This window comes from Mustelus asterias, chromosome 3 (genome assembly GCF_964213995.1).
Source record: "Mustelus asterias chromosome 3, sMusAst1.hap1.1, whole genome shotgun sequence".
NCBI lineage: Eukaryota > Metazoa > Chordata > Chondrichthyes > Carcharhiniformes > Triakidae > Mustelus > Mustelus asterias.
The window spans coordinates 70,136,169-70,197,116 of NC_135803.1; the positions used below are offsets into that span (position 1 = coordinate 70,136,169).

The 60,948-nt window shown below is 45.6% G+C and overlaps 1 protein-coding gene, 1 non-coding gene and 1 pseudogene across 6 annotated transcripts in view; 2 read left to right on the top strand and 1 right to left on the bottom strand.

Annotated features, from left to right (window-relative positions):
* Positions 1–3,934, top strand: part of LOC144491383 (coagulation factor IX-like) — a 26,265-nt gene extending 22,331 nt beyond the window's left edge. For all 4 annotated transcript variants that reach the window (XM_078209126.1, XM_078209124.1, XM_078209125.1 and 1 more), the window contains exons 8-9: positions 1,200–1,317; positions 3,204–3,934. In XM_078209126.1, the coding sequence (XP_078065252.1) occupies positions 1,200–1,317; positions 3,204–3,748 (663 nt within the window). In that variant the 3' untranslated portion in view covers positions 3,749–3,934. The remainder of the gene's footprint in view (positions 1–1,199; positions 1,318–3,203) is intronic.
* Positions 3,935–34,791: 30,857 nt separating this feature from the next.
* Positions 34,792–60,576, top strand: LOC144491827 (vitamin K-dependent protein C-like; annotated as a pseudogene). Its single transcript, XR_013497503.1, has 8 exons — positions 34,792–34,811; positions 46,004–46,103; positions 47,373–47,533; positions 48,858–48,911; positions 52,122–52,188; positions 53,268–53,402; positions 57,488–57,556; positions 59,527–60,576. The product of XR_013497503.1 is annotated as a vitamin K-dependent protein C-like (transcript).
* Positions 54,321–54,445, bottom strand: LOC144491979 (U6atac minor spliceosomal RNA). The gene has a single exon (XR_013497546.1). It is a non-coding gene; the product is annotated as a U6atac minor spliceosomal RNA (small nuclear RNA).
* Positions 60,577–60,948: the final 372 nt, after the last annotated feature.

Here is a 60,948-nt window from a genome sequence, read left to right on the forward strand (position 1 = left end):
GCCATTTCAGTAGTACTTGATGGCTGCTGCTTTGAAACTCAAGGACCTTTAACAGAAACAATGCAATGAGTCTTATGATCAGTGCACTTTCATAACAATTTGAAAGATGTATTCACACGATGCATTGTGATGAGAGGGAGTGCATTTGAGCAATTGGCAACAAATAGACATGGTATGAGCAGCTTCCTGATCAACACACCTCTCCCTTCTGGTGTATAACCCAAGGATGAAGGAAATGGAAACTATAATTTACATTTTGTTTTAGTTCAAGTTATGACCAACTTCCTGGCTTTGACTAACCTAGTGGGGTTGTTAAGTTTCGTCCATTGTTGGGCTGCAGGCCTCGGATGGTGCGCAATGTGGTGCTCTTGGCTACTGCACTTCACTATATTTACCTTCCATCCCAAAGATTTTATTTCTGCGTTGCCTAATTTCAGACAACAAAACCCTTCAACTCTGAAAGTTTGGGGATTCTATTCCTGGAGAAACAGTTTGTAGTTGGTTCACCAACAAAATGGCTAACTGGCCCTTTTACTGCAGCCACTCGTACAGATGTTGCACCTGATTTGCCTCCACCATCCAGCATCACTTCACCCTCTCCTTCCCTCCCTCAAATGTGCCTTCTCCATGGAAAGCTGGGAGCCTGGCAAAAATAGTGCACTTGCAGCAGTAATGAAGATTTGATTAGCAGCAAGAAATCACTTCACTTTTGGAAAGGACTCAGCTTTTGATTAAAATCCCAGGTGCACAAAGCCCCAACCCAGAAATGATACCATTAATTCTCAGCTGATGATTTTCTCTGTATAACCCACCTGGTCTAAACCCAAGCATGTGCTCACTTTAATTTTCCTCCTTTTTAAAAGAAATTATGGAATTCTTTTTTCAAATAATACCAATGTATTCTTTCAACAATGGTTTGTAGCAGAGAATTGCATATTTTAATTAACATCTGTGGATATAACTTTTTTCTCAATCTCTCCTTTAATTCTTCTTCAATCTTAAATTGGGGCTCTCCTGTTAACCATATTGTTGAGCAGCAGATACAACCAATCACTCCTTACTCTGAATGAATCCTTCAGAACCTTAAATCTACCACTTCATCCTTAACCTTCTTAGCTGTAAAAAGACCAAACATGAACTAGTTTTATTTTACACACAGTACTGAGAGACATTATTGACTCCATTTTTGCTGTTCTTAGGTGTTGATAAATAATAAGGATGATTACGGTTTCTGTGGTGGGACTTTGATTAACAGTCGTTGGGTCGTGACTGCAGCTCACTGCTTTGATTCAATATTGCCACACTCTGTTACAGCAGGTAAGAGGCACATATATGGTCCTTTTTAGTTGTACCAATCTCCAAAATCAGCCTTTAAATTCAGTTATGATTTTCCTTCCACACTTCTATCTCACTTCCACTGCATGTATCTGTTTTTCACTTGTCTTTTATTCTCTCCCCTGCCCCTTGAACTTGTCACTTGTCACTCCCCCGGCAATCACAATTTTCCTGTTTCAGCTCAACCTGTCCCCTTTCTCCTTCACTTCTGTCTCTTCTATTTATCTTTTACTTTCATTTGACTTTTCCTTCTCCATTCCTCTCCCTCTCTTGGCTCTTTTGCAGCTCCTGTTTCTCTTTATCTTCCTCCATTCCTGTCTTATCCTTTACGTCACTTACTCTGCATTACATTTCTCTCTGTCCACATCTTTTCTCAGTCACTCATTCTGCTCCACTATTTTTTCTTCCCTTTGATGCTTTCTCTTGTCTCTTTCTTAATCTCTCCTGCATTTATCTCTGTCATTCTTCCATTTAGCAAATGCAAGATAATGTAGGAAAATGTGAAGTTATGCACTCTGATGGGAAAAATAAAGGAGCTGAATACAATGTAAATGTTGAAAACCTGCTGAGAGCAGCAGCATCGAGGGATTTGGGGGTCCTTAAACGTAAATCACAAAATGCTAACATACAAGTTCAACAGGTCATAGTGCAAGAGAAAGGAGATGGAATATAAAAATAGGCAAGTTTTGCTAAAACCATGCAAGGCACAAGTTAGACCACACCTGGAATACTGTGAACAGTTTTGGCCCCCTTGTCTAAGGAAATATATGCTGGCACTGGAGACAGTCCAGGGAAGGTTCATTAAGGTGATCCTCGGCATGTTAAGAGGAGTGATTGGGCCTGTACTCATTGGAGTTTAGAAAATGAGAGGTGGCCTTATAGTGACATACAGGATTCTTAGAGGGCTTGACAGGGTAGATGCTGAGAGGTTGTTTCCTCTTGTGGGAGAGTGGCATAATCTCAGAGTAAGGTGTCAACCATTTAAGAAAGAAATGAGGAGGAATTTCTTCTCTGAGGGTAGTGAATCTCTGGATTTTTTTTACCACAGAGGGCTGTAGAGGCTAGGATGTTAAGTATGTTCAAGGCTGAGATAGACAAATTTTTAATCAGTCAGGGAATCAAGGGTTATGGAGATAAGGCAGGGAAGTGGAGTTGAGGATTATCAGATCAGTCATGCTCTCATTGAATGGCGGAGCAGACTCGATCGGCCGAATGGCCTAGTTCTTATGGTTGTTTCTTCAGTCTCTCAGCTGTCTCATCCTTACACACCTATTTCTCCTCCTTTAATTCTGTTGCTCCATCATGTCCCTCTCATTCACTCCTGTCTCTAGTCACTTGTCTTTCTTTTCTTCATTGTTGTACGCCTCTTTCATTCACTCCCATCTCTCCTCATTATCCCCCCCCCCCGCCTTCTCAATTCATTTACCACAGCTTGCTTCCTTTTACAGTTCTCTTTGTTTTCTCTGAGGTGATTATTTCCATGCCAACTACTTTTTATCTCATTCTTCACATCATACTTTCAGCTAACCCAACACAGAATAGGTATGGAAAATTCTCAGCTGTGGGGTTCAGTTGCTAACTCATTGTTTTGATTAGATGTCAGAGAAGTTAGGAAGTATAAAGGAACAGTGAAGTTGACTTTATTTTGACACCTAAAAATGCATATTTTAAAGACTATTTCAGATTATATCAAAGAATATTACAGCACAAAAGGACACCATTTTCATAGGCGTACAATTTTTTATTTTTCCTTTTTGAAAGTGACAATTGAATCTGTACTTACCACCCATTCAAGTAGCACTTTCCAGATCATAACTACATACATTATATGATAAAAGCAGCTTCTGAAACTGCTCTTACTCCACCAGGTGAATTTGACAAACTTCGAACGGAGATCTGGGAAGAGAAGGTTTTAGTGAAGAAGTTTCTGATCCATCCTCGATACGATCCAGTAATATATGACAACGACATTGCCCTTCTGTATTTGAATCAGTCTGTAAATTTTAGTATTTCCATTGCTCCAATTTGTCTGCCCAACTATAACTTGGGCCAACTCCTACTGCAGGGTGGGAAGGTGGGGATGGTGAGTGGCTGGGGCCTGACCTATGTAGGAGGCAGGTCGTCACGATTCTTGAGACGGGTCCAACTTCCATATATTGAACAGGAGACTTGCATCAAATCGACAAATTTGTCAGTTACAGGTAATATGTTCTGCGCTGGGTTCAAAGATGATGCAATGGATTCGTGTCGAGGGGATAGTGGAGGACCCTATGCTGCTTTGTATCGACAAACATGGTATTTGATTGGTGTAATTAGCTGGGGTGAGGGCTGTGCCAGAGGAGGAAAATATGGTATGTATACTAGGGTTCCTGGCTACTTATCATGGATACATGCGACTTTATCAGAGTACTGAGATGTTGAATTCTCTGAGCAGTCACCAATTATTGTGAATGAACAGAATGGTAGCACAAGAGAAAGACAGAAGCACTGGGTTACACATTGTGACACTGGGCAGCAGGTCTCAAAACTACCATTTAACTTTATTTAGAAGATTAGCCCCCAGTAAAATGGCTTGAGCTTGTTAATTTATCAACCGGTAGTTAATAATATTCTCGCCTAAAAATTACTGCTGGCGATAGCTGCAGATGAATGCTTAATACATTAATTTGATGTTTTCTGTTGAATAATTTTGATGCATTAACATTGACACAAATGCCAGTCATGTGGAAGAGGCAAGTGAAAGAATTTAAGCTTACAGCAGGAAGCAAGGTTATCCAATCATCATATATCCTTAAACTGCTCCCTCCTTAATTCCTATTGTGATCTGAATTGAATTGATAGAATTGAGCAGCTCTCCTTAGTACTGCAGTATCAAGTCTGGCACTATAGGGTAGGTTTTTAACCTAACATTTTCATGCAGTTTGGATACAGAACAAATAAATTGATTTGCAAATGCTGATAGCTGAATTTCCTTTCTTTCTATTCTATTGACTACTACAATTCACGAGCTATTATCCATCATCATCATCATGAAGGTCAGAATAATTGACAGAATCTTGGGTAGTTTCTTCTCCCAAGCCCAAGTCAATAGGCCAAGTGACACATAATTTGGCCAATAGGATGTTAAGAGCCACCCTTTTCTGTCACTTTCCTTAATCACTGAAAAAATATGAATCTAAAAATTGATGTTTCAACAGGAACACTCCCTGTAAGTGGTGTAGCCTGCTTCATCAAGTGATCATTCCCAGTCTACAGCGCACAGGGCTCGGAAGATTCTATAGGCCTTAGGAATCTTAATTTAGTTAGCAGATAAGTCCTGAGCTCCCAGCCGTGATTTCAAACTTCAAGCAAAGCCTTACAGGGCCATAGGCCCCATCTTGAGCAAGATGTGACTGTGGGTGGCAGCACTCACAATTTTGTGATAAAGATTGAAAGCCATGACCCAAAGCATACACTCACTTACAGGGATCAAAAATAAACCATATTACAGTAATTAGCCCTCTGAAATTAACCTAATACTCTCCATGTTTTCAATCAGTGAGCACAAATGACCTATCTGGCTGTGCAACTCCAACTATAAATCGCCAAACCCCAGGTTTCATAGAATCATAGAAACCCTACAGCACAGAAAGAGGCCATTCGGCCCATCGTGTCTGCACCGACCACAATCCCACCCACGCCCTACCCCCATATTCCTACATATTTACCCACTAATCCCTCTAACCTACGCACCTCAGGAAACTAAGGGCAATTTTAGCATGGCCAATCAACCTAACCCGCACATCTTTGGACTGTGTGAGGAAACCAGAGCACCCGGAGGAAACCCACGCAGACACAAGGAGAACGTGCAAACTCCACACAGACAGTGACCCAAGCCTGGAATCGAACCCAGGTCCCTGGAGCTGTGAAGCAGCAGTGCTAACCACTGTGCTACCGTGCAGCCGTTTATTGAAATTGCACTGGGGAATTAGAGTTTTTAAACTTGTTCTGCCTCCAGTATAGAAATAATGACATGTCACTATCAGTGACAACAAACCGGGAAGAGATCCAGCAGCAGAACTTGTATGTGAGCGCTCATCTAATTAATATGTAGTCTTTATTAGCTGCCTCCACACAAGCAGCATCACAGCAGTATTAAAAGACTTAAATGAACTCATTGCTTTTATCCTGAGTACCAGAAGTCACTGGCTAAGGAACCATCTCTCAAGAGAACTTCTAAGGAGCAGTACCTTGTCTTTACCATGTTCACGACAAAGCCAAGTCTTATAAACACCTCTCCGATGTGACAAACAAACAATTTGCCCATTGTCTGCAAACAGACAAAAACTATTGAGCATTTCAATGTTAAATTTGCATATAACACTGGTTAATCATCTGTCCAGTCGATGATAAACTGTTTTTGAAGTAGCACTCTGCATAGTATAGTATGAATCCTTCCAACTGAGAGAAAACAAGTCTGCACAGATTCTCTTCTTCCTCTTTCAGTGATCAAAATTTAAAATGATCAGCCACATCTCCAAGACAAGGTTTATAAATCGGTATTAAGATTTCTCAAAGGTCTTTCGTGTTTTTCAGGGTATTTTTTATAAAAGCAACGAAATCAGAAAATCAGGATGAATTCAGTGAAAAACTGGTTAAAAACATTTTTATTTTGAATGTTAAATCAAGAAAACAAAAGTAAACAAGGCACAATTAAGTTAGCTACAAACATTCAGAAAGCAAAGGAATATATTTATTCAGACTTTGGTGAACAGAAAGTTGGGTTTCATACAGCTGACAATCAAGTTCCAATCACATCAACTTGACATTGGGGCTGATTTTACCAAATCGGTTCTAAGTGCCACGTGTGGTCGTAAATCAGACCTGCGTCTGGCAGCTGCGCTCCAGCGCCCCCATACGCCTTTTTTCGCCGCGGGTCCAGTGGGCAGGGCCTAGCGCATTTGCATCTGTCGGAGCATCGAACTGCGCATGGGCCGTTCGGAGCCGCCAGCACTCAGCGCGCCCGAGCGCGAAAGTCAAAGGCAGTGCTGAAAGCACTGCTGTCTGCGCTGCCTTTGACTTTCCCTGGTTAGGGGGGGGGGGGGATGTGGCGTCTCTTCCCCGGGGGGGATGGGGGGGGATCTGACGTCTCTTCCCTGAGGGGGGGTGGGGGGGGGGGGTGGATGTGACATCTCTTCCCTGAAGGGGGGGGGGGATAGGGGGGGGAATCTGACATCTCTTTCCTGAGGGGGGGGTGTAGGGGGGGGGGATGTGACGTTTCTTCCCTGTGGGGAGGGTAGGGGGGCATGTGATGTCTCTTCCCTGGGGTGGGGGGGGGGGGGGTGGAGTGATGTCTCCGCCCCCCCAAGGGGTCACATCCACCCCTACCACCCCCTCAGGGAAGAGACGTCACATCCCCCCCCTACCCCCCCCCCCCCCCACCCCACTCAGGGAAGAGATGTCACATCCCCCTCAACCCCCCCCCCCTCAGGGAAGAGATGTCACATCCCCCCCACGCCCCCCCCTCAGGGAAGAGACGTCACATCCCCCCCTACGCCCCCCCTCAGGGAAGAGACGTAACATCCCCCCGCAACACCCCCCCCCCCCCCACAGGGAAGAGATGTCACATCCCCCCCCCCCCAGGGTGGTCCGATCGGGGGGGGTGGTTCACGGGGGCGGTCCGCGAAGGGTGGTCGGGAGCGATTCGGCAGTTCAGTTGCTGAGTTGAAGCCCTATCAGACTTGAATTCAGCAACACGGTAAATGCGCGGGCGCCGATCGGATCAGAGCCTCGTAAAGTGGGAATCCTTGGATAAGTTGGGCGCGGGCTTCATTATGCTGATTTAAATGCATGTAAATGCATTTAAATCGGCCAGGCGCGCGCCGGATTGGCGCCCGAATCGGCCATTGGTAAAGGCGCGATTGGCCTTGGGTCGGGTCTGGACCGTGTTTTAGGCCCGACGCCCAACTTTACCACGATTCCACGCCCATTTACGGGCGCGACATTTTGGTAAAATCGGGCCCATTGTGTCTATTTCGAACTTACAATGTTTTTCCCATGTTCCTAGAATGTACTGAACGATTTTATTCACATCCACCAAAAGATTCATCGCAGTTGCGCAGTCTCAAATCCACAGTCGGTAGTTGATGCACGTCAATCGAGCACAAGACACAAGGCTTCGGTAACTGAAGGCTTTTATTGTCTAACAATGGAACTATTAGAACACAAGTACACCATTCCAGACTGGAGGGGTCCCGCCCGAGCAGAGGGTCTTATACCTCTCCCAGGAGGCGGGGCCCGACTGGGATGTGCCACAACAGCAACAACCACAGGTGTATTAATCCCACAGTGTAAACACCCTAGCCCAACAACAACATTAGAACAATCCCACAGTGTGAACACCTTAGCCCAACAACAACATTAGAACAACCCCACAGTGGTAACCAACGATGGTTCACCACATTCACCCCTTCTTTGAGAACAAAGGCCGGCGGGGTGCGAAAACAGACTATATTAAAAAAATCAACAATCTACAAGTCCAGACGGTCTGGAGGACCGCACCGTCGTTGTGACCTCCTCAATACCGGCGGTGACACCGGAGCAGGTGCTTGCGGTGGCATTCTCTCCAAAACAGCGTCCGGCTGTCCTCTCGCAGACTCACGGGCCGGTTGACCCTAATGAAGCGGTAGTGCAGGGGATCCCGGTACATTCTGCGATGGCGCCGATCTCCGAGTCTCAGGCAAGCTGTACAGTGGAGTATAACTGTTATGCACTGGTCCCGGTGCTGACCGCGCCACGTCCGGGGGAGAAATAAGAGATAGGGGATTCGTGACTGGGGGTATGGGAGCGACAGGAGTTGCTACGTCCCCTGCGGGCGCCAGGTCTCGGATCGAGACTGTGTCCTCTCGCCCGTCAGGATATGCCACATAGGCATACTGAGGGTTGGCGTGGAGGAGGTGGACCGGTTCGACCAAGGGGTCGGACTTGCGGGCCCTTACATGTCGCCGCAGAAGGACGGGTCCTGGGTACGTCAACCAGGCTGGTAAAGATATCCCCGAGGATGACTTCCGAGGGAATGAGAACATCCTCTCGTGGGGAGTAGCATTGGTTGCCGTACACAGGAGGGAGCGAATGGAGTGAAGCGCATTTGGGAGGACCTCCTGCCAATGGGAGACTGGAAGGCCTCTGGACTTCAGCGCCAATAGGACAGCCTTCCAGACTGTAGCATTCTCTCTTTCCACCTGTCCATTGCCCCTAGGGTTGTAACTCGTGGTCCTACTAGAGGCAATCCCGTATGAGAGCAGGAATTGCCTCAAGTCATTACTCATGAACGACGAGCCCCTGTCGCTATGTATATAGCTGGGGTACCCGAACAGGGTAAAAAGATCACGGAATGCCTTGATCACCGTGGCAGTCGACGTGTCCGCACAGGGGACAACAAACGGGAACCGGGAGTACTCGTCTATGATGTTAAGAAAGTACACGTTCCGGTCTGTTGAGGGAAGGGGGCCCTTAAAATCCACACTCAGCCTCTCGAAGGGGCGAGTGGCCTTGACCAAATGTGCCCGGTCAGGTCGGTAAAAGTGCGGTTTGCATTCCGCGCAAATCCGACAGCTCCTTGTCACTGACCTGACGTCCTCCACCGAGTAGGGCAGGTTGCGGGCTTTGATGAAGTGGTAGAGCCGAGTGACCCCAGGATGGCACAGGTCATTATGGAGGGCGTTCAAGCGGTCCTCCTGCATAGTAGCGCATGTTCCGTGCGAGAGGGCATCCGAGGGCTCATTGAGTTTCCCTGGACGATACATAATATCGTAATTATAGGTGGAGAGCTCAATTCTCCACCGCAAGATCTCGTCATTCTTGATCTTGCCCCTCTGCGTGTTATTGAACATAAACGCCACGGACCGCTGGTCCGTGATCAGGGTGAACCGCTTCCCCGCCAGATAATGGCGCCAGTGTCTGACGGCCTCCACAATGGCCTGGGCCTCCTTTTCCACCGCTGAATGCCGAATTTCGGGGCCTTGAAGGGTGCGGGAAAAAAACGCGACGGGCCTGCCTGCCTGGTTTAGTGTGGCGGCCAGGGCGAAATCAGATGCATCATTTTCCACCTGAAAAGGGATGGATTCGTCCACCGCGTGCATCGTGGCTTTCGCAATGTCGCGTTTCACAGCCTTGAAGGCCAATTGGGCCTCTGGCGTGAGTGGAAAAGTCGTGGACTTAATAAACGGACGGGCTTTGTCCGCGTAGTTGGGGACCCACTGCGCATAATAGGAGAAGAAGCCGAGGCATCTCCTCAGTGCTTTTGCGCTAGCGGGCAAGGGAAGTTCAGCAAGGGGGCGCATACGGTCGGGATCAGGGCCAATGACCCCGTTTTCCACCACGTATCCCAGGATGGCTAACCGGCGCGTACGGAATACACACTTCTCCCTGTTGTAGGTCAGATTCAGGCGAGATGCAGTGCGCAAAAAGTTCTGGAGATTTGTGTCATGGTCCTGCTGATCACGGCCGCAGATGGTGACATTATCCAGGTACGGGAAGGTAGCCCGCAGCCCGTTCTGGTCCACCATTCGGTCCATAGCACGCTGGAAGACCGAGACCCCATTGGTGACACCAAATGGAACCCTAAGAAATTGATACAGACGACCATCCGCCTCAAAAGCCGTGTAATGTCGGTCCTCTGGGTGGATGGGGAGTTGGTGGTAGGCGGACTTAAGGTCTATGGTGGAGAACACCCGGTACTGCGCAATCTGATTGACCATATCAGATATGCGCGGGAGAGGATACGCATCCAGCTGCGTATATCGATTAATGGTCTGACTGTAATCAATGACCATCCGGGGTTTGTTCCCGCTCTTAACCACCACGACCTGTGCTCTCCACGGACTAACGCTGGGCTGTATGATCCCTTCTTTGAGGAGCCGCTGAACCTCAGATCTGATGAAGATCCGATCTTCAGCGCTGTAACGCCTACTTTTAGTAGCGATGGGCTTGCAGCCTGGTACCAGATTCTTAAATAAAGAGGGTGTGGTGATCTTTAATGTGGAAAGATTGCATGCGGGGCGCTTTGGACAATTTGGAGGCTGCAGCTGGTCCCCTACTGTCAGCGAAGGGAGTGGCCCACCGTACTGCAGGATCACACTCTTCATGTGGGCCATAAAGTTTAGTCCGAGGAGAATTGGTGCGCAAAGATGTGGCAACACAAGGAGCCTGTATCGCTCGTAAATTGTGCCCTGCACTTTCAGAGTTACCACACAACGTCCTTGGATCGGTACAGATCGGGACCGTGATGCCATAGAAATTGTCTGTTTGGCAGGTAGAACCTGGAGTCCACACCTCTTTACAGTGTCAGGGTGAATAAAGCTCTCAGTGCTCCCACTGTCAAACAGACAATAAACTGTACGACCATTTACCTTAATGTTCATCATTGAACAGTCAAGCCTGTGATGCTTAGCCTGGATCAGGGTGATCGACGCCACCGTTGGCCCTTGGACGTCACTGCAGGCAGCTGAGGTCGATGCTGAGGACCCCTGCTGGTCACTCCAGGTCGTCGTCGACCAAGATGGCCGCCCCCATGAATCGCACATGGTTGAGGGCGCAAAGTGTAGCGACGCCTGGTGGTCATCTCCCTCCGACTCCGCCGACCACAATGGCGTCGTCCTGGACTCGCACGTGGACGGACCTCGTGGGTACTTCGACGTCGATGGTGATGATCCCCGTTTTGGAGGGTCACAGGCTGCACTGCCGTTCTTGGGCTTCGATCTGCAGACTTTCGCGTAGTGCCCCTTTTTACCGCATTGATTACAGACCACCGCTTTAGCAGGACACTTTTGCCGTGGATGCTTGGCTCCTCCGCAGAAGTAGCACCGCGGGCCGCCTGGGGCTGCCGCCGTCGTCGGGTCTATATGGGAGCACGCCATAATACTGCACTTCGAGCCCGTGGGGCGAGGAGGGATTTGTGACTGCTCCTGCCACGTTGTCTCCACGTGGTCCTCCAGATACAGGACCAAGCTCTTCGAAGCCGCCTCAAGCATTTCAGCCATCTCCATAGCTTGGGTCAGGTTGAGATTCCCCTTCTTCCGGGTGCTCCGGTTTCCTCCCACAGTCCAAAGATGTGCGGGTTAGGTTGATTGGCCAGGTTAAAAATTGCCCCTTAGAGTCCTGGGATGTGTAGGTTAGAGGGATTAGCGGGTAAATATGTGGGGATAGGGCCTGGGTGGGATTGTGGTCGGTGCAGACTCGATGGGCCGAATGGCCTCCTTCTGCACTGTAGGGTTTCTATTCTATTCTATTCTATTCAACAGCTTGAGACGGATGTACGAAGACCCTACCCCTGCCACAAACGCATCTCGGGCGAGGTCGTATATGTACTGCTCAGCCGACACAGCTTTGCAGTCGCAGCCCCTGGCAAGCTGCAAGAGCTCATTGGCGTAATCCTCCATGGTTTCGCCCGACTGCCGACGTCGTGTAGCGAGGAGGTAACGAGCGTGGATCTCGTTGGGAGGTCTCGTGTAGCGCTTTTTTAAAAGCTCGAGGGCCCTCGGGTAAGTGGTGGCCGCACGGATCGCGAGGTAGACAGTGTCGCTTACCCTCACGTGGAGGACCTGGAGTCTGTCGTCATCTGTGATGACCGCTGCAGAGGCTGCCAGGTAGTCCTCGAAACACTTCAGCCAGTGGTCGAAGGTGTTAGAGGCGCCGACCGCACGTGGATCCAGCGTCAGACGCTCTGGCTTTAGCATTTGTTCCATACTCTCCTTTCCGTCGAGAGCTTAGTGTTAGACAATAAAATTGATGCACGTCAATCGAGCACAAGACACAAGGCTTCGGTAACTGAAGGCTTTTATTGTCTAACAATGGAACTATTAGAACACAAGTACACCACTCCAGACTGAAGGGGTCCCGCCCGAGCAGGGGGTCTTCTACCTCTCCCAGGAGGAGGGGCCCGACTGGGATGTGCCACAACAGCAACAACCACAGGTGTATTAATCCCACAGTGTAAACACCCTAGCCCAACAACAACATTAGAACAATCCCACAGTGTGAACACCCTAGCCCAACAACAACATTAGAACAACCCCACAGTGGTAACCAACGATGGTTCACCACAGTAGTCATCATAGAACTCTTACAATACAGCAGGAGGCCATTCGGCCCATCGATTCCACCTAAGCCCTATTCCCGTTACCCCACACATTTACCCTGCTAATCTGCCTGACACGAGGGTCAATTTTGCATGGCCAATCAACGTAACCCACGTCTTTAGTCTGTGGGAGGAAACCAGAGCATCTGGAGGAAACCCACGCAGACACAAGGAGAAAGTGTAAACTACATACAGACAGTGACCCAAGACTGGAATTGAACCTGGGTCCCAGATGCTGTGAGGCAGCAGTGCTGACCTTTTTCAAGGAAGGAGGTGGTTATCAAAATAAAGTACTCATTTACATTACCTATTTAGTAAATTATTTCCCATTTCTGAGATTTCTGGTGGATTTAAGATTTCTCAGGAGGGAAAAAAATTAACATTTACATTCTTCCTTTTAAAGCATTCTCAGGATATGCGATTCATCATCTTAGATGCCACTGGAAAATGGTGATGTTTCACCGTCTATAAGCAATATCACCAAATAACTTGTCTGGAGTTGTTTCCTTTCCAAGATCTAGCACTGCGAGTGATCCTGAGATGTGCATGAATTAGTCTGGTGGTGTTGTTGCACTGGCGTGTCACATGTTTATCCTAGGACAAAGAGAAGCTTGTTTTTGACAGTGAGAAATGGGCAGTGATTTTTTTCCATTGACCTAGCAGTCTAGAAAAACCTGAGAATTTATTAATGGAATTGAGTTAAAACAATTTCAAGGTCCTAAATGAATATTTCTCATCAGTATTTACTGTTGAGAAAGGCATGGATGTTAGGGAACTATTAGGGGGATGTTAGGGAGAAGAGGAAGTCAATGAAAATATGCTTGATTTTCTGGTCAGGAGAGGGGGTCACAAAAGACTCAGTAGCATAGAATCATGGAGTCCCTACAGCACAGAAGGAGGCCATTTGGCCCATCGAGTCTGTACCGACCACAATCCCACCCAGGCCCTATTCTCGTAACTCTGCTACTACTACTGCTAACCCTGCCACCTAGTGGAATATTCTCTATAAACATATTTCTTCTCGAATATTACCCTGCTAATCCCCCTGACACTAGGGTCAATTTAGCCTGGCCAATCAACCTAACCCGTGCATCTTTGGACTGTGGGAAGAAACTGGAGCACCTGGAGGAAACCCACACAGACACGGGGAGAACGTGCAAACTCCACACAGACAGTGAGGTTGGAATCGAACCTGGGTCTCTGGTGCTGTGAGGCAGCAGCGCTAACCACTGTGCCACCGTGCCACCCTGTCCCTTTTGCTCCCTGCTTAACTCACACCTTTGTTCCACCCTATCCCCTCTATTATCTCCTTTACCAGTCACCATTGCATTGTTATGCCTGTCCAGTCCTTTTTGAATGACCTCAATTTTCTATCATCATACTCAGAACCCTCCATCCACTGCACCATTGCTTCAACTTGTTCCTTCTAGTGGAGATAAATTAAAATGCACGACCTCAAATGTAGTAATCTCAGGATTACCCCCAGTGCCATGCGCTAGCGAGAGCAGGAATAAGAAGATAGATCAGATGAATGCGTGGCTGGAGAAATGCTGTGCTAGGGAAGGGTTTAGATTCTTGAGGCATTGGGACTGGTTCGAGGGAAGGTCGGACCTTTACAGGCCGGATGGGTTGTACCTGGGCAGAGTTGGGATCAATATCCTCGCAGGGGCTTTTGCTAGTTCCGATGTGGAGGTTTTAAACTAGTTTGGTCGGTGATGGGAACAAAAGAGTCAGATTCAGATCAAGAAACAGGAGGTAGAACATTAATTAGAGATGTAGACAGCGACTTGGAAAGACAAAAGAAACGACAGCTAAAAAGCATCCAAAGGAAATTGACGGGATTGAACTGTTTATACTTCAATACAAGGAGTATTATAAACAAGGCAGATGAACTAAGGGCACAGATAGACACATGGCAGCATGATGTCATTGCTATTGCAGAAACTTGGCTAAAGGAGGCGCAAAATTGGCATTTCAATATCCCTGGAGTTTCCAGGCAGGCCAGAGTGAGTGACAAAAAAAAGGGGGTAACATTATTGGTTAAATAATCAATTACAGTTGTGAGAAGGGTGATGGACTAAACAGGTTAACAAATGAAAATTTATGCGTTGAATTTAGGAATAAAAAGGGGAAGTCACACTACCAGGAGTATACTAAGGCTCCCAGTTAGTGAGGGTGAGGTAGAACAATATATATGTAAGCAAATCTCTGCCTGTGAATGAGGGCAATAATAGCAGGAGACTTTAACTATCTCAATATCAACTGGGTCAATCAGACGATATAAGGGGCACTGAGGGTGAAAACCTCATGTATTATGTCCTGGATTTTTTTAAAAATGTGACTTCTCAGCGAGAGGCAATACAATTCTGGATTTAGTCTTGGGAAATTGTTGTACCTGCTAATTCTCAGATACTTTCGAGCAGTTTGCTTACTCTAAGGTTTTACCCCAGTGCCCTTATTTGCAAGATGGACAAAGGACAAACACAAGTAAAGATTCAACAAGTTTATTACTAATAACACTATTAATCCTTAAATTACCCACATAAAACAAGAGGATACCCCAGATTCAAGTATACTACCCGCAAGATGGTTTGGTTAAACTGCAGGCTTGATTCTCTGAGTCCCTCTGGTCCGTCGTCACGAAGGTGAGACTCGATGGCAGCTTCTTCCTTCCTTCCTTCTCTGGTCAGTCTTCCGGATGGTCAAGGTCACCTCCCTCGTCGAGTCTTTGCTCCTGTGTGTCTCAAAATGTGTCCCTTTATCCCCCAGCCTGCTTGCCTTTCCAGAAACTTCTCTGGCTTCCGGCCAATGAGGTTCCAGGAGGGGGTTCCAATACCCAGTGGGTTTCTTGATGTCTGCCTGACAGGACACCAGGGTCCGCCCCCAGGTGTCCATCTCCATGCTGTTGCTTAAGTATAACTTGTAATCAGATAAGGTATCTACAGGAACTCTTAGTGACAGAAAGTCTGGCCTGATCTGGGCTTCTAACAATAGGCCGGTGCATTTCAATGAGGTGCAATGATCTCCTGCTAAGTATCAGTAGATTGTAACGACCTTTGATGGGTGGTTGATGGGTCAGGCGCAGACACGTTTGTGTATTTGTACAATTGGCCTGCCTGAGGTTTGACTGTGTTTGATTTTAATATGCCCAATTCTTTAATTTAGGATATCCAATTTTATCAGCCTTAAAACTAGGCCCTGTTTATATCACCACAAAATGAAGATGGGCAAGTGGGGGAAGTGACAGTGGGTGACTATATTAGGAATAGTAACCATAATTCAGTTAGATTTAGTACTATTGTGCAAAAGGACAAAGATAAATCAGGAGTAAAAGTTTTAAACTGGGGGACAGCAAAACCGAGAAGTGATTTGGCTGACGTGGACTGGACAAGAGTGCTAAAGAATAAATCAGTGGTAAACCAGTAGGAAGCATTAAAAGTGAGATCCTAAGGGTACAAAGCAGACATGTCCCATCCAAAGATAAGAATAGTGTTCCCAAATCTAGATTCCCATTGTTATCTAGAAAAGTACAGGGGAAGATTAAACAGAAAAAGAAAGAACAAAGAAAATTACAGCACAGGAACAGGCCCTTCAGCCCTCCAAGCCTGCACCGACCATGCTGCCCGACTGAACTAAAACCGCCTACCCTTCCAGGGACTATATCCCTCTATTCCCATCTCATTCATGTACTTGTCAAGACGCCCCCTACCGTATCCGTTTCCACTATCTCCCCCGGCAACGAGTCCCAGGCACCCACCACTCTCTATGTAAAATATCTGCCTCATACATCTCTTTTAAACCTTGCCCCTCGCACCTTAAACCTATGCCCCCTAGTAATTGACTCTTCCACCCTGGGAAAAAGCTTCTGACTCTGTCCATGCCTCTCATAATCTTGTAGACTTCTATCAGGTCTCCCCTCGACCTCCGTCACTCCAGTGAGAACAAACCAAGTTTCTCCAATCTCTCTCTTCATAGCTAATGCCCTCCATACCAGGCAACATCCTGGTAAATCTTTTCTGCACTCGCTCCAAAGCCTCCACATCCTTCTGGTAGTGTGGTGACCAGAATTGATAGCTTATGATAGTCACAAAAAACTGAACCTGGCAGATAACCTAGAGGAGTATAGGAAGTACAGGATCAAGTGAAGAAAGAAATAAGGAAATCAAAGAGAAGGCGTGAAAAAATATGAGCAAGCAAAATTAAGGAAAACCCAAAGATGTTTTACCAGTATATAAAGAGCAAAGGGATAGTTAAGGAAAAAGTGGGACCTATCAGAGATGAAGGAGTTGTGTGAAGATACAGAGGATATGGGACGAGTTTTAAATGAATTTTTTGTCTCCATATTCACAAAGTAAAGGGATGAAGCAGATATAGTAATCCAGAAGGAGCAGCGTAAAATATTGGAGAAAATAATCATAATGAGAGAGGAGGTGTTAGAGGAATTAGAATTCTTGAAAGTGAATAAGTTGCAAGGGTCATTGAATTGTTCCCTAAGATGTTGAAGGAGATCAGAAAGGAAATAACAGATGCTCTGAGGATTATTTTCCGATCTTCACCTGGACACAGGTGAGGTGCCGGATGACTGCAGGATTGCAAATGTGGTTCAGATGTTTAAAAAGGGAATGAAGCAAATGGCAAACAATTATAGGCAACCTCTTACTGGAAGATTATGCCCTCTGGTCCTCGACTCTACGACATCTACGACATCTCCGCCGGAGCCTTCAACATGTCATCGATGAAGACGAACATCTCTCCAAGGCCATCCCCACACCCCCACTTCATGCCTTCAAACAGCCGCACAAACTCAAACAGACCATTGTCCGCAGCAAACTACCCAGCCTTCAGGAGAACAGTGACCACGACACCACACAACGCTGCCACAGCAACCTCTGCAAGACGTGCCGGATCATCGACATGGATGCCATCATCTCACGTGAGAACACCATCCACCAGGTACACGGTACATACACTTGCAACTCGGCCAACGTTGTCTACCTGATACGCTGCAGGAAAGGATGTCCAGAGGCATGGTACATTGGGGAAACCATGCAGACGCTACGACAACGGATGAATGAACACTACTCGACAATCACCAGGCAAGACTGTTCTCTTCCTGTTGGGGAGCACTTCAGCGGTCACGGGCATTCAGCCTCTGATCTTCGGGTAAGCGTTCTCCAAGGCGGCCTTCACAACACACGACACCGCAGGGTCACTGAACAGAAACAGAAACTGATAGCCAAGTTCCACACTCATGAGGCCTCAACCGGGTTCTTGGGTTCATGTCACACGATCTGTAATCTTCACAACTTGCCTGGACTTGCAAAATCTCACTAACTGTCCTGTCTGGAGACAATACACATCTCTTTAACCTATGCTTAATGCTCTCTCCACTCACATTGTCTGTACCTTTAAGACTTGATTAGCTGTATTAGCATTGATTAGCTTGATTAGCATTCCAATCATTATTCTGTAAATTGAGTTTGTGTCTCTGTATGCCCTGTTTGTGAGCACATCTCCCACTCCACCTGGCGAAGGAGCAGCATGCTCCGAAAGCTGGTGGCATTTGCTATCAAATAAACTTGTTGGACTTTAACCTGGTGTTGTTAGGCTTCTTACCTAGACTCTCTCACAGAGGGAAACAACCTCTCAGCACCTACCCTGTCAAGCCCGCTTAAGAATCCTGTATGTCTCAATAAGGTCACCTAGAGTCATAGAGGCCCAACTTGTCCATACCGCCCTTTTTTTTAAAACCCCTAAGCTAATCCCAATTGCCCGCATTTGGCCCATATCCCTCTATACCCATCGTACCCATGTAATTATCTAAATGCTTTTTAAAAGACAAAATTGTACCCGCCTCTACTATAACCTCTGGCAGCTTGTTCCAGACACTCACCTCCCTCTGTGTGAAAAAATTGCCCCTCTGGACACTTTTGTATCTCTCCCCTCTCACCTTAAACCTATGCCCTATAGCTTTAGACTCCCCTACCTTTGGGAAAAGATATTGACTATCTAGCTGATCTGTGCCCCTCATTATTTTATAGATCTCTATAAGATCACCCCTCAGCCTCCCAAGCTCCAGAGAAAAAAGTCCCAGTCTATCCAGCCTCTCCTTATAACTCAATCCATCAAGTCCTGGGAGCATCCTAGTAAATCTTTTTTGCATTCTTTCTAGTTTAATAATATCCTTTCTATAATAGGGTGACCAGAATGGCACACAATATTCAAGTGTGGCCTTACCAATGTCTTGTACAACTTCAACAAGACGCGCCAACTCCTATATTCAATGTTCTGACCAATGAAACCAAGCATGCCGAATGCCTTCTTCACCACTCTGTCCACCTGTGACTCCACTTTCAAGGAGCTATGAACATGTACCCCTAGATCTCTTTGTTCTGTAACTCTCCGCAATGCCCTACCATTAACTGAGTAAGTCCTGCCCCCCCGTTCAATCTACTTGTGGTGAACCATCGTTGGTTCCCACTGGATAGTACTGAGCCAGGGTCTGGCCAGTACTACAAGGATGTACATATGTTACTGTTGGGTTGTGCTACTTGTTGCTGTTGGGGTTAGGGTGGGGTTGTTACACCTTTGTATTGTAGTGTTGTGGTACATCCCAGTCGGGCTCCGCCTCCTGGGAGAGGTATAAAGGTCCCTGCTCTGGCTGGGACCCCTCAGTCTGGGATCGTGTATATAATTATTGGCTGCTTCATTACAGTAAATAAAAGCCTTTATTTCCCGAGCATCTAGCCTCGTGTATGATAACGCGCATCAATTTTATTTACTGTTGTTAAACTCTCGTCGAAGAAAAAAAAAGAGAGTACGGAGCAGATACTGAAGCCGGAACGCCTTACACTAGATCCACGTGCAGTGGGCGCCTCTAACACCTTCGACCACTGGCTGAAGTGCTTCGAAGACTACCTGGCAGCCTCCGCAGCGGTCACCACAGATGATGACAGACTCCGGGTCCTCCATGCGAGGATAAGCGACACTGTCTACCTCGCGATCCGTGCGGCCACCGATTACACAAAGGCCCTCGAGCTTCTGAAGAAGCGTTATATCAAACCGCCCAATGAAATACATGCTCGTTACCTCTTAGCCACTCGACGACGACAGTCTGGCGAAACGATGGAGGAATATGCGAACGAGCTCCTACAGCTAGCCAGGAGCTGTAACTGCAAAGCTGTGTCGGCTGAGCAGAGCATGAATGACCTCGCCCGAGATGCGTTTGTGGCGGGAGTCGGATCGTCGTACATTCGACTTAAACTATTGGAGAAAGGTAACCTTGACCTTACCCAGGCAATCGAGCTAGCGGAGATGCTGGAGACGGCCTCCAAAAGCTTAGTATTGTATCCGGAAGACCACGTGGAGACAACGTGGCAGGAGCAGTCGCCAATCCCTCCTCGTCCCTCGGGTTCGAAATGCTGCGTAATGGCGTGCTCACACTCGGGCCAGACGACGGCAGCAGCTCCGGGCGGCCCGCGGTGTTACTTCTGTGGGGGAGCGAAGCATACTCGGCAACGGTGTCCCGCTAAGGCTGTGTTGTGCTACGCCTGCGGTAAGAAGGGGCACTATTCGAAAGTGTGCCGATCTAAATCTAGGAACGGCAGTGCGGCCTGCGATTCTTCAGAGCTCGGCTCTTCATCGTCGAAATCATCGAGGGGTTCGTCCACGTGCGAGGCCAGGACGACGCCATTACGGTCGACGGAGTCGGAGGTGTGTGACCACCAGGGGTCGCTGAGTTTGGCGCCATCACCCACGTGCGACCTATGGGAGCGGCCATGTTGGTCGGCACCGACCGCGAACGACCAGCAGGGGTCCTCCTTGTCGATTTCAGCTGCCTGCAGTGGCGCTCATGAACCAACGGTGGCGTCGATCATCCTGGACCAGGCCAAGCCTCATAGACTTGACAAATCTATGATGAACATCCAGGTAAATGACCACGTGATTTATTGTCTGTTTGACAGCGGGAGCACTGAGAGCTTTATCCACCCAGACACTGTGAAGCGGTGTGGACTCCGGATTCAACCTGCCAAACAGACAATCTCTATGGCATCAAGGTCCCGGTCTGTCACCGTGCTAGGGAGTTGCGTGGTAACTTTGACGGTGCAAGGCACAGTTTACGAGCGTTTCAAGCTCCTAGTGTTGCCGTACCTTTGCGCGCCAATACTTCTCGGACTAGACTTCATGGTCCACTTGAGGAGTGTAACCCTACAGTGCGGTGGGCCACTCCCTTCACTTGCAGTGGGAGAACAGCAGCCTCCAAATTGCCCAACGCGCCCCGCCTGTAGCCTCTCGATGCTGAAGATCACCACACCCTCCCTGTTCCAGAATCTTGTGCCAGGCTGCAAGCCCATCGCGACTAAAAGTAGGCGTTACAGCGCTGAGGATCGGATCTTCATTAGATCTGAGGTTCAGCGGCTCCTCAAAGAAAGGATCATACAACCCAGCGCTAGTCTGTGGAGGGCGCAGGTCGTGGTGGTCAAGAGCGGGAACAAACCCCGGATGGTCATTGACTATAGTCAGACCATTAATCGATACACGCAGCTGGATGCGTATCCTCTCCCGCGCATATCTGATATGGTCAATCAGATTGCGCAGTACCGGGTGTTCTCCACCATAGACCTCAAGTCTGCCTACCACCAACTCCCCATCCACCCAGAGGACCGACAATACACGGCTTTTGAGGCGGATGGTCGCTTGTATCACTTTCTCAGGGTTCCTTTTGGTGTCACCAATGGGGTCTCGGTCTTCCAGCGTGCTATGGGCCGAATGGTGGACCAGAACGGGCTGCGGGCTACCTTCCCGTACCTGGATACTGTCACCATCTGCGGCCATGACCAGCAGGACCACGACACGAATCTCCTGAATTTCCTACGCACTGCTTCTCGCCTGAACCTGACCTACAACAGGGAGAGGTGTGTGTTTTGTACGCGCCGTTTAGCCATCCTAGGATACGTGGTGGAAAACGGGGTCATTGGCCCTGATCCAGACCATATGGGCCCCCTTTCTGAACTTCCCTTGCCCGCTAGTGCAAAAGCACTGAGAAGATGCTTAGGCGTCTTCTCTTATTAAGCGCAGTGGGTTCCCAATTACGCGGACAAATCCCGTCTGCTCATTAAGTCCATGACTTTTCCCCTAACGCCAGAGGCCCGATTGGCCTTCGATAAATTAAAAGCCGACATCGCGAAAGCTACGATGCATGCTGTTGACGAGTCCATCCCCTTTCAGGTGGAGAGCGATGCATCTGATTTCGCCCTGGCCGCCACACTTCACCAGGCGGGCAGGCCCGTCGCATTTTTTTCCCGCACCCTCCAAGGCCTCGAAATCCGGCATTCAGCGGTGGAAAAGGAGGCCCAGGCCATTGTGGAGGCCATCAGGCACTGGCGCCATTACTTGGCGGGAAAACGGTTCACCCTGATCACGGACCAGCGGTCCGTGGCGTTCATGTTTAATAACACGCAGAGGGGCAAGATCAAGAATGACAAGGTCTTGAGGTGGAGAATTGAACTCTCCACCTATAACTACGACATCATGTACCGTCCAGGGAAACTCAATGAGCCCTCGGATGCCCTCTCGCGTGGAACATACGCCAGTATACAGGAGGACCGTTTGCAGGCTCTCCATAATGACCTATGCCATCCTGGGGTCACTCGGCTCTACCACTTTATAAAAGCCCGCAACCTGCCCTACTCGGTGGAGGACGTCAGGTCCGTAACAAGAAGCTGTCAGGTTTGCGCGGAATGCAAACCGCACTTTTACCGACCTGACCGGGCACATTTAGTCAAGGCCACTCGTCCCTTCGAGAGACTGAGTGTTGATTTTAAGGGCCCCCTTCCCTCAACAGATCGGAATGTGTACTTCCTCAATATCATTGACGAATACTCTAGGTTCCCTTTTGTTGTTCCCTGCACTGATACATCCGCTGCCACGGTTATCAAGGCATTCCGTGATCTCTTTAACCTGTTCGGGTACCCCAGCTACATTCACAGCGACAGGGGCTCGTCGTTCATGAGCGATGACTTGAGGCAATTCCTGCTCTCATACGGGATTGCCTCTAGTAGGACCACGAGCTACAACCCTAGGGGTAACGGACAGGTGGAACGTGAGAATGCTACAGTCTGGAAGGCTGTCTTACTGGCGTTGAAGTCAAAAAGTCTTCCAGTCTCCCGTTGGCAAGAGGTGTTCCCTGATGCGCTCCATTCTATTCGCTCTCTCCTGTGTACGGCAACCAATGCTACTCCCCATGAGAGGATGTTTTCATTCCCTCGGAAGTCTTCCTCGGGGACCTCATTACCGTCTTGGTTGACGTACTCAGGACCCGTCCTCCTGCGGCGACATGTAAGGGCCCGCAAGTCCGACCCGTTGGTCGAACAGGTCCATCTCCTCCACGCCAACCCTCAGTATGCCTATGTGGCATACCCTGACGGGCGAGAGGACACGGTCTCGATCCGAGACCTGGCGCCAGCAGGGGACGTAGCAACCCCTGTCGCTCCCATACCCCCTGTTACAAACCCTTTATCTCTTGTTTCTCCCCCGGACACGGCGCGGGCAGCATCGGGACCATTGCTTAACCCTTTTACTCCCGTGTACAGCTTGCCTGAGTCCAGAGGATGGTCGTCACTGCAGGGCGTGTCAGGACTCCATGGACTACCGTCACCTCAGGGTCAACCGGCCTGTGAGTCCATGGAAGAACAGCTGGACGCCGCCTTGGGGAGAACGCCACCGCAAGTGCCTACTCCGGTGTCACCGCCGGTATTGAGGAGGTCACAACGACGGTGCGGTCCCCCTGACCGTCTGAACTTATAGACTGATGACTCTTTATTCTGTTTTTTTGTACCCCGCCGGCCTTTGTTCTCAAAGGAGGGGTGAATGTGGTGAACCATCGTTGGTTCCCACTGGATAGTACTGAGCCAGGGTCTGGCCAGTACTACAAGGATGTACATATGTTACTGTTGGGTTGTGCTACTTGTTGCTGTTGGGGTTAGGGTGGGGTTGTTACACCTTTGTATTGTAGTGTTGTGGTACATCCCAGTCGGGCTCCGCCTCCTGGGAGAGGTATAAAGGTCCCTGCTCTGGCTGGGACCCCTCAGTCTGGGATCGTGTATATAATTATTGGCTGCTTCATTGCAGTAAATAAAAGCCTTTATTTCCCGAGCATCTAGCCTCGTGTATGATAACGCGCATCACTACTAAAATGCATCACTTCACATTTATCGAAATTAAACTCCATCTGCCATTCGTCTGTCCACTGCCCCAATTGATCAAGATCCCGTTGCAATTGGAGATAACTTTCTTCACTGTCCACTATGCCACCAATATTAGTGTCATCTGCAAACTTACTAACCATGCCTCCTATATTCTCATCCAAATTATTAATATAAATGACAAATAACAGTGGACTCAGCACTGATCCCTGAGGCACACCGCTGGCTACAGGCCTCCAGTTTGAAAAACAACTCTCTGCAACCACCCTCTGGCTCCTGTCAAGAAGTGGAGATGCCGGCGTTGGACTGGGGTAAACACAGTAAGAAGTTTAACAACACCAGGTTAAAGTCCAACAGGTTTATTTGGTAGCAAAACTGTGTGGCTTTTGCTACCAAATAAACCTGTTGGACTTTAACCTGGTGTTGTTAAACTTTATCCTGTCAAGAAGCCAATTTTGTATCTATTTAGATACCTCACTCTGGATCCCGTGAGACTCAACTTTATGCAACAACCTACCATGTGGTACCTTGTCAAAGGCCTTGCTAAAGTCCATGTAGACAACATCAACTGCACTGCCCTCATCTATCTTCTTGGTTACCCCTTCAAAAAACTCAATCAAATTTGTGAGACATGATTTTCCACTCACAAAGCCATGCTGACTGTCCCTAATCAGTCCTTGCATCTCTAAATGCCTGTAGATCCTGTCTTTCAAAACACCTTCCAACAATTTACCCACCACAGATGTGAGGCTCACTGGCCTATAGTTCCCAGCTTTTCCCTGCAGTCCTTTTTAAACAAAGGCACAATATTTGCCACTCTCCAATCTTCAGGCACCTCACCCATGACTATCAATGATTCAAATATCTCGGCTAGGGGACACGCAATTTCCTCCCTAGCCTCCCACTCCCGGAGACTTATTTACCTCGATGCGCTTTAAGACTTCCAGTACCTCCTTCTCTGTAATATGTACACTTCTCAAGACATCACTATTTATTTCCCCAAGTTCCCTAACATCCATGCTTTTCTCAACAGTAAATACTGATGAGAAATATTCATTTAGGATATCACCCATCTCTTGTGGATCCGCACATAGATGACCTTGTTGATCCTTAAGAGGCCCTACTCTCTCCCTTGTTACTCTTTTGCCCTTTATGTATTTGTAGAAGCTCTTTGGATTCTCCTTTGCCTTATCTACCTCTCATTCTTCAAAACTCCGATGAATGCAGGCCCAACCTACTCAACCTTTCCTTGTAAGAGAAGCTTTCCATAGCCAGGATCAACTTGGTGAACATTCTTTGGACTGCCTCCAGTGGCAGTATATATTTCCTTCGACAAGGAGATCAAAAATGTTTACAGCATTCTAGGTGTGATCTAACTAGTGCCCTGTATAGTTTTAACAAGACTTCCCTGTTTTTATACTCCATTCCCTTTTAAATAAAACCCAACATTCCATTTGCCTCCCCTATTATCTGCTGAACTTGCATGCTAGCTTTTTGTGATTTATGCATCAGGACCTCCAAATCCCTCTGCGCTGCAGCTTTCTGCAGTTTTCTCCATTTAAATAATAGTCAGCTCCTTTATTCTTTTTACCAAAGTGCATAACTTCATCTTACATGTATTATATTCCATCTGCTAAGTTTTGTCCACCCACTCAACCTGTCTATATCCCTCTGTATAATCTTTGTGTCATCCTCACCACTTGCCTTCCCAACTATTTTTTTCTCATCCACAAATTGGCATTCACATTCACTTCCTTCATCCAAGTTATTAATATCTACATTGTAACTAATTATGGCCCCAGCATTGATCCCTGTGTCACTCTACTAGTTACAGGTTGCCATCTTAACCCAACTATCTGTTTTCTATTAGTTAGCCAATCCCCTATCCATACTAATATAGTACCCCCAACACCATATTAAATAACCTTTTCTGTGATACCTTATTGAACACTTTTTGGAAATCCAAGTACACTTCATCTACTGGTTCCCCTTTATCTGGACTGCTCATTACCACCTCAAGGAATTCTAATACATTTGTCAGCCATGATATTCCCACCATGAAACCATGCTGTTCTGCTATTACATAGATCAAAATGGACTCCAACATTTTCCCAATGACAGACGTTAAACCAACTGGCCGATAGTTACATGTATCTTGTCTCCTTCCCTTTTGACTAAAGGTGTTACATTGGCAGTTTTCCAACCCTCTGGGACTTTTCCAGAATTTAAGGATTCTTGGAAAATTACTATCAGTGCATCCGTTATCTCTGACCTACTTCTTTTAATATCCTAGGATGCAAATCATCATGTCTGGGGGACTCATCAGTCTTTAGCCTCATAAATTTTCCTCGTACTTTTTCTCTTGGGACAGTTATTACATTTGTTCCCCCCCCCCCCCCCTTCACTCTTTGTCCCTTGATTATTTTGTATTTTTGGAATGTTATTAGGGTCTTCCACCATGAAGACTGATGGAAAGTATTTAGTTAACTCCTCTACCATTTCCTGGTTCCCCATTATTATTTCCCTAGTCTCATTCTCTCAGAGACCTATGTTAACTTTATTACCTTTTGGTAATCTTTTGTTGGTTTTTAAAACTTTTCCAATCCTCTGGCTTACCATTAATCTTTGCCATATTGTATGTTTTTCTTTCAGTTTAAAACTGTCATTAACTTCCTTGGTTAACCAAGGTTGATGTTATCCCCTTCCTAGAATCCTTCTTCCTCATTGGGATCTATCTTTGTTGCAAATCTTGAACTATTTTCATAAATGTCTGACAATAATGGTCAACCATCTTTTCTGCTGAACTCCTTTCCTTGTCCATTCCAGCCAACTCTGCTCTCGTTCCTTTCTAATTATTCCTATTTAAGTTTAGCACAGTTGTTTATGACCCAGGTTTCTCACTCTCAAATTGAATACTAAATTCAACCATCTTACGGTCACTGTTTCCAAGGAGATCTTTTACTCTGAGATTGTTTACTAAACCTGCCTCATTTCACATTACCAGATCCAAAATAGCCTGATCCCTGATTGGATCCACAACCTATTTTTCAAGGAAACTCTCCAAATATATTCTATGATTTTTTTTCTTCATGGCTAACTCTACCAGTTTGATTTGCCCAATGCACATGAAGATTAAAGTCACCCATGATTAATGTACTGCTCTTTTTACATGCCCTCATTATCTGCTGGTTTATCCTCCATCCTATAATATAGCTACTGTTAGGAGGCCTATAGACTACTCCCACCAGCGTCGTCTTCCCCTTGTTATTTCTTACCTCCATCATATAGATTCTACATCTTCCGATCCAGGATCATTTCTTGTTATCACACTTATTCCATCTTGCACCAACAATGCTTACCCCGCCACTCTTTCCTTCCTGTCCATCCTTACAAAAAGTCACATAGCCCTGAATATTTAGTTCTCAGTTTTGATCTTTTTGTAACCATGTCACTGTAATGATTATAATATCATACCCATTAACCGGAATTTGTGCCATTAATTCATTTATTTTGAGCTGAATACTATGTGCATTTAAGTAAACAGCCATTAATTTTGCCTTTTCACCATTATTTCTCCCTTTGACCCTATTAGCTGATTTTTTGTTTGCACACTCTGTCCCTTCCTGTCACACTCTGGGTATCATTACCTAAATAGCTGCCTTGCAATGCTGACACATCCTTTTGCTTTGTAAGCCTATGTATCCTCTCTCCGGAACCATCCCCTCACCCTCGCCTCCCCTTCTCTGTTTAGTTTAAAGTCTTTTCTACTTCCCTGGTTATGTGGTTTGCAGGAACACCAATCCTGGCAAGGTTCAGATGCAGGCCATGCCAATGGCACAGCACCCACTTTCCCCAGTACTGATGCCAGTGCCCCAGGAACCAAAGCCCACTTCTTCCACACCAATCTTTGAACCACATATTCATCTCTCTAATTTTATGTACCTTATGGCAATTTACACAAGGTCCAGATAATAATCCAGAGATTCTAACCTTGGAGGTTCTGTTGTTTAATTTAGTGCTTAGCTCCTCAAACTGTCTATGCAGAATCTCTTTCCTCATTCTACCTATGTTGTTGGTACCCACATGTACAGCGACAACAGGATGCTCCCTCACCACTGTGGTGATTCAAGAGGGCAGTTCACCATCAACATCTCAAGGGCAATTAGGGATGGGCAATAAATGCTGGCCTAGCCGGCAACATTCACATTCCATGAATGAATAAAGAAAAAGAATAGTGATTATGTAAAGCCATGTCGCTTGGTGTCATATTTTGTTTTATAATGCTCCTGTGAAGCATCTTGGGATTTTTTAATTTAAATGGCTACATAATGACAAGTTACTGTTGTTGCAGTAAATGGCTTTGTGCCTTTAACTGTCCATTGTTGAATTGCTAATGTTGGCTCTACTTGTGTGATAGATGCTCTTACTGAAGACCAGGCAAGCCCCAAAAAGGAGAGAAAACAGCAAAGTCTCCTTTACCATATTCACCAAGAGGTGCAGTGCAAGAGAGGGTTTGACAAGAGTGCAGGAACAGTGCTTATTTCAGGAGGGGAAATTTTGTTTCTGAAGATTAAACAGGGTCAGACGTGCAAAAGTAAAACATGACGCAGCGTGTAAAGGTAGGGTTGCCTTCCGTGATTGTAAATGTATTCCTGGAGGTTTCATCACATGACTTGTCCCCGCTTTTTGTTGACCAATGCACCCATCCTTGTGACACACTGCCTTCCTACACCAATTGGAAAACAAAAAGACTTATTACCCAAATGGATGATGTTTGACTGTCAGCCAAACTGCCTTTTTTTCGTCCATTTTCAATATTGTTATACTTGTTAAAGAGAAAAGTACAAGGAAAGTTACAAACAAACCATCTTTGTTAATGTCCCGATGGTTTTCCTCCAGGGTTACACAGCAGTACCCTGGAGATTGATCTGGAAACTCCAGGCCAATCCTGGAGGATTGTCAGCCATGAAATTTTCTGGCCGTTCCCACTGACAGGCGTTTGCAGTCCTGCTGATGGCAACCCCCCATCATGGGTTCTCCACTGGTGAAGAGTGCGAACAGAAAATCCATTCACAGCTGAGGGATCGGAAGATCCCACTGCCAGCCAATGATGGGCCCCCTCTGTCATCGTAAAATATGCCACGTGGTGGGGGGTGAGGGGTGTGGAACATCCTGCCCATAGTGGTTAGACAGGGTCAGATATGAAAAGATTAACCAGGACCTGATGCCTAACGACCAAGTGGGCTGGACTGGGTTGCTCTTCAGAGGAATTTCTAAAAATATCATGCAATGTTAGCTCTGACGCTGATTCTTTGGAATTGACAGAAAAATAAATCTTTATTCTACACCCTGACCTTGGTGTATGCATCTATCTTTTGCTTATCACAAATTGCAAAGATGTTGAGAGTGTGAGCTAGAAAAGGTGAATGGATCTCCTGGGATGAACGAGTCACATTATGGATGGACACCTGTCCAGGGGCTACAAGAAGTGTCATTGGTCAAAGAACAAAGAAAATTACAGCACAAGAACAGGCCCTTCGGCCCTCCAAGCCTGCACCGACCATGCTGCCCGACTTAACTAAAACCCCCTACCCTTCCGGGGACCATATCCCTCCATTCCCATCTCATTCATGTACTTGTCAAGATGCCCCTTAAAAGTCACTACCATATCCGCTTCCACTACCTCCCCTGGCAATGAGTTCCAGGCACCCACTACTCTCTGTGTAAAAAATCTGCCTCGTACATCTCCTTTAAACCTTGCCCCTCGCACCTTAAACCTATGCCCCTATGTCACCGAAGATGAACAAGCCTATGTCACTGAAGATGAACGAAGTAAAAGGCGCATAGTTGTCACTGAGGAGATAAACACTTCCATTTTCCCACATAACCATTAAAATTGCAGAGAGTGACAGCACAGATAACATGTTTAATGGAGATGATTGGGTGATTCTTCCATCAATCATGCCTTGAGACCACGCTGATGTAAATAACAGGGATTGATTTGATGCACCTAATTTAATTTATTTAGCTACTCTCCACTCATTGCATTGTGCTGGAGGGGTTATCCTGTTTTATCGAGAGAGTCTCCAGCAGCTTTGGCCACAGGTACAGGTTTCTGTAGCTCTGTTTAAATCTTTGTCAGTCTCTGTAAGTCCTGCTCACCTCAAACTCTTTGCCTGACCTCATGGTGTCAGAATTTAGCGTGCTTCATTAATTGCATCATTTTGCTGGGAGGGACATAGTTAAACCCGAATCAGTTTGCTGGAGTTTTGCAGCAATTTGCTTTGCTGAAATTAAAGATAGTTTCCTCTTCCTTTAACCTTGGCATTATGTAGAAGGCCTATCGAGCTTAATAGAAACTAGGAAACATAGGAATTAGGAGCAGGAGTAGGCGATTCGGTCCTTTAGCCTGCTCCACCATTCAATATGATCAGGGCTGATTCTCTATCTCACTGCCGTATTCCCGCTTAGACCCCATATTTCATGATGCCACTGAAATCTAAAATATTATGGTGCATTGTGTCTTTAAGGGTCATTCCAGGTGCAGGAAACACTCCACCTGTGGATGTGGTTGCAGTTATTGTGCAAATGGAATTATGGAAGCATTCAGAATTATGAAGGGTTTTAATACAATCAGTGAGGGATGTTGTTTCCACTGGTCAGGGAGCCAGTAATCGGAGGATATACCAATCAGCAGGGAAGTCAGGGGATTTTTTAAATATATAATCTTGCCAGAAACTGTGGTTGGAGCAGAATCCATAATGATTTTTAAAAGGAAAGTGCATGAATGTTTGGCATTAAATAAGACGTGTGAAAATGACACGGGCATGGGGCTGAAAGTTATCTCTTCCAGAATGTGGGCACAGGCATGATGGGACAAACAGTTACTTTATTTTGCTACTAACCCTGATGCAGATTCTTTGTCACAAAACCCAGGAAGGGACACATGCTCAAACTCCCAACAAACAACATTTACGGGAAACATTATCGGAATATTTTGATCTCGGCGCTGACCATTCTCAGTGGGCTGCAGAGTGACTGACATCACTGCGTGGCTCTTGTTTCCAAGTTCTCAATGCTGTCTAAAAGAATACATTCCTCTAAATAAGATTTGATATTAAAATCTTTCAATTCTAATTGCAAAGCGTCATCTTCAAGAGTGAAGACCAATGCAAGTTATTCATCTAACAATACTCAGAGTCCTTTGCAAACTGTACTCAAATGCCCTTCAATGACCCAAATGAAAGCAAAATACTGTGTTAGCTGGAAATCTAAAATAAAAACAGAAAATGCTGGATAAACTCAGCAGGTCTGGAAGTATCTGTGGAGAGCCCCTCCCTGACACGGGTCATCGGCATTGGGACTCTCCCGATATGTCCCCCTGCCCGACCCCTGACATGCCTTTGATCAGGATCGCCTTCACGATCCAACCCTACATGACTCCACCCGCCGCCCCCCCCACACATTATGGCCCCCACTCAGGCCCCACCACCTCGCCACTGCCTCTGGCACACTGGTGGTGTTCAACTGGCACTGCTGGGCTTGTCTGTTGCCTACTGTCGGGCACTGCCAGGGTGCAGTGCAATCGGGCACTGCTAGGTGGGCAATGCCATGTGGACACTGCATGATGGTCACTGCCCGGCCATTCCCCCCAACCACCTGGGGGCTTCAGTGGCCCCCAAGCCCCTTCCTCAGTGTGACTATCCTGCCAGATCTCCGGTCGTGGAGCCGAGTCATGATTCTCACCATTATCACACTGCTGAAGGCCGGTGAATCCTGTGTGTTGGGATTTGTATGGGATATGCATATTTAAAAGCTACTTTAAATATGCTAATCAGCCTCGTGCCTTTTTTGGGCAAAAACCAGTTTGCGCCACTAGGAAGGGGCCAGGAGACTTGCAAACTGGCTCTGGGTGTGAAACGGATTTTTGGGCCTGCGTGCTATGCTCCGGGACCAGCACAATCTTATAACGGCGCAGTGAGTTCGGAGAATCATCCCCAATGTCTTGAGTCTGTCTGATTGTTCTTCAGGGCTAACAGTTCTTCACAGTCTCTGACTGATATAAAACTAAGGAATTATTTTTTCTTTCCAACCTTTTCTATTCATGTTCCTTTATACGTTAAGGTATTTAATTGTTCTACTTCTCTCTTCCTTTTGAAGTCTTACCAATGGCATCGAGACTTTCTAGAGATCCCCGGTATATCCTAATTATAAGTTGCTGAGACACAACCTAGGGTGGGTACCAGACATATGTTTCCCCTCGTGGGAGAGCCCAGAACTTGAGGGCAGAGTTTCAAAGTAAGAGTTCTCCCATTTAAGATGGAGATAAGGATTTCTTTTATTTCTCTCAGAGGGTCATTAGAAAATGGATTTCTCTTCCCGTTCAAGTGGAAGCAGAGCCTTGAATTTATTCAAGGCTGGGTTAGCTGGATTTTTGATAGGCGAGGGAGTCAGGGGTTATGGCACTTAGGAAGGTGGAATTGAGACCACAATCCAATAATCCATGGTCTTATCGTTTGGCTGAGCAGGCTCAAAGGGCCGAAGGACCAACACCTGCTCCTAAATCCTATGTTCCATGGTGAGAGCCTCATGTGATTATTACAACATTCGCCATGGACAGATGGTGTAGTGTGTTTAACACAATCAGCATCAGGGTGGCACCCTGCAATTTCTCACCTTCATTTTTTTTGATCCGATCTCACCTGACCTTTCAACTCAGTCCGGGTGACATCTCGATAACACTGTTTGTCTCCGGGGTCTAACATTGAAGTGTAACTGAGTCTAAGGGAAGGAAACCATGTCCCCTTCTTTTACCATACTAGCTGCTGTAATGCAAGTAAGTTAAAGGTCCTTGAGAGGCCAGGGAGAAGGTATGTGTCTATAGTAAGTGGATAGGATAGTGGGAGAGATTGGAGGTCAGGGGGTTGGTCAGAGGCTGGGGGTTTCAGACTGGGGGGACCCAGGGAGGGGGGTCTGGTCTGGTTGGTGGTCAGGGGAGTCGGAGCTGTGTGGTTCAGGTTTTGGGGGGTGGGGGGGGGGGGGGGGGGGGGGGGGGGGGGGGGGGGGGGGGGGGGGGGTTGGAGGCTGAGGGTGGTCGGCCTTGGCAGGGATGGGGTGACAGGCCAGGCCGGATTGGGTCTGGGGGTGGTCGGAAATCAAAGGTAGGGAGTGTTTGTTAGTTGGAAGTAGTCAGCGATCAGAGTGCGGAGGTGCTTGTTAGAGTTCAGGTCTGTCTGCAGAGGGAAAGCTGGTATGGGTGGAAGAGTGACCATGGGGGTGGGTGAACCCTGTGGATTGAGGAGTTCCTATCTGGGGTTGTAGTCCCTTGGACATGGAGAGAGTCCCATGGTGGGGAGGATAGTCAGGGCAGTGGTGCAGGAGAGCCCTGGGAATGACGAGGTGGGGGAGTCCCATGCAGGTTTAGCCAGGGCTCAGGTGGAATCCCCTGGATCAGTACAATAGACACCCAGAAGTTAGAAGCGGTTTTAATTCTTTGTAATTTTTCTGGTTAACTATTGATGTAACCCAATCTTCCCCATCTGACGTTTGTAATTTAAATCGTATTTCCGGATGGTTCCCAGTGAAGGGCAATTCCCCAGGATGTATTTTCGGATGGTTTCCAGTGCAGGGCAATTCCCCAGGGCAAGTTTGGCTTCCAGGCAATTGACATGCTAAATTTACCTGGGACCTTCCAAATGGAATTCCCCCGTGTATTTTTGGGGTATCCCCAATACGATGCTGGGAGCTGGGAAGTTATAGCTCTCTGTATAACTGTTAACATGCCATCTCTCCATGGTGAGTTTCTCATTAATTAATGTACCATGCGCATGTGGTTAACTTCAGGTTGATTTTACATTCGAATTATTTTCACAGAAATTTGGGCCCCAGTTTTTCTTTTATCTAGTGACTAGAAAATCCATGTACACAGGTTGTTCAGTTGGTAAATTTTTATCTAATCAAACAGAACATAAGATGATAATTAACTTATTCCAAATATTGACTGACTCCGTCCAGCATGTACAATGTAATAACTTATTTTGAACACAAGAATACCACTTCCTGTGCTGACCCCTCATGTTATTGTTCACAATTTCCTCTTTGCTGGTACTGCCTCCATCCCTTGTGAGCCCATCTGATTTGGGTCCCTCCATGCCGCGCCAATCATGGGATGAGGCCTTTAGGTGGGTCTCAATTGGCCCAAAGGCAGGCAATAACCTTGGGAGTTACTGCAGTGATAGAGGGAGTGATGCTGAGAATCCATCCTGACTTGGAACTATACTGTCGTCTCGTCACTATTATTGAGTTAAAATCCTGTAACTCCATCCCTAACAGCACAGTGGATGTAGCTACACCACAGGGACTGCAGCAATTCAAGAAGGCAGCTCACTACCACATTCTCAGGGGCAATTAAGGATGAGCAATAAATGTTGGCCCACAACCTGCAAACTAATAAATAATTGGTGACTAGCAAAGCACAAAAAGAGATCTGTGCGATTGTGGTGGATAGTCAGATAGAAAAGGAAAGCTTTTCTCAGGTTTGAAATGCAGCCAGAGGCCAACCAGAGGCTCATGGGTAACGTCCATTTGTCCTTCAACTTGGTGCAAAGCAGGAATTATGCAATGTTGCCCCATGTTGTAACCATTGACAATCTATTTGTCCACTATCCCCCTCCCTAGGTTATCACTCAGCTGGTTATTCTCCATTAATTTTACCACTTGTCTTGCACTCATTTCAATCTATGTAGACATGAAGTTGACAGGCAGGGAAAGACCAGCTGGAGCATCAAGACTGGACTTTTCCAACCATTAGTGTCAGCAATATATTGGATGGATGGGGGGAGCATGGGGAGAGAGAGGAAGGACATCACAGCTGAACATTAAACTAATACAGGAGCGTGATTACGTATGTCTGCAGAGCATTAATCAATGAATCCTATCAGCTACCTCAATCAGAGACCAGGGATTAAACCTGAGATACACGGAGCTACCAATTATCTTGTTATAATTTTATTGAGGCTCATGTCTGCTGAACATCCACTGGGAAAAAAAACAAGCATTCGAAAGGATTGACTCACTGAGTCAATATTTGGGGTAAGTTAGTCATCAGCTTGTGTTTTGTTTGATTAAATTGGAATTTAGCAGACGGACAGGAGACGGTAAGTACAAAACTTTCTTTATTGAATAAAAGATGAAACCTGATCAATCTCACTCTCAAACTGTCCTAATATGGAATCAGATTGCGGTGTCTCATTAAGGATCTGATCATTTCAATTTATAAATATTTAAACAAACAAAATAGTTTCTTTTAACAGAAGGGAGGTGCACTCATCTTTCCTATTTTGGAGTTTACTTGATTAATGTCTCTAGAAGTGGGAAGCTAAGGAAGTCCCCATTTTAAAGAGTTCCCATTTCAACACCAGATGCAAAATATTCTAACTTATTCTGTGTCTGTTTTGAGAGTTTGATTTATTTTTATTGTGACAGTGTGGTGAGGGTGTAATTGAGATGCTAGTTTTAGAACGTTTCAGGTCTGTTCCATTGATATTGTCATTCTGACAGTGTCTGCTTGCATTTCTGGATTGACAATTGGGCAGCACTGTGGCACACTGATTAGCACTGCTGCCCCACAGCGCCAGGGACCCAGGCTTGATTCCCAGCTTGGGTCACTGTCTGTGTGAAGTTTGCATGTTGTGCCCGTGTGTGCGTGGGTTTCCTTCGGGTGCTCTGGTTTCCTCCCACAGTCCAAAGATATGTGGGTTAGGTGGATTGGCCATGCTAAATTGCCCCTTAATGTCAAGGGGACTAGCAGGGTAAATACATGGGGTTATGGGGATAGGGCCTGGGTGGGATTGTGGTCGGCGCAGACTCGATGGGCTGAATGGCCTCCTTTTGCACTGTAGGACTCTATGAAAATCCATCGAATCACTTTCCCCATCATTTAAACATGTTTGGGGAAATCACAGGTTTCCATCGAGGACTGTGCTCTGTGTTCTCAATCTGAACCCTTTTAGTTTGATTTTCATTTGGGTTTTAAGGACAAGCCCTTGCACTTTAAACACCTCCAGAATTGGATGTTAGGGACCAGTCCGACTTGATGAGCAATACTTCTCCTTTGGATTAGAAACCTTAATTAGTGTGTGTAGAGGTGACAAGAGAAACATTTAAAGTTGCAGCACAGCAAGCATTTGCATTTAGATAGTAATTTTCACATCTTTAGGATATCCCAAGGTGTTTTTGTCAGCCATAGCTCAATTAATAGTGCTTGGCTCAAGCCAGAGACCTGGGTTCGAGCCAGTAACCTATATTGCCATGACCTTAAGCCAAGGCTGTGTCTGCCCTCTAGAACATAGAACATAGAACAGTACAGCACAGAACAGGCCCTTCGGCCCACGATGTTGTGCCGAGCTTTATCTGAAACCAAGATCAAGCTATCCCACTCCCTATCATCCTGGTGTGCTCCATGTGCCTATCCAATAACCGCTTAAATGTTCCTAAAGTGTCTGACTCCACTATCACTGCAGGCAGTCCATTCCACACCCCAACCACTCTCTGCGTAAAGAACCTACCTCTGATATCCGTCCTGTATCTCCCACCACGAACCCTATAGTTATGCCCCCTTGTAACAGCTCCATCCACCCGAGGAAATAGTCTTTGAACGTTCACTCTATCTATCCCCTTCATCATTTTATACACCTCTATTAAGTCTCCCCTCAGCCTCCTCCGCTCCAGAGAGAACAGCCTTAGCTCCCTCAACCTTTCCTCATATGACCTACCCTCCAAACCAGGCAGCATCCTGGTAAATCTCCTCTGCACTCTTTCCAGCGCTTCCACATCCTTCTTATAGTGAGGTGACCAGAACTGCACACAATATTCCAAATGTGGTCTCACCAAGGTCCTGTACAGTTGCAGCATAACCCCACGGCTCTTAAACTCCAACCCCCTGTTAATAAAAGCTAACACACTATAGGCCTTCTTCACAGCTCTATCCACTTGAGTGGCAACCTTTAGAGATCTGTGGATATGGACCCCAAGATCTCTCTGTTCCTCCACAGTCTTCAGAACCCTACCTTTGACCCTGTAATCCACATTTAAATTTGTCCTACCAAAATGAATCACCTCACATTTAACAGGGTTAAACTCAATTTGCCATTTTTCAGCCCAGCTTTGCATCCTATCTATGTCTCTTTGCAGCCTACAACAGCCCTCCACCTCATCCACTACTCCACCAATCTTGGTGTCATCAGCAAATTTACTGATCCACCCTTCAGCCCCCTCCTTTAAGTCATTAATAAAAATCACAAAGAGCAGAGGACCAAGCACTGATCCCTGCGGCACACCGCTAGCAACCTGCCTCCAATCCGAAAATTTTCCATCGACCACCACCCTCTGTCTTCGGTCAGACAGCCAGTTACCTATCCAATCGGCCAACTTTCCCTCTATCCCACACCTCCTCACTTTCATCATAAGCCGACCATGGGGGACCTTATCAAACGCCTTACTAAAATCCATGTATATGACATCAACTGCCCTACCTTCATCAACACACTTAGTTACCTCCTCAAAAAATTCTATCAAATTTGTGAGGCACGACTTGCCCTTCACGAATCCGTGCTGACTATCTCGGATTAATCCGCATCTTTCTAAATGGTCGTAAATCCCATCCCTAAGGACCCTTTCCATCAATTTACCAACCACCGAAGTAAGACTAACCGGTCTATAATTACAGGGTCATTTCTATTCCCTTTCTTAAACAGAGGAACAACATTCGCCATTCTCCAGTCCTCTGGCACCATCCCCGTGGACAGCGAGGACCCAAAGATCAACGCCAAAGGCTCTGCAATCTCATCCCTTGCCTCCCACAGAATCCTAGGATACATTTCATCAGGCCCAGGGGACTTATCGACCTTCAGTTTATTCAAAACTGCCAAGACATCCTCCCTCCGAACATCTATTTCCTCCAGCCTATTAGCCTGTAACACCTTCTCTTCCTCAAAAATATGGCCCCTCTCCTTGGTGAACACTGAAGAAAAGTATTCATTCATCACCTCGCCTATCTCTACTGCCTCCATACACAAGTTCCCACTACTGTCCTTGACCGGCCCTAACCTCACCCTGGTCATTCTTTTATTCTCTCCGGTGGATGAAACAAGATTCCATGGCAATATTTCAAAGAAGACGGCACGGTAGCACAGTGGTTAGCACTGCTGCTTCACAGCTCCAGGGTCCCGGGTTCGATTCCCGGCTCGGGTCACTGTCTGTGTGGAGTTTGCACATTCTCCTCGTGTCTGCGTGGGTTTCCTCCGGGTGCTCCGGTTTCCTCCCACAGTCCAAAGATGTGCGGGTTAGGTTGATTGGCCAGGTTAAAAATTGCCCCTTAGAGTCCTGGGATGCGTAGGTTAGAGGGATTAGCAGGTAAATATGTGGGGGTAGGGCCTGGGTGGGATTGTGGTCGGTGCAGACTCGATGGGCCGAATGGCCTCCTTCTGCACTGTAGGGTTTCTATGATTCTTTCTATGAAGAACTGGGTAGCTCTTGCCGAAGATCAGACGGATATTGGGATGCATATCCAATGATCCCTGAAGGCAGCAGGACAGGTAGATAAGGTGGTTAAGAAGGCAGATGGGATACTTGCCTTTAATGGCTGAGGCATAGGATATAAGAGTAGGGAGATTATGATGGAGCTGTATAAAACGCTCGTTAGGCCACAGTTCTGGTCACCAAACTGTAGGAAGGATGTGATTTCACGAGAAAGGCTGCAGAGAAGATTCACCAGGGTGTTTCCTGGGCTGGAGGGTTTCAGTTCTGAAGGGAGGCTTGTTAGGCCAGGATTGTTTTCCTAAGAACAGAGAAGGTTGAGAGAGGGGACCTGATCGAGGTGTACAAAATTATGAGGGACATAGATAGGGTAGGTGGACGAACCTTTTTCAATTAATAGAAGGGTCAATAACCAGGGGGCATAGACTTAAGATAAAGGGCAGGAAATTTAGAGGGGATTTGAGGAAGATCATTTTCACCCAGAGGGTGGAGACAGAGACCCTTGCAACATTTAGATGAGCACTTGAAACACCATAGCACACAAAGCTACAGACAAAGTGCTGGAAAATGGGACTGGAATAGATAGGTGCTTGATGGCCAGTGCAGACATAAAGAACAAAGAAAATTACAGCACAGGAACAGGCCTGTCGGCTCTTCAAGCCTACACCGACCATGCTCCCTGTCTGAACGAAAACCTTCTACCATTCCGGGGACCATATCCCTCCATTGTCATCCTATTCATGTATTTGTCAAGACACCCTTTAAAAGTCACTACCGCATCTGCTTGCACTACCTCCTCCTGCAGCACGTTCCAGGCACCCACCACCCTCTGTGTAAAAAAACTTGTCTCGTACATCTTCTTTAAACCTTGCCCCTCACACCTTAAACCTATGCCCCCTAGTAATTGACTCTTCCACCCTGGGAAAAAGCTTCTGACGATCCACTCTGTCCATGCCCCTCATAATTTTGTAGACGTCTATCAGGTCGCCCCTCAACCTCCGTCATTCCAGTGAGAACAAACCAAGTTTCTCTAACCTCTCCTCATAGCTAATGCCCTCCATACCAGGCAACATCCTGGTAAATCTTTTTTGTACCCTCTCCAAAGCCTCCACATCCTTCTGGTAGTGTGGCGACCAGAATTGAACACTATATTCCAACTGCAATCTAACTAAGGTTCTATGAAGCTTGATGGACCAAAGGGCCCCTTTTTGTGTTATAAAGCTCTATGACTCTCACTCCTGGCCAATTTCTTAACCAAGTGCACAAATAAGTATGATTGTATTTAGGATTTTGTACCCACAGCTGTCAGACTCTTAAGTGTGAGTACGCCACTTAAGCAAGCTGATACATTAGTGAGACATTGTGCAAATTGTGCTTGTGCCAACGTGAGCTCCTCAATTAAACATGACTAAAAGGAAGGATGTTATGCTTCAGTTATGATGTGGAGATGCCTGGATTGAGTGCCTGTCCAATGGAGCAGTCCTCTCGTAGCAGACATTTCCACCCTGGGAAAAAGCCTCTGAGAGTCCACCCGATCTATGTCTCTCAACATCTTATACACCTCTATTAGGTCTCCTCTCATCCTTCGTCTCTCCAAGGAGAAAAGACCGAGCTCCCTCAGCCTATCCTCATAAGGCATGCCACTCAATCCAGGCAACAATCAATCCAGTGCAACGATATCCACTCCATCTGACGAAGGAGCAGTGCTCCGAAAGCTTATGGTATTTGGTACCAAATAAACCTGTTGGACTTTAACCTGGTGTTGTGAGACTTCTTACTATGCTTCAGTTATACAGAGCATTGGTGAGACCACATCTTGAATTGTGTGAAGTTGGTCTCTTGATTTAAGGAAGGATGTAAATGTGTTCAAGGTAGTTTAGAGAAGGTTACTAGATTGATATCTGGAATGACCAAGTTATCTTATGAGGATAGGTTGGACAGGCTGGGCTTGTTTCCACTGGAGTTTAGAAGAATGCGGGGTGAGTTGATTGAAGTATAGAAACATAAAACATAGAAAAACTACAGCACAAACAGGCCCTTCGGCCCACAAGTTGTGCCGAACACATCCCTACCTTCTAGACCTACCTATAACCCTCCATCCCATTAAGCTCCATGTACTCATCCAGGAGTCTCTTAAAAGACCCTATTGAGTTCGCCTCCGCCACCACTGACGGCAGCCGATTCCACTCGCCCACCACCTTCTGTGTGAAAAACTTACCCCTAACATTTCCCCTGTATCTACCCCCAGCACCCTAAACCTGTGTCCTCTCGTAGCAGACATTTCCACCCTGGGAAAAAGCCTCTGAGAGTCCACCCGATCTATGCCTCTCAACATCTTATACACCTCTATTAGGTCTCCTCTCATCCTTCGTCTCTCCAAGGAGAAAAGACCGAGCTCCCTCAGCCTATCCTCATAAGGCATGCCACTCAATCCAGGCAACATCCTTGTAAATCTCCTCTGCACCCTTTCAATCTTTTCCACATCCTTCCTATAGTGAGGCGACCAGAACTGAGCACAGTACTCCAAGTGGGGTCTGACGAGGGTCTTATATAGCTGCATCATTATCCCCGGACTCCTAAACTCAATCCCTCGATTGATAAAGGCCAGCACACCATACGCCTTCTTAACCACCTCCTCCACCTGCGGGGCCGATTTTAGAGTCCTATGGACCCGGACCCCAAGGTCCTTCTGATCCTCTACAGTACTAAGAGTCTTTCCCTTTATATTGTACTCCTTCATCCCATTTGACCTACCAAAATGGACCACGACGCATTTATCTGGGTTGAAGCCCATCTGCCACTGCTCCGCCCAGTCTTGCATCCTATCTACGTCCCTCTGTAACTTCTGACATCCCTCCAGACTATCCACAACCCCAACAACCTTCGTGTCGTCGGCAAACTTACCAACCCATCCCTCCGCTTCCTCATCCAGGTCATTTATGAAAATGACAAACAGCAAGGGTCCCAGAACAGATCCCTGGGGCACACCACTGGTGACCGACCTCCATTTAGAAAAAGACCCATCTATACCCACTCTCTGCCTCCTTTGGGCAAGCCAGTTCTGGATCCACTGGGCAGCAGCCCCTTGGATCCCATGCCCTCTCACTTTTTCTAGAAGCCTTGCATGGGGGACCTTATCGAACGCCTTGCTAAAATCCATATAAACCACATCTACCGCCTTCCCTTCGTCAATGCGTTTAGTCACATTTTCGAAGAACTCCACCAGGCTCGTAAGGCACGATCTGCCCTTGACAAAGCCATGCTGAGTATTCTTGAGCATACTAAACCTCTCTAAATGCTCATATATCCTGTCCCTCAGGATCTTCTCCATCAGTTTACCAACCACTGAGGTTAGACTCACCGGTTGGTAATTACCTGGGCTATCCCTATTCCCCTTCTTGAAAATAGGAACCACATCCGCAATCCTCCAATCCTCCGGCACCTCTCCCATCTCCATCGACGACGCAAAGATCATCGCCAGAGGCTCTGCAATCTCTTCCCTCGCCTCCCACAGTAACCTGGGGTACATCCCATCCGGACCCGGCGACTTATCTATCTTGATGCCATTCAAAGATTCCAGCACAACCTCTTTCTTAAAGTCCACATACTCAATCCTTTCAGTCCACCGCACGCCCGCAGTACATCCACCCAGGTCCTTCTCCTCTGTGAAAACCGAGGCAAAATACTCATTGAGCACCTCTGCCATTTCTACTGGTTCCGTACAGACTTTCCCGCCTTCACCTTTTATAGGCCCTATTCCGTCACGTCTCATCCTTTTACTCTTCACATATTTATAGAACGCCTTAGGGTTCTCCTTAATCCTATCTGCCAGGGCCTTCTCGTGACCCCTTCTGGCTCTCCTAATTTCTCTCCTAAGATCCTGAATGCTATTGACAAGGTGGACGTGGAAAGAATGTTTCCTCTTGTGGGTGAATCCGGAACTGGGGTCACTGTTTTGAAATTAGGACAGAGATGAGGAGATATTTTTTCTCTCAGAGAGTTGTGCGACTTTGGAACTCTCAGCCTCAGAAGGCGGTGGAAGTGGGGTCACTGAATATTTTTAGGGCGGGGATATATAGATTCTTGTTAGGCAAGGGAATCAAAGGTTATCCAGGACAGATGGGAATGTAGAATTCGAAACACCAATAGACCAGTCATGATCTTATGGAATGGCGGTGTAGACTCAAGGGGCTGAATGGCCCACTTCTGCTCCTATTTCGTATGTTCATATGTGATACAATTTCAATACATCGTCCCTAAATCTTTCTATGTTTTTTCTTAAGAACTTACGCAATTCTCTTTTAAACAACATTCTAATTTCTGTTTCACTGGTCCCTTGCGACAAAGCATTACAGATTCCACTCATATGAACTAATGGCTCAGGTGTTTTCCAGCTGCAGATGTTTGGGTAATTGGGATCTAAGAACATGTTAAAAAGGAGCAAGGGAGGCCATTTGGTCCTTCGAACTTGCTCTGCCGTTTAATAAGATCATTGTTAATGTGATCTGGCCTCAACTCCATTTTCCTGCCTTCCCCCATACATTTGATCAAAAATCCATCTAATCAACCTTGAATGGATTCATTGATTCAGTGTCCAAATTCCCTAGGGAAGAGAGTTCCAAAGATTAAAGACCCTCTGAGAGAACAGTTTTGTCCTCATCTCCAGCATAAATGAGATAACTCTTATTCTGAAACTGTGCCATCTAGTTCTGGATTTCCCCACAAGGGGAAGCATCCTCAAAGCATCTACCCATGTACGCACCGTCTGAATCTTATGTTTCATTTAGATTACCTCCCACCTTTCTAAACAGGAATGGGTTTGGGCCCAACTTTCCTTGTAAGACAACTCTTTCAACTCAGGAATCAACAAAGTCAACCTTCTCTGAACTGCCTCAAATGCAAGTATGTCCCTACATAAATAAGAAGATCAAAACTGTTCATAGTGCACCAGGTGTGGCCTCACTAATGCCCTGGACAATTGTAGCAAGATTTCTCTACTCTTATACTCCAACCCCTTTGCAATAAAGGCATTTTCCTTCTGAATTACTTGCTGTAACTGCATGTTAAACTTTTGCGAATCATGTACAAGGACAACCAGATCCCTCTGCACAGCAACATTCTGCTGCCTCTCTCCGTCAAACTTCCATTTGCCTTGAGCTTTCTCGTGAGTCGCTGTGAAAGTACAGGAGGCTTGTGCGGATTCATGACAGAAGCCTCAATTCAGTGTTCACATGGGTGTTGGGGACGGTCCTGCAGATTCTGATACATTGAACATATGCCATAAGGCCAATCATTTGCCCTTGCAGCTAAGTATAATTCTGTCAATATACAGCAATCAAGTGTAGGTTTTAAAATCCTTCTCTCAGATCTTGTGCTGAGCTGGATTAAGGGGCAGTTATTTTCTTCCTTTGTATTGCCACTCTGCTCGCTATTTTAGGATTAGATTTTTTGATGTTGTTTTGGAATTAGGATATTCTCTTTAATCTTGGAAAGAGTTTGCCTTAAATAAGCAACAGCATTCAATCGATAGCATGGACATTAATTTGGAGTTACCCCTCACCCTTTGAGATGGAGAATGAAAAGCAGTTATAAAAGCTCAGACCAGAAGCAGGCACACAATCTGGTCTCTCTTCAATGGATTCATTTATAAAGTGTTATCATCTCTGGCAAGACCAGCGTTTATTTCCCATTCCTAAATGCCCTCAAGTTCATCCCATCATGTTAGCAACTTGAGAGCTGGTGCATTTTCCTTGTCTGCAAATGCTCTCTGCTACTCTGATCTTCCTTGGCCTGCAATCCTCAAGTGATCGATGTTACATTGACTAATTCCTGAGGCCTGTGTTTTCCAAATCCAGGGTGCCAGGACAAGCAGCATGCAAGTGGAGAGTGGGGAATGGATCAATGGATCTGCCTACCATGTGCAAGACTTACTGTTAGTAGGAAGCTGAAAGACATATCATTTATGAATATATTTGTGTTATGCCAATGTTAGAGAAAAGAGGAGTCTATCAATAACAAAGCATCTTTTGAGTATGAATTTGGTAAAGGAGTGAATCTTTAAATGAGTCCAGGTCTTGAGGCATGTGTTTGCAGCAAACTGCTATGAGACGACTGTGAGACACACTTATTTTAGTGAACTTCATCTGGGCGGATGGCCTCTTTATGGCAAACACTTACAGAGTTTGGGCGGCACAGTGGTTAGCACCACTGTCTCACAGCGCCAGGGACCTGTGTTCGATTTCGGCCTTGGGTGACTATCTGTGTGGAGTTTGCATGTTTTCCCCGTGTTTGTGTGGGTTTCTTTTCGGTGCTCCAGTTTCTTCCCACAGTCCAAAGTGTGCAGGTTAGGTGGATTGGCCATGCGAAATTTTCCCTTCGTGTCTAAAATTGTGTAGATTAGGGGCATTAGCAGGGTAAATGTGTGGGATTACAGATTAGGGCCTGGGTAAGATGCTCTGTCGGAGAGTCTGTGCAGGTTCGATGGGCCGCATGGCCTCCTTCTGCACTGTAGGGATTCTATGAGTTGTGGTCAGTCAGCTCTGCCAGGCTGTCATGTCTGCAAGTCACTGTACCTTTTGAGCATCCACAGACACCTATGCGACATTATGTAGACAATGTGAAGACATTGCGTCACATGAGTTTTAAACAAATAAGGTTGAACAATTTGACCTCAAAAGTTTAAACAAATAAGGTCTAATACTACTCCAGGAAAATTACCATCTCCAAATATGGAACCGCAGGAATGTTATAGTAGGCCGCATCACAAACTACGCTGATGTTACCTGCGAGGGTGTCCCACCTTTAAACACCGTGGGGCTCGTGGTGGTGTATAGTTTAGTTTTAGAATGTTATGAGGAGTCAGGTTACCCAGTGAAGAACCAATCCAGTTGTCAGATTAACAATTAAAAATATTTATTAACTTAAAAGAAAAGAAAATCTACAACAAAAAGGACTATAATACTTTAAGACACTTAAGTACAGGAATAACTAAACACATCCATCATTTATGTTGAAATTACCCCTTGTTTCAAAATATATCTACGATCCCTGAACTCATTAACTCTGAATTCCCATTCCCAAACAACATCCAAATTAAATAACTCAAAGTCAAATCCAGCTTATAGTACCACATAGTACAGGGCTGATGATCAAGTCTGGGAACTGTTTTTTCCTGGTCCACCAAATATATTTAAACTGCCTTTATGATGGTATCCTGCAATGCCTTAATTTTAGGACTTAGATGCAGCGCTATAGCATCTTGGAGAAGTAAAATATGTAATATGACCTCTTGACTATGAAATGGGTCCTAGCCTCCTGGCTGTGAGGTGTGGACTGGCTTGTCCTGATCCTGATGGTGGGGGGTGGTAACAGTTATACTGTTTCCCCTTTTGTCATTTTAAACTTAAGAGGCGGCTATCCACATTTCTCAAATTCTTTCCTTTGGTGGAGCTTAGCATTTCTGTAGCCCTGAATCGCCCAGTCATTTAGGTAAACTGTTTCTGCTTGTGGAACTTAACATTTCTGTAGCGGTTATCTAAGTAATCTGTTTCTACTACTAGAGCAATTCACACCTGATCATCCTTAGATCTCTTATACCTTTGGAATACTCTGATCACTTTGAGAGGCTTGCCTGCCCTGGAAATGCTGGCTGTTACTGTTGCTGGGCAGATTTTTACATTTCAGGCCTTCTTAAAATTCTTGCGACTGCTGCTGCTAAGCAAAACCCTGACAATGGAGTTAGGGAAATGGAATGACGTAAGTGGTTTCACTGAATGGCAGGTTATGGTGTCTAATTATATCTTTGATTGTTCAGACAGGCTAGATTGGTTATCAGTCCCTGAAGATGGTGGGATGCTATTGGTGTTTGATGTTACTGATGCTGACGAGCTGTACGAGTGATGTAAAGAGCTCAGGTAGGTGCTGAGATCACACTGACCTTACTTTGAGTTGTCGGCCTCTTAATGATGTGTTCAGAAATTAATGCATTAGGAAGAGGCATTTAACAGAATAACAAGAGGTTTCAGTGTTATTAATAGTGACATCACAAATTGATTTTACCATTAAACATTAATCATGTTGCTCAGGTTTTTGTAAGGTTTTTTGAATGGACACTTATGGACTAACATGAGAAGCCTACAATGGATTGTTACATGTTAAAGTACAAAGGGCACCAAAACGAGATTCAGAAGTGTATAGAGCTCATCCCAAAAATAAATTACTCTCATCAAACGCCCATTATCTCAAACATCAATCAATCTTTCTCTCAATTTTTCCACATCATCTGTTTCTTTGACAGTCCAATTTCACCACCACAGGCCTACTCTCAGGGGCCTGGCTGGGATTGCAAAGGGGAAAGCCTTTGTCCTTATACAAAATCAATGGTGGAGAGAAGGTTTCTGTTTGTTCACCTTCAGTTTCCAGTGTGTGCAGCCCAGGGATACGCGAGCATATCGCTGCCTCATGAACCTGGTAGTGGGACTTGGACCAGGGACAGCAAGTTGAAAACAAGCCTGAAAATGAAAGGGCCTTTTTTTGTCTCTTGGCACTTCAGGCCTGGACATTTACAGACTTCTGACGTCCAATCCCAATTCTCAGTGCACATCACTCCAGGGCTTTGACGTTGCAATTTTAATGGTCCAATCCACTAAAATCAGGCACACCACAACATGGAATGGCTGAAATGTGCTGTCTCCCACTGAGGGAACTGTCCACTGTGGCTACTTACTTCTGCTTTTAGTAGCTGACCCTGGTGGCTACCAAACCTAATACTATCAGGAATAGCTTACCTTGAGCACAATGACAGGGTAAAAGTCCAGGAAACCGCACACTTCATCACAGGCTGACAGGTAGGCACAAGTAAATGAGGCTGGAAGTGATTGGATGGATGCATCACTAAACAATTAGGGATGAATTTGGAAACTTAAGAAGAAGTTGTGTGAATTTGCAGGTTAGCAAAATTTCCTACCTCACAGCAGAACTACAAATTAACCGAGTGCCTCAGTTTAACCCAAAGCTCAGAGTCCGAGGCCAGGACTAATACCACTTTATGTGTTATGATGTGGGGACTAGGTGGATCATGCACTTGATCTTTATTAATAAAGGGTTTCAGCTAGAGCAACCTGAGCTGGCAATTGTGGTTTATTCCCGAACCCTGGCATCTCACTGCCGTGATATTTTTACAGTGTTTTACCAGAAAAATAAAGCAAACAGAGTGCTGAGAATTCAGAAACGTGCAAACTGGTTCTGGGAAGAGGTGAAACCAGGATCTCTGGAACAAGAGTGCCAAGAGGAATCCTGCTCATTTGAAGAAGCTGAAGAAATCTATAAAAACCGTGAGAGAACTGTAAGAATTTTTCACCTGAAAAATGGATATTTTTAAAATTTATTTTTTTCATGGGATGTGCATGTCATTGAGAAGGCCAGCGTTAATTGCTCATTCTTAATTACCCTTGAGCTGATTGGCTTGCAGCCCATTTCAGAGTCAACCACATTGCTCTATGTAAGATTGACCAGGTAAGGATCGCAGATTTCCTTCCTAAAGGAAGGATTACTCTGGTGATCCAGAGTGGTTTTTACAATTGATGATAGTTTCAAGGTTACCATTACTCAGACTAACTTTCAGTTCTAGATTTTTACTTAATTGAATTTAAATTCAGCCAGCTACGATGATGGGATTTGAACCCCTGACCCCAGGGCTTGGACCACTGGTTTGCTAGCCAGTGACATTGAACCTCCACCACCAGCTCCTCTCTGTTTTGTTTATATGTTCCATTTCAAAGTCAAAATTCTGCACCCAATACCCAGCACTTGGCATCATCTAAAACTGGGCGGCATGGCGGCACAGTGGTTAGCACTTCTGCCTCACATCCCCTGGGACCCGGGTTCGATTCTCAGCTTGGACGACTGACTGTGTGGAGTTTGCACGTTCTCCCCGTGTCTGCATGGGTTTCCTCCGGGTGCTCCGGTTTCCTCCCACAGTCCAAGGATGTGTGGGTTAGGTGCATTGGCCATGTTGAATTGCCCCTTAGTGTCCCATGATGTGTGAGGTTAGGGGAATTAGTGGGGTAAGTATGTGTGGTTATGGGGATAAGGCCTAGGTGGGATTGTTGTTGGTGCAGGCTTGATGGGCCGAATGGCCTCCTTCTAGGGATTCTATGGTTTCTATGGTTTCCATTTCCTTCCCCGGTACAAGTTCCATTCCTACTTCTTCCTCTCCTATTTTGTTCATGCTTCCAATGTCTGCCCCCATCCCAGCAACCAATACCGCTCCCATTCCCAATGCTATTGATTGGTTTGTTTTGAATTCTGTGTAAGAGTCAGTTCCCTCTGTACCATCCCCAGAATCTTCCTGTGTTGAACAGAGGCATGTGTAGTTTGAGTGTTTCTATTTCAGCTCAGCACGTTGTGTTTTCAAATGGATGCCAGAAAGGAATATGCAGCTCCACGAAGACCATTTGTTTTATATCGTACAGCAATTTGCTGGTGACTGAATGTTCAGCCAATGGTGCTGAAACTAGTCTTAATCAAATTAGTAAATTTACCATGTGTCTGGAACCTTTGGCAGTCTAGTTCACAGTTCAAAGGTCCATCAGCAGAACATTATGACAGGCGAATGGTTTTGATGAGTAAATTGCAAAAATTTTAACAAACTTCTTTTCTTTTAACAGTTGGAGTTCTGGTTCTCATACAAGAGCAAGTGCTACCATTATCACTTGTGGTTGGTATCCCTCCCATCTAGGAGACATCTGACCAGCAAGCTGTCCATTGAAGAGAGCTACAGCCAATCATTGTGCCTAACCCTTATAAAATGTCTCCTGGGTGCTAATCAAAGCCACCATATGACCACATCTCTCATAATTGCATTAGTTCAACCAGTGATTCTTCAATGTGGAATGACTAAGCAAGAATTCACAATGGCGAAGTTAATTAAACATGAAGATGTTAGCCCCAGGTTAGTTAAACAATTAATGCTTTAAGCAACTCATTTTGTTTGTCCCAGACACTTGGACCTTTCAACACCTCCCCCATTCAATCTATATGATCTGAATGGATGGCTTGTTAGCAGAAAATACTTGGTGTGACTTCAGTTACATGCTACTTTTAGCATTAAAATACAAATTAATAATTCAAGAGACAAAAACAATACTTTTGCTTTAGGGGGAGAACAAACATTTTGGAAGATGTGGGAGGAAGTTACTGAATGCTGACCAAACCATTAGATCTTTCTTTAGTTCAGCCCAAGCTGAAGTCCATTTTCCAGAGTCCTCAGAGTTTACCATTCACTTATACTCTGCCACCTGTTATTAGACTTTCTGAGTGTTTCATAGAACATAGAACATAGAAAGCCACAGCACAAACAGGCCCTTCGGCCCACAAGTTGCGCCGATCACATCCCCACCTCTAGGCCTATCTATAGCCCTCAATCCCATTAAATCCCATGTACTCATCCAGAAGTCTCTTAAAAGACCCCAACGAGTTTCACTGAATGCTTTTCTTTATCTCTCTCTCACAGATCTGAATCCTTGTAAATCATCGCCATGCCTCAATGGCGGTTTGTGTAAGATCTTGGGCTACAATTACATCTGTCTTTGCCCTCCCCGATGGAAAGGAGAGTATTGTGAAATAGGTTTGTTGCTGCTTCTGATAATATATATCAACCTACCCTCCCAATAATGCGAATTATTGGGCTTTGTGTATATGTGGTGCTGTAGACAAGTGCATGCCTGTGTGAATGTGTATGCACATTTTTTTATTCATTCCTGGGATGGGAATGTTACTGGCTTGACCAGCATTTATTGACCATCCCTAGTTGCCCTTGAAAAGGTGGTAGTGAGCATTCTTCTTGAACTGCTGCAGTTCAAGTGCTATAGGTACACACTGTGTTGTTAGGGAGGGAGTTCCAGGACTTTGATCCAGCAACAGTGAAGGAACGGTGACATATTTTTCAGTCAGGGTGGTGAGTGATTGGGAGAGATCTTCCCCTGCAAATCACCCTGACTTGGAACTATAACCAGGTGGTGGTGTTTCCATGCCTTTGTCCTTCTAGATGGTAGAGGTTGTGAGTTTGGAAGGTGCTGTGGAACGAGCCTTGGTGAGTTCCTGCAGTGCATCTTGTAGATGGTGCACACAGCTGCCACTGTGCGTTGGTGGTTGAGGGAGTGAATGTTTGTACAAGTGGTACCAATCAAACGGGCTGCTTTGTCTTAGCTGGTGTCAAGCTTCTTGAGTATTGGTGGAGCTTCACTCATCCAGGCAAGTAGAGAGTATTCCATTGAACTCCTGACTTGTGACTTGTCGATTGTGGAAAGGCTTTTGGAAGTCAGGAGGTGAGTTACTCGCTGCAGGATTCCTAGCCTTTGATCTGCTCTTACAGCCACAGTAGTTATATGGCTGGTCCAGTTCAGTTTCTGGTTAATAGTAATCCTCGGGCTGTTGACAGTGGGGTTTCAGTGATGGGCGGCACGGTAGCACAGTGGTTAGCACTGCTGCTTCACAGCTCCAGGGTCCCGGGTTCAATTCCCGGCTCGGGTCACTGTCTGTGTGGAGTTTGCACATTCTCCTCGTGTCTGCGTGGGTTTCCTCCGGGTGCTCCGGTTTCCTCCCACATCCAAAGATGTGCAGGTTAGGTTGATTGGCCAGGTTAAAAATTGCCCCTTAGAATTCTGGGATGCGTAGATTAGTGGGTAAATATGTGGGGGTAGGGCCTGGGTGGGATTGTGGTCGGTGCAGACTCGATGGGCCGAATGGCCTCCTTCTGCACTGTAGGGTTTCTATGATTCTATGTAATTCCATTGAATGTCAAATGGGTGATGGTGGTTAGATCCTCTCTTGTTGGAGATTGTCATCACCTGGCACTTCTGTGGCTCAAATTTTATTTGCCACTTGTCAGCCCAAGCCCAGATATTGTCCAGGTCTTGTTGCATTTGGGCATTAACTGCTTCAGTATCTGAGGAGTCACAAATTATGCTGAACATTGTGTAGCCATCAATGAACACCCCCACTTCTGACCCTATGATGAAAGGAAGGTTATTGATGAAGCATCTGAAGATGGTTGGCTACCCTGAGGAACTCCTGAAGTGATATCCTGGAACTGAGATGATTGACCTCCAACAACCACAATTATCTTCCTTTGCGTTACATATGACTCCTAACGGCTTAGACATTTCCCTGTTTCTCAGTGACTCCAGTTTTGCTCGTACTCCTTGATGTCACACTGGGTCAAATGTTGCCTTATATCAAGGGCAGTCACACTCACCTCAATTCAGCTCTTTTGTCTATGTTTGGACCAAGACTGTAATGAGATCAGGAGCTGAGTGATCCTGGTGGAATCCAAACTGGGCATCAGTGACCAGGTTATTGCGAAGCAAGTGACGCCTGATAGCATTGTCGAAGATCCCTTCCATCACTGTGCCTGGTGACAATGTCAGACTATTCCTTGACTAGTCTGTCTGACAGCTCTCTCAATTTTGGCACAAGCTCCCAGATGTTAGTAAGGAGTACATTGGAAGGTCGACAGGGCTGAGTTTGCCATTTCTGGTGCCTAGGTTGATGCCGGGTGATCCATCCGGTTTCATTCCTTCTTGACTTTCTAGTGATTGGATACAACTGAGTATCTTGCTGGACTGTTTTAGAGTCAACCATGTTGCTGTGGATTGGAAGTTAAATGTAAGCCAGACCAGTTAAGAACAGCAGATTTCATTCACATAAAAGACTTTAGTGAACCAGATGGGTTTTTACAACAATCGAAATGGTCATCATTCGACTTTTAATTCCAGGTTTTTACTGGATTCAAATTCCACCAACTGCTGTGTTGTGTTTTGAAACCTGGGTCCCCAGAGTATTACCCTGGGTCTCTGGATTACTAGCCCATTGGCTCGTGTGTGTGTGTCTGTGAACTTGCGAGTGCATGTGTGTTTGCATTTTTGTTTCAGTTGCTGCTCATTGCTGACCTTGCTCCACACATCATCCTAAATAGAGACAGTGAGCTGTACCACAGAGGTCTTGTGGCACAGTGGGCAGCATCCCTACCTCTGGCCCGAATCTCTTGGTTCAAGTCCAACTCCAGGACTTGATGGCCACAGGAGCTGGCCACATAAATGGCCGAAAGGATTGATTTTCAGCCTGTAAATCCTTCCAATACGCCTGACAGCAGGTGGGGAGAGCAGGAGATGTTCTTGGTCAGCCATACTGCAGAAGGCAACAGCAAACCACTGCCAAGCACAATCATGGACCTATCCAATGGAAATCCATGCTCATCAATGCCCTCTTAGGATGTGAGACCTGAAGGGTGAGCTGGAGCAGTATGACACAACATTAACACTCTTTAATTACCCTCTCACCGCAACTGCCAGATCCTCTGATTGTTAGTGGGTTGCACTACCACCAAAACTGGTCATTTTGTCAAAAATAATCAGTAGCACCTCCAGGAACATAGGATGTAGGAGCAGGAATAAGCCATTCGGCCCCTCGAGCCTGCTCTGCCATTTGGTAAGATCATGACTGATCTGGTTGTGGTCTCAATTTTACCTTGTTGTCTGTCCTCCATAACCCTTGTCTTTCAAAAATCTATCTAACTCTCCCTTGAATAAATGACCCAGCCCCCACTGCTTTCAGTTGAAGAGACTTCCACAAACTAATGATTGAGAGAAAAAAATTCCTCATTCCCAAAAGTCTTCATTCGGCCCATCGAACCTGACAACAATCCCACTCAGGCCCTATCTACGTAATCCCACCTATTTACCATGCTAATCCTCCTTACACTAAGGGGCAATTTACCATGGCCAATCAATCTAACCCGCACATTTTATGAGTATGGGAGGAAACCGGAGCACTTGGAGGAAACCCACGCAGACATGGGGAGAATGTGCAGATTCCACACAGTCACTGGAAGGCTGGAATTGAACCCAGGTCTCTGGCGCTGTGAGGCAGTCTTGCTAAACACTGTGCCACCATGCTGCCCGTATTTGCGCTGCCACTGCCCTTACATTCCCACGGGCTTCACTGACTGATGAGTCACTGTGTAAACCTGATTATAAGCAGATATTTTTCCTGTGTTTGTGTATTATTCTCTAATTCAGAGAATCTGGATTGTAAATATAAGAATGGCTACTGTCAGCAGTACTGCAACTTTAACAAGGCAACACAAATGGCAAAATGCAGCTGTGCAGATGGCTATCAACTGGATGAAGACCAGCAGAACTGTGTTAAAAATGGTACTGACTCACATTTCACTAAATATTGATCATGGCCACAAAATGCACCTCTGTTAAGAATTGTACAAACTCGAGGAGCATGATTTGATTTGATTTATTATTATCACATGTATTAGTATACAGTGAAAAGTATTGTTTCTTGCACGCTATACAAAGCATACCATTCATAAAGAAGGAAAGGAGAGAGTGCAGAATGTAGTGTCATAGCTAGGGTGTAGAGAAAGATCAACTTAGTGCGAGGTAGGTCCATTCAAAAGTCTGATGGCAACAGGGAAGAAGCTGTTCTTGAATTTGTCGGTACGTGACCTCAGACTTTTGTACCTTTTTCCTGACGGAAGAAGGTGGAAGAGAGTATGTCCAGGGTGCACAGGGTCTTTAATTATGCTGGCTGCTTTTCCGAGGCAGCGGGAAGTGTAGACAGAGTCAATAGATAGGAGCCTGGTTGGTGTGAAGGATTGGGCTACATCCACGACCCTTTGTAGTTTCTTGCAGTCTTGGGCAGAGCAGGAACCATACCAAGCTGTGATACAACCAGAAAGAATGCTTTCTATGTACATCTGTAAAAGTTGGTGAGAGTCGTAGCTGACATGCCAAATTTCCTTAGTCTTCCGAGAAAGTAGAGGTGTATGTTTCAAAGAATCCTTTCAGTGCAGAAGGAGGCCATTTGGCCCATTGAGTCTGCACTAACCCCAAGCATTTAACCTATCTAATCCCCATGACACTAATGGATAATTTAGCATGGCCAATCCACCTAACTCGCACATTCTTGGACTGTGGGAGGAAACCGGAGCACCAGACATGGGGAGAAATTGCAAACTCTACAGTGACCCAAGCCGGGAATCGAACGCGGGTCCCTGGTGCTGTGAGGTAGCAGTGTTAACCACTGTGCCATCGTGCCGCCCAAAAAAGAGTCCTTCGAGAAAAACAGTTAGATGCCAATAAGTAAATGGCAATGCCTTAACCATTTGTGTGTTGTAAGGCCACTAGTGTCCCTTCCATCCTTATCAAGGGAAGTGCTAACCTTCTCTCCTATCATAGGCCTTAAAGTTGCCTTAAATAGTTGTTGGAGAAAATGAAGTCACCTTGGCCATTACACAAGCTAGTTATGATCTCAAGATGGAAGTTAGGGGAGAGCAATGCATATGACTGTGTGGCATGTAGTCAGAAATGTGTGTTAGTTTGAGATAGATCATGCAGCCAGTTCCCTGTGAAGGCTATGTGCCCAATCCATGTCATTCTAGTTGCAATTTTACGATAGTTTTTGAAATGCAGCTGCAGATTTTAATCTGACCCTTGATATTGAAGCAGAATTTCTACCCAATCTCTATTAGCTCCGGCATCATGTCTTTGGTTGTGTTAAATCTTTAGCCACCAAATCTAACTAAATATGATCACAAGCATCTATCTCTGCTCAGAATACTTGGACTAACCCATAGAATTAGACTTAACCAACTAGTTTCTTGCTGCATCCCTCCTATTCCATCTGATTTGTTTGTATCATTAGAATCCTACAGTACAGAAAGAGGCCATTCGGTCCATCGAGTCTGCACCAACCACAATCCCACCCAGGCCCTATCCCCATATATTTTACCCACTAATCCCTCTCACCTATGCATCCCGGGACACTAGGGGGCAATTTAGAATGGCCAATCAACCTAGCCCGCACATCTTTGGACGGTGGGAGGAAACCGGAGCACCCAGAGGAAACCCACGCAGACACAGGGAGAATGTGCAAACTCCACACAGACAGTGACCCGAGCCGGGATTCGAACCCAGGTCCCTGGATCTGTGAAGCAGCAGTGCTAACCACTGTGCTACCGTTTGTCTTCTGTGTTCAATTCCAGTTAAATATCCATGTGGGATGATACCTCTACATGGATTACAAACTCGCTCATTGGAAGAGGAACTTTCCCTCAATGAAACGGACACTGACTCTGACTACTTAACAAAGTTAAATTACACAGAAGCCGATACCCGGACACGCATTGTTGGTGGAAGCATTTGCAGACAAGGTTTCTGTCCTTGGCAGGTGAAATAGAAGTTCGAAATTGGTATCAACCCATCAACTTCAGATATTCTGTGAGCCATATTTGTGCATCTATTGGTGGAGATGGGAGTTTGGATGTGTAAAGTCTAGTTAAATTTTGTGGAGATGCAGTTTCTATTAAGAATAAAGGGCTGACTTTCCTGTGATTAGCATCCTTAAAATCCCTACAGTGCAGAAGGAGGCCATTTGGCCCATCAAATCTGCACCAACTTTCCGACAGAGCATCCCACCCAGGTCCTATCCCCCTAATCCACGTATTTACCTTGCTAATCCTCCTAAGGTACACATCTTGGGTCACTAAGGGGCAATTTAGCATGGCCAATTCACCTAACCTCCATATCATTGGACTGTGGGAGGAAACTGGAGCACCCAAAGGAAAGCCATGCAGACATGGGGAAAACGTGCAAACTCCACACAGTCACCCAAGGCAGCAGTAAGACAGCAGTGCTAACCACTGTGCCGCCTTGAATACGTGTTCAAGGAACATGTATTCCCCAAGTGCTAACACATGAAATATAGGCTGAAACTAGTAATGCTTACTGAATAAGACAGAAGTGGGAGGGGTATCTCATCCTCTGTGCCACATTTTCCTGTTCTTTTTCAGTAGTACTTGATGGTTGCTGCTTTGAAACTCAAGGACCTTTAACAGAAACAATGCAGTGAGTCTTATGATCAGTGCACTTTCAAAACAATTTGAGGTGATGTATTCACACGATGCATTGTGATGAGAGGGAATGCATTTGAGCAATTGGCAACAAATAGAGATGCTGTGAGCAGCTTCCTGATCAACACACCTCTCCCTTCTGGTGTATAACCCAAGGATGAAGGAAATGGAAACCATAATTCACATTTTTCTTTAGTTCAAGTTATGACCAACTTCCTGGCTTTGACTAATCTAGTGGGGTTGTTAAGTTTCGTCCATTGTTGGGCTGCTGGCCTCGGATGGCGCGCAATGTGGTGCTCTTGGCTACTGCACTTCACTATATTTACCTTCCATCCCAAAGATTTTATTTCTGCGTTGCCTAATTTCAGACAACAAAACCCTTCAACTCTGAAAGTTTGTGGATTCTATTCCTGGAGAAACATTTTGTAGTTGGTTCACCAACAAAATGGCTAACTGGCCCTTTTCTGCACAGTAAGAAGTCTCACAACACCAGGTTAAAGTCCAACAGGTTTATTTGGTAGCAAATACCATAAGCTTTCGGAGCGCTTCCCCTTCGTCAGATGGAGTGAAAATCTGTTCTCCAACAGTGCACAGAGACACAAAATCAAGTTCCAGAATTTTGTGGAGATGCAGTTTCTATTTTACTGCAGCCACTCGTACAGATGTTGCACCTGATTTGCCTCCACCATCCAGCATCACTTCACCCTCCCCTTCCCTCCCTCAAATGTGCCTTCTCCGTGCAAAGCAGAACTTGGAAAGCTGGGAGCCTGGCAAAAATAGTGCACTTGCAGCAGTAATGAAGATTTGATTAGCAGCAAGAAATCACTTCACTTTTGGAAAGGACTCCGCTTTTGATTAAAATCCCAGGTGCACAAAGCCCCAACCCAGAAATGATACCATTAATTCTCAGCTGATGATTTTCTCTGTAGAAGCCACCTGGTCTAAACCCATGCATATGCTCACTTTAATTTTTCTCCTTTTTAAAAGAAATTATGGAATTATATTTCAAATAATACCAATGTATTCTTTCAACTGATAAATAGAGACAAAAGTGAAGAATTCCATATTTTAATTAACATCTGTGGATATAACTTTTTTCTCAATCTCTCCTTTAATTCTTCTTCAATCTTAAATTGGGGCTCTCCTGTTAACCATATTGTTGAGCAGCAGATACAACCAATCACTCCTTACTCTGAATGAATCCTTCAGAACCTTAAATCTACCACTTCATCCTTAACCTTCTTAGCTGTAAAAAGACCAAACATGAACTAGTTTTATTTTACACACAGTACTGAGGTATATTATTGACTCCATTTTTGCTGTTCTTAGATGTTGATAAATAATAAGAATGATTCCGGCTTCTGTGGTGGGACTTTAACAGTCGTTGGGTTGTGACTGCAGCTCACTGCTTTGATTCAATGTTGCCACACTCTGTTACAGCAGGTAAGAGGCACATTTATGGTCCTTTTTAATTGTACCAATCTCCAAAATTAGCCTTTAAATTCAGTTATGATTGTCCTTCCACACTTCTATCTCACTTCCACTGCATGTATCTGTTTTTCACTTGTCTTTTATTCTCTCTCCTGCCCCTTGAACTTGTCACTCCCCCGGCAATCACAACTTTCCTGTTTCAGCTCAACCTGTCCTTTCTCCTTCACTTCTGTCTCTTCTATTTATCTTTTACTTTCATTTGACTTTTCCTTCTCCATTCCTCTCCCTCTCTTGGCTCTTTTGCAGCTCCTGTTTCTCTTTATCTTCCTCCATTCCTGTCTTATCCTTTACGTCACTTACTCTGCATTACATTTCTCTCTGTCCACATCTTTTCTCAGTCACTCATTCTGCTCCACTATTTTTTCTTCCCTTTGATGCTTTCTCTTGTCTCTTTCTTAATCTCTCCTGCATTTATCTCTGTCATTCTTCCATTTAGCAAATGCAATATAATGTTGGAAAATGTGAAGTTATGCACTTTGGTGGGAAGAATAAAGAAGCTGAATACAATTTAAAAACCTGCAGAAAGCAGCAGCACAGGGAATTTGGGGGTCCTCATACATAAATCACAAAATGCTAACATACAAGTTCAGCAGGTCATAGGGCAGGCAAATGGAATGTTGACCTTTATTTCAAAGGGGATGGAATATAAAAATAGGCAAGTTTTGCTAAAACCATGCAAGGCACCAGTTCGACCACACCTGGAATACTGTGAACAGTTTTGGCCCCCTTGTCTAAGGAAATATATGCTGGCACTGGAGGCAGTCCAGAGAAGGTTCATTAAGTTGATCCTGGGCATGGAGGGATTTTCTTATAAGGAGTGGTTGAGTAGGTTGGGCCTGTACTCATTGGAGTTTAGAAAATGAGAGGTGGCCTTATTGTGACATACAGCATTCTTTGAGGGCTTGACAGGGTAGATGCTGAGAGATTGTTTTCTCTTGTGGGGGAATCTAGGACCAGAGGGTATAATCTCAAAGTAAGGGTGTCACCCATTTAAGAGAGAGATGAGGAGGAATTTCTTCTCTTACAGGGTAGTGAATCTGTGGAATTCTTTAGAGGCTAGGATGTTCAAGGCTGAGATAGGCAAATTTTTAATCAGTCAGGGATTCAAAGGGATAAGGCACAGAAGCGGAGTTGAGGATTATCAGATCAGTCATGCTTCCATCGATTGACAAAGCAGACTCGATGGGCCAAATGGCCTAGTTCTGCTCCTACATCTTATGGTTGTCTCTTCAGTCTCTCAGCTGTCTCATCCTTACACACCTGTTTCTCCTTCTTCGCTCCTGCTGCTCCATCATGTCTCTCTCCTTCATTTCTGTCTCTAATCACTTGTCTTTCTTTTCTTTATTGTTGTACGCCTTTCATTCACTCCCACCTCTCCTCATTATCTCCCCCCCCACCGCCTTCTCAATTTGTTTACCACAGCTTGCTTCCTTTTACAGTTCTCTTTGTTTTCTCTGTAAGTGATTGTTATTTCCATGCCAATTACTTTTTATCTCATTCTTCACATCACACTTTCAGCTAACCCAACACGGAATAGGTATGGAAAATTCACAGCTGTGGGGCTCAGTTGCTAACTCATTGTTTTGACTAGATGTCAGAGAAGCTAAGCAGTATTAAAGGAACAGTGAAGTTGACTTTATTTTGACACCCAAAAATGCATATTTTAAAGACTATTTCAGATTATATCAAAGAATATTACAGCACAAAAGGACACCATTCTTCTTGTACAGGCTCTTTGAAAGAATTGTACAATTAATCTGACTCCCCTGCTCTTTTCTCATAGGCGTACAATTTTTTATTTTTCCTTTTTGAAAGTGACAATTGAATCTGTATTTACCACACATTCAGGTAGCACTTTCCAGATCATAACTACATACATTATATGATAAAAGCAGCTTCTGAAACTGCTCTTACTCCACCAGGTGAATTTGACAAACTTCGAACGGAGATCTGGGAAGAGAAGGTTTTAGTGAAGAAGTTTCTGATCCATCCTCGATACGATCCAGTAATATATGACAACGACATTGCCCTTCTATATTTGAATCAGTCTGTAAATTTTAGTATTTCCATTGCTCCAATTTGTCTGCCCAACTATAACCTGGGCCAGCTCCTACTGCAGGATGGGAAGGTCAGGATGGGGAGTGTCTGGGGCCTGACCTATGAAGGAGGCAGGTCATCCCGATTCTTGAGACGGGTCCAACCTCTATATATCGAACAGGAGACTTGCATCAAATCGACAAATTTGTCAGTTAAGATAATATGTTCTGCGCTGGGTTCAAAGATGATGCAATGGATTCCTGTCGAGGGGATGGTGGAGGACCCTATGCTGTTTTGTATCGTCAAACATGGTATTTGATTGGTGTAATTAGCTGGGGTGAGGGCTGTGCCAGAGGAGGAAAATATGGTATGTATACTAGGGTTCCTGGCTACTTATCATGGATACATGCGACTTTATCAGAGTACTGAGATGTTGAATTCTCTGAGCAGTCACCAATTATTGTGAATGAACAGAATGGTAGCACAAGAGAAAGACAGAAGCACTGGGTTACACATTGTGACACTGGGCAGCAGGTCTCAAAACTACCATTTAACTTTATTTAGAAGATTAGCCCCCAGTAAAATGGCTTGAGCTTGTTAATTTATCAACTGCAGGTTGCTTCACGGCAGACAGTAGTTAATATTCTCGTCTAAAAATTACTGCTGGCGATAGCTGCAGATGAATGCTTAATACATTAATTTGATGTTTTCTGTTGAATAATTTCGATGCATTTACATTGACACAAATGCCAGTCATGTGGAAGAGGCAAGTGAAAGAATTTAAGCTTACAGCAGGAAGCAAAGTTATCCAACCATCATATATCCTTAAACTGCTCCCTCCTTAATTCCTATTGTGATCTGAATTGATAGAATTGAGCAGCTCTCCTTAGTACTGCAGTATCAAGTCTGGCACTATAGGGTAGGTTTTTAACCTAACATTTTCATGCAGTTTGGATATAGAACAAATAAATTGATTTGCAAATGCTGATAGCTGAATTTCCTTTCTTTCTATTCTATTGACTACTACAATTCACGAGCTATTATCCATCATCATCATCATGAAGGTCAGAATAATTGATAGAATCTTGGGTAGTTTCTTCTCCCAAGCCCAAGTCAATAGGCCAAGTGACACATAATTTGGCCAATAGGATGTTAAGAGTCACCCTTTTCTGTCACTTTCCTTAATCACTGAAAAAGATGAATCTAAAAATTGATTTTTCAACAGGAACACTCCCTGTAAGTGGTGTGACCTGCTTCATCAAGTGATCATTCCCAATCTACAGCGCACAGGGCTTGGAAGATTCTAT